The sequence below is a fragment of the Leptodactylus fuscus genome, unplaced genomic scaffold (genome assembly GCF_031893055.1).
Source record: "Leptodactylus fuscus isolate aLepFus1 unplaced genomic scaffold, aLepFus1.hap2 HAP2_SCAFFOLD_507, whole genome shotgun sequence".
Lineage (NCBI taxonomy): Eukaryota > Metazoa > Chordata > Amphibia > Anura > Leptodactylidae > Leptodactylus > Leptodactylus fuscus.
This window is the reverse complement of record NW_027440534.1, coordinates 1-72,089: the sequence shown is the minus strand read 5'-3', so window position 1 is coordinate 72,089 and position 72,089 is coordinate 1. Positions and strand designations below refer to the sequence as shown.

Here is a 72,089-nt window from a genome sequence, read left to right as displayed (position 1 = left end):
ACCTCACTCTCCGGCACACCTGTATACTGTATACCTCACTCTCCGGCACACCTATATACTGTATACCTCACTCTCCGGCACACCTGTATACTGTATACCTCACTCTCCGGCACACCTGTATACTGTATACCTCACTCTCCGGCACACCTATATACTGTATACCTCACTCCCGGCACACCTGTATACTGTATACCTCACTCTCCGGCACACCTGTATACTGTATACCTCACTCTCCGGCACACCTGTATACTGTATACCTCACTCTCCGGCACACCTATATACTGTATACTGTATACCTCACTCCCGGCACACCTATATACTGTATACTGTATACCTCACTCCCGGCACACCTATATACTGTATACCTCACTCTCCGGCACATCTATATACTGTATACCTCACTCCCGGAACACCTATATACTGTATACCTCACTCTCCGGCACACCTATATACTGTATACCTCACTCTCCGGCACACCTATATACTGTATACCTCACTCTCCGGCACACCTATATACTGTATACCTCACTCTCCGGCACACCTGTATACTGTATACCTCACTCTCCGGCACACCTATATACTGTATACCTCACTCCCGGCACACCTATATACTGTATACCTCACTCTCCGGCACACCTATATACTGTATACCTCACTCCCGACACACCTATATACTGTATACCTCACTCCCGGCACACCTATATACTGTATACTGTATACCTCACTCTCCGGCACACCTGTATACTGTATACCTCACTCTTCGGCACACCTGTATACTGTATACCTCACTCCCGGCACACCTATATACTGTATACTGTATACCTCACTCTCCGGCACACCTGTGTACTGTATACCTCACTCCCGGATCACCTATATACTGTATACCTCACTCCCGGCACACCTATATACTGTATACCTCACTCTCCGGCACACCTATATACTGTATACTGTATACCTCACTCTCCGGCACACCTGTATACTGTATACCTCACTCCCGGCACACCTATATACTGTATACCTCACTCCCGGCACACCTGTATACTGTATAACTCACTCTCCGGCACACCTATATACTGTATACTGTATACCTCACTCTCCGGCACACCTATGTACTGTATACTGTATACCTCACTCTCCGGCACACCTATATACTGTATACCTCACTCCCGGCACACCTGTATACTGTATAACTCACTGTCCGGCACACCTATATACTGTATACTGTATACCTCACTCTCCGGCACACCTATGTACTGTATACTGTATACCTCACTCTCCGGCACACCTATATACTGTATACCTCACTCCCGGCACACCTATATACTGTATACCTCACTCTCCGGCACACCTGTATACTGTATACCTCACTCCCGGCACACCTATATACTGTATACCTCACTCTCCGGCACACCTGTATACTGTATACCTCACTCTCCGGCACACCTGTATACTGTATACCTCACTCTCCGGCACACCTATATACTGTATACTGTATACCTCACTCCCGGCACACCTATATACTGTATACCTCACTCTCCGGCACACCTGTATACTGTATACCTCACTCCCGGCACACCTATATACTGTATACCTCACTCTCCGGCACACCTGTATACTGTATACCTCACTCTCCGGCACACCTATATACTATATACTGTATACCTCACTCTCCGGCACACCTATATACTGTATACCTCACTCTCCGGCACACCTGTATACTGTATACCTCACTCTCCGGCACACCTATATACTGTATACCTCACTCTCCGGCACACCTGTATACTGTATACCTCACTCTCCGGCACACCTGTATACTGTATACCTCACTCCCGGCACACCTATATACTGTATACTGTATACCTCACTCTCCGGCACACCTATATACTGTATACCTCACTCTCCGGCACACCTATATACTGTATACCTCACTCTCCGGCACACCTGTATACTGTATACCTCACTCCCGGCACACCTGTATACTGTATACCTCACTCTCCGGCACACCTGTATACTGTATACCTCACTCTTCGGCACACCTGTATACTGTATACCTCACTCTCCGGCACACCTATATACTGTATACCTCACTCTCCGGAACACCTGTATACTGTATACCTCACTCCCGGCACACCTATATACTGTATACCTCACTCCCGGCACACCTGTATACTGTGTACCTCACTCTCCGGCACACCTGTATACTGTATACCTCACTCCCGGCACACCTATATACTGTATACTGTATACCTCACTCTCCGGCACACCTGTATACTGTATACCTCACTCTCTGGCACACCTATATACTGTATACTGTATACCTCACTCTCCGGCACACCTGTATACTGTATACCTCACTCCCGGCACACCTATATACTGTATACTGTATACCTCACTCCCGACACACCTATATACTGTATACGTCACTCTCCGGCACACCTATATACTGTATACCTCACTCCCGGCACACCTGTATACTGTGTACCTCACTCTCCGGCACACCTGTATACTGTATACCTCACTCTCCGGCACACCTGTATACTGTATACCTCACTCTCCGGCACACCTATATACTGTATACCTCACTCCCGGCACACCTGTATACTGTGTACCTCACTCCCGGCACACCTATATACTGTATACTGTATACCTCACTCTCCGGCACACCTGTATACTGTATACCTCACTCTCTGGCACACCTATATACTGTATACCTCACTCTCCGGCACACCTGTATACTGTATACCTCACTCCCGGCACACCTATATACTGTATACTGTATACCTCACTCCCGACACACCTATATACTGTATACCTCACTCCCGGCACACCTGTATACTGTATACCTCACTCTCTGGCACACCTATATACTGTATACTGTATACCTCACTCTCCGGCACACCTGTATACTGTATACCTCACTCCCGGCACACCTATATACTGTATACTGTATACCTCACTCCCGACACACCTATATACTGTATACCTCACTCTCCGGCACACCTATATACTGTATACCTCACTCCCGGCACACCTGTATACTGTATACCTCACTCTTCGGCACATATATATACTGTATACTGTATACCTCACTCTCCGGCACACCTGTATACTGTATACCTCACTCTCCGGCACATATATACTATATACTATAGGGTTACTTTTCCTCCGTACAGGTTATTCTATCTCTATGTAACGTGCACATTGTGTTATTGGATCTGTAGTAACCTATAGGTGGCGTATATAGAGTCCGTATAGCACCAGGCTCGGCTGGGTATCGCTCACGCTCCGGTCGGTCCCGCTCTAGGACTGGAGATATTTATAGATTTCTTTTTGGCTTGTGCTGTCTCTGTATTGGCTGTCATTGTCAGGTGGCCGAAGCCGACACGAGGGATTGTATGTGCTAGTGCGATATTGGGTTGGCTATGTCTTGTACGAGTGGCGCTATATCGGGGGAGGTGGGAGGGGCTATATCCTGTGGCGTTCTATCAGGGGGGGAGGGGCTATATCCTGTGGCGTTCTATCAGGGGGGAGGGGCTATATCCTGTGGCGTTCTATCGGGGGGAGGGGCTATATCCTGTGGCGTTCTATCGGGGGGAGGGGCTATGTCTTGTGTTCTATCGGGGGAGGGGCTATATCCTGTGGCGGTCTATCGGGGGGAGGGGCTATATCCTGTGGCGTTCTATCAGGGGGGAGGGGCTATGTCTTGTGTTGTTCTATCGGGGGAGGGGCTATATCCTGTGGCGGTCTATCGGGGGGAGGGGCTATATCCTGTGGCGTTCTATCAGGGGGGAGGGGCTATATCCTGTGGCGGTCTATCGGGGGGAGGGGCTATGTCTTGTACGGGTGTGTACACAAGCATGAAGAACAGGGGATATCCGAACGCCTCATTTACATCCCATCTCATTCCCGCTGTAGATTGTCACATATTTGCATTTTCAAAAACCCAGAATGGGGGGTAAACGGAAAAAAGGGGCAGAAAATGCCGAACGGAAACAGACAAACACAATAAGAAGAAGTTACAAAGTGTGAGAATAGCGCATGTAGCAGCAGTAGCAGGGCGGGGGTAAATCCAGCAGAGTGAGAGTATAGGGGGGGGCGGGGGTAAATCCAGCAGAGTGAGAGTACGGGGGGGGGGGTAAATCCAGCAGAGTGAGAGTATAGGGGGCGGGGGTAAATCCAGCAGAGTGAGAGTATAGGGGGCGGGGGGTAAATCCAGCAGAGTGAGAGTATAGGGGGCGGGGGGTAAATCCAGCAGAGTGAGAGTATAGGGGGGGGGGGGGTAAATCCAGCAGAGTGAGAGTATAGGGGGGGGGGGGTAAATCCAGCAGAGTGAGAGTATAGGGGGCGGGGGGGGTAAATCCAGCAGAGTGAGAGTATAGGGGGGGGGGGGGGGTAAATCCAGCAGAGTGAGAGTATAGGGGGCGGGGGGTAAATCCAGCAGAGTGAGAGTATAGGGGGCGGGGGGTAAATCCAGCAGAGTGAGAGTATAGGGGGGGGGGGGGTAAATCCAGCAGAGTGAGAGTATAGGGGGGGGGGGGTAAATCCAGCAGAGTGAGAGTATAGGGGGCGGGGGGGGTAAATCCAGCAGAGTGAGAGTATAGGGGGGGGGGGGGGTAAATCCAGCAGAGTGAGAGTATAGGGGGGGGGGGGGTAAATCCAGCAGAGTGAGAGTATAGGGGGGGGGGGGGGGTAAATCCAGCAGAGTGAGAGTATAGGGGGGGGGGGGGTAAATCCAGCAGAGTGAGAGTATAGGGGGGGGGGGGGTAAATCCAGCAGAGTGAGAGTATAGGGGGGGGGGGGTAAATCCAGCAGAGTGAGAGTATAGGGGGGGGGGGGTAAATCCAGCAGAGTGAGAGTATAGGGGGGGCGGGGGGTAAATCCAGCAGAGTGAGAGTATAGGGGGGGGGGGGGTAAATCCAGCAGAGTGAGAGTATAGGGGGGGGGGGAATCCAGCAGAGTGAGAGTATAGGGGGGGGGGGGTAAATCCAGCAGAGTGAGAGTATAGGGGGGGGGGGAATCCAGCAGAGTGAGAGTATAGGGGGGGGGGGGGGGTAAATCCAGCAGAGTGCGAGTATAGGGGGCGGGGGTAAATCCAGCAGAGTGAGAGTATAGGGGGGGGGTCGTTATTGTTCCCAGTGTCTGGAGTGAATAGATTTGTACAGAGTCAGGTGATAAGCTTATAGTAATGTGAGGGCGATATATATAGAGATGTCACCAGCAGTGGCCTTCCTGCATCTCTGACACAATTCACACAGTGACTAGTAAGTGCAGGTCAGTTACTACAAATGGAGACATCGTGTTACAGAGAAAGCGCTGTATCATGGGGAGGAGCTATATCTTGTGGCGTCCTATCAGGGGGCAGGGGCTATGTCATGTATGAGTGCCGCTATATCGGGGGAGGAGCTATATCTTGTGGCGGTCTATCGGGGGGAGGGGCTATATCCTGTGGCGGTCTATCGGGGGGAGGGGCTATATCCTGTGGCGTTCTATCAGGGGGGAGGGGCTATATCCTGTGGCGTTCTATCGGGGGGAGGGGCTATATCCTGTGGCGTTCTATCGGGGGGAGGGGCTATATCCTGTGGCGTTCTATCGGGGGGAGAGGCTATATCCTGTGGCGTTCTATCGGGGGGAGGGGCTATATCCTGTGGCGTTCTATCAGGGGGGAGGGGCTATATCCTGTGGCGTTCTATCGGGGGGAGGGGCTATGTCTTGTGTTCTATCGGGGGAGGGGCTATATCCTGTGGCGTTCTATCGGGGGGAGGGGCTATATCCTGTGGCATTCTATCGGGGGGAGGGGCTATATCCTGTGGCGTTCTATCGGGGGGAGGGGCTATATCCTGTGGCGTTCTATCAGGGGGGAGGGGCTATATCCTGTGGCGTTCTATCGGGGGGAGGGGCTATGTCTTGTGGTGTTCTATCGGGGGAGGGGCTATATCCTGTGGCGTTCTATCAGGGGGGAGGGGCTATATCCTGTGGCGTTCTATCGGGGGGAGGGGCTATGTCTTGTGTTCTATCGGGGGAGGGGCTATATCCTGTGGCGGTCTTTCCGGGGGAGGGGCTATATCCTGTGGCGTTCTATCGGGGGAGGGGCTATATCCTGTGGCGTTCTATCGGGGGGAGGGGCTATATCCTGTGGCGGTCTATCGGGGGAGGGGCTATATCCTGTGGCGTTCTATCGTGGGGAGGGGCTATATCCTGTGGCGTTCTATCGGGGGGAGGGGCTATATCCTGTGGCGTTCTATCAGGGGGGAGGGGCTATATCCTGTGGCGTTCTATCGGGGGGAGGGGCTATGTCTTGTGTTGTTCTATCGGGGGAGGGGCTATATCCTGTGGCGTTCTGTCAGGGGGGAGGGGCTATATCCTGTGGCGGTCTATCGGGGGGAGGGGCTATATCCTGTGGCGTTCTATCAGGGGGGAGGGGCTATATCCTGTGGCGTTCTATCGGGGGGAGGGGCTATATCCTGTGGCGTTCTATCGGGGGGAGGGGCTATATCCTGTGGCGTTCTATCAGGGGGGAGGGGCTATATCCTGTGGCGTTCTATCGGGGGGAGGGGCTATGTCTTGTGTTCTATCGGGGGAGGGGCTATATCCTGTGGCGTTCTATCGGGGGGAGGGGCTATATCCTGTGGCGTTCTATCGGGGGGAGGGGCTATATCCTGTGGCGTTCTATCAGGGGGGAGGGGCTATATCCTGTGGCGTTCTATCGGGGGGAGGGGCTATATCCTGTGGCGGTCTATCGGGGGGAGGGGCTATATCCTGTGGCGTTCTATCGGGGGGAGGGGCTATATCCTGTGGCGGTCTATCGGGGGGAGGGGCTATATCCTGTGGCGTTCTATCGGGGGGAGGGGCTATGTCTTGTGGTGTTCTATCGGGGGAGGGGCTATATCCTGTGGCGTTCTATCAGGGGGGAGGGGCTATATCCTGTGGCGGTCTATCGGGGGAGGGGCTATATCCTGTGGCGTTCTATCGGGGGGAGGGGCTATATCCTGTGGCGTTCTATCGGGGGGAGGGGCTATATCCTGTGGCGTTCTATCAGGGGGGAGGGGCTATATCCTGTGGCGGTCTATCAGGGGGGAGGGGCTATATCCTGTGGCGTTCTATCAGGGGGGAGGGGCTATATCCTGTGGCGTTCTATCGGGGGGAGGGGCTATGTCTTGTGTTCTATCGAGGGAGGGGCTATATCCTGTGGCGTTCTATCGGGGGGAGGGGCTATATCCTGTGGCGTTCTATCGGGGGGAGGGGCTATGTCTTGTGGTGTTCTATCGGGGGAGGGGCTATATCCTGTGGCGTTCTATCAGAGGGGAGGGGCTATATCCTGTGGCGTTCTATCGGGGGGAGGGGCTATGTCTTGTGTTCTATCGGGGGAGGGGCTATATCCTGTGGCGGTCTATCGGGGGGAGGGGCTATATCCTGTGGCGTTCTATCAGGGGGGAGGGGCTATATCCTGTGGCGTTCTATCGGGGGGAGGGGCTATATCCTGTGGCGTTCTATCGGGGGGAGGGGCTATGTCTTGTGTTCTATCGGGGGAGGGGCTATATCCTGTGGCGGTCTATCGGGGGGAGGGGCTATATCCTGTGGCGTTCTATCAGGGGGGAGGGGCTATATCCTGTGGCGTTCTATCGGGGGGAGGGGCTATATCCTGTGGCGTTCTATCGGGGGGAGGGGCTATGTCTTGTGTTCTATCGGGGGAGGGGCTATATCCTGTGGCGGTCTATCGGGGGGAGGGGCTATATCCTGTGGCGTTCTATCAGGGGGGAGGGGCTATATCCTGTGGCGGTCTATCGGGGGGAGGGGCTATGTCTTGTACGGGTGTGTACACAAGCATGAAGAACAGGGGATATCCGAACGCCTCATTTACATCCCATCTCATTCCCGCTGTAGATTGTCACATATTTGCATTTTCAAAAACCCAGAATGGGGGGTAAACGGAAAAAAGGGGCAGAAAATGCCGAACGGAAACAGACAAACACAATAAGAAGAAGTACAAAGTGTGAGAATAGCGCATGTAGCAGCAGTAGCAGGGCGGGGGTAAATCCAGCAGAGTGAGAGTATAGGGGGGGGCGGGGGTAAATCCAGCAGAGTGAGAGTATAGGGGGGGGGGGGTAAATCCAGCAGAGTGAGAGTATAGGGGGGGGGGGGGTAAATCCAGCAGAGTGAGAGTACGGGGGGGGGGGGTAAATCCAGCAGAGTGAGAGTATAGGGGGGGGGGGGTAAATCCAGCAGAGTGAGAGTATAGGGGGGGGCGGGGGTAAATCCAGCAGAGTGAGAGTATAGGGGGCGGGGGGTAAATCCAGCAGAGTGAGAGTATAGGGGGGGGGGGGGGGGGGGTAAATCCAGCAGAGTGAGAGTACGGGGGGGGGGGTAAATCCAGCAGAGTGAGAGTATAGGGGGCGGGGGGTAAATCCAGCAGAGTGAGAGTATGGGGGGGGGGGTAAATCCAGCAGAGTGAGAGTATAGGGGGGGGGGGGGGGTAAATCCAGCAGAGTGAGAGTACGGGGGGGGGGGGGGTAAATCCAGCAGAGTGAGAGTATAGGGGGCGGGGGGTAAATCCAGCAGAGTGAGAGTATGGGGGGGGGGTAAATCCAGCAGAGTGAGAGTATAGGGGGCGGGGGGGGTAAATCCAGCAGAGTGAGAGTATAGGGGGGGGGGGGGGGGGTAAATCCAGCAGAGTGAGAGTATAGGGGGGGGGGGGGGCAAATCCAGCAGAGTGAGAGTATAGGGGGCGGGGGGGGGGGGTAAATCCAGCAGAGTGAGAGTATAGGGGGGGGGGGCAAATCCAGCAGAGTGAGAGTATAGGGGGCGGGGGGGGGGGGTAAATCCAGCAGAGTGAGAGTATAGGGGGGGGGGGGCAAATCCAGCAGAGTGAGAGTATAGGGGGGGGGGGTAAATCCAGCAGAGTGAGAGTATAGGGGGGGGGGGTAAATCCAGCAGAGTGAGAGTATAGGGGGGGGGGGGTAAATCCAGCAGAGTGAGAGTATAGGGGGGGGGGGGGTAAATCCTGCAGAGTGAGAGTATAGGGGGGGGGGGTAAATCCTGCAGAGTGAGAGTATAGGGGGGGGGGGTAAATCCAGCAGAGTGAGAGTATAGGGGGCGGGGGGTAAATCCAGCAGAGTGAGAGTATAGGGGGGGGGGGGGGGGTAAATCCAGCAGAGTGAGAGTATGGGGGGGGGGGGTAAATCCAGCAGAGTGAGAGTATGGGGGGGGGGGTAAATCCAGCAGAGTGAGAGTATAGGGGGGGGGGGGGGTAAATCCAGCAGAGTGAGAGTATAGGGGGGGGGGGGTAAATCCAGCAGAGTGAGAGTATAGGGGGGGGGGGGGGGTAAATCCAGCAGAGTGAGAGTATGGGGGGGGGGGGGGTAAATCCAGCAGAGTGAGAGTATAGGGGGGGGGGGGGTAAATCCAGCAGAGTGAGAGTATAGGGGGGGGGGGGGGTAAATCCAGCAGAGTGAGAGTATAGGGGGCGGGGGGTAAATCCAGCAGAGTGAGAGTATAGGGGGGGGGGGGGGGGTAAATCCAGCAGAGTGAGAGTATGGGGGGGGGGGTAAATCCAGCAGAGTGAGAGTATGGGGGGGGGGGTAAATCCAGCAGAGTGAGAGTATAGGGGGGGGGGGGGGGTAAATCCAGCAGAGTGAGAGTATGGGGGGGGGGGGGTAAATCCAGCAGAGTGAGAGTATAGGGGGCGGGGGGTAAATCCAGCAGAGTGAGAGTATGGGGGGGGGTAAATCCAGCAGAGTGAGAGTATAGGGGGGGGGGGGGGGTAAATCCAGCAGAGTGAGAGTATGGGGGGGGGTAAATCCAGCAGAGTGAGAGTATAGGGGGGGGGGGGGGGTAAATCCAGCAGAGTGAGAGTATGGGGGGGGGGGTAAATCCAGCAGAGTGAGAGTATAGGGGGGGGGGGGGGGTAAATCCAGCAGAGTGAGAGTATGGGGGGGGGGGGTAAATCCAGCAGAGTGAGAGTATAGGGGGGGGGGTCGTTATTGTTCCCAGTGTCTGGAGTGAATAGATTTGTACAGAGTCAGGTGATAAGCTTATAGTAATGTGAGGGCGATATAACCCCAGGAACCCATCAGGGGGTATATAGAGATGTCACCAGCAGTGGCCTTCCTGCATCTCTGACACAATTCACACAGTGACTAGTAAGTGCAGGTCAGTTACTACAAATGGAGACATCGTGTTACAGAGAAAGCGCTGTATCATGGGGAGGAGCTATATCTTGTGGCGTCCTATCAGGGGGCAGGGGCTATGTCATGTATGAGTGCCGCTATATCGGGGGGGGGAGCTATATCTTGTGGCGTTCTATCGGGGGGGCAGGGGCTATGTCTTGTACGCGTGGCGCTATATCAGGGGGGAGCGATACTCGTGGCGTTCTATCGAGAGGGGGAAGCTATGTCTTGTACGCGTGGCGCTATATCGGGGGGGAGGGAGCTATATCTTGTGGCGTTCTTTTGGGCGGGGCTTGGCTATGTCTTGTACGCGTGGCGCTATATCGGGGGGGAGGGAGCTATATCTTGTGGCGTTCTTTTGGGCGGGGCTTGGCTATGTCTTGTACGCGTGGCGCTATATCGGGGGAGGTGGGGGGCTATATCTTGTGGCGTTCTATCGGGGTGTCTAATTTGTCTTGCTCCCCGCAGTCAGTGGAAGGGCGAGGTTTCGGAAGGTCTCCCCGATTGGTCGCCCTCGCAGAGAGAGAGTCTCCGCCACGAGCTGAGCGATGTCCTGATTTACCTGCTGGAGCTGGCGGAGAAGTGTCACGTGGACCTCCCGCGCGCCGTCCTCACCAAGATGGAGCTGAATGCCAAGAAGTATCCGGTGGAGCGAGTACACGGCAGTGCCAAAAAGTACACGGAGTACAGTGAGGCAGAGCAGGCGGGCGGCGGGGGGGCCCCGCAGGATTAGGAGCCCCAGCCATGGACTTGTTGGTTTTAATGTTTTGGATATGTTGAATGTTTTTTTTTTGTCTAGTTTTGTGGTTTTTATTCCCTGCAGCGATGAGAAGTGAACCCTGAGCCGTCCGGGAAGTGGCTGCTCACCCGTCAGAGGGGGCCGCTCGCCCTGCGGTGACAGGAAGCCGCCCCGCCCCCTCTTGTGGTTTTTGGGTTATTTTATCTGTGTGGGATGTTTTTGTTTTAGGCTGCTTTGGTCGTGTTCAGATTGAATCTCCAGCCTTGTTGTTCTGTGCGTGTGCAGATCTGACCAATCAGATGGGACTTACAGGTCATGACCTTGGCCTAAGATCAGTTTGTGGGCGTGTCTAAGCTGCGCTCCTTCCTGGTGATACATACAATGTCTCCTCCGAACCCGCGATGCCTTGTTGGGGCTGCGCCCGCTCCTGTACATGTGTAAGATACTGCAGTCCGTGTAATGTAACGCGCAGCAATCCGTCTGTGACACCCGGAGAAGGATTGGCCAAATGTGAAAATAAAATTCTAATAGATGTGAATAAAGATCGGCGTAGCAGCCTGCGCACCGGAAACCCCAACAAAAGGAGGCGGGACCCAACCTGCCACGCAGGGGCGGACCATAACCTCTAGCGCCATTGTGTATCCCACGACCATCAGCTGTCCACCCCCTCCTCAATACAAAAACCATCTGAGCAATGTTTCATAGGTCATAATACAGAATATGACCTGTGGGGGAGGGGAGATACGGGGCGGGCACTTATATGGGGGCTGGGGGTCATAATACAGAATATGACCTGTGGGGGAGGGGAGATACGGGGCGGGCACTTATATGGGGGCTGGGGGTCATAATACAGAATATGACCTGTGGGGGAGGGGAGATACGGGGCGGGCACTTATATGGGGGCTGGGGGTCATAATACAGAATATGACCTGTGGGGGAGGGGAGATACGGGGCGGGCACTTATATGGGGGCTGGGGGGTCATAATACAGAATATGACCTGTGGGGGAGGGGATGTACGGGGCGGGCACTTATATGGGGGCTGGGGGTCATAATACAGAATATGACCTGTGGGGGAGGGGATGTACGTGGCGGGCACTTATATGGGGGCTGGGGGTCATAATACAGAATATGACCTGTGGGGGAGGGGATGTACGGGGTGGGCACTTATATGGGGGCTGGGGGTCATAATACAGAATATGACCTGTGGGGGAGGGGAGATACGGGGCGGGCACTTATATGGGGGCTGGGGGTCATAATACAGAATATGACCTGTGGGGGAGGGGAGATACGGGGCGGGCACTTATATGGGGGCTGGGGGTCATAATACAGAATATGACCTGTGGGGGAGGGGATGTACGGGGTGGGCACTTATATGGGGGCTGGGGGTCATAATACAGAATATGACCTGTGGGGGAGGGGATGTACGGGGTGGGCACTTATATGGGGGCTGGGGGTCATAATACAGAATATGACCTGTGGGGGAGGGGAGATACGGGGCGGGCACTTATATGGGGGCTGGGGGTCATAATACAGAATATGACCTGTGGGGGAGGGGAGATACGGGGCGGGCACTTATATGGGGGCTGGGGGTCATAATACAGAATATGACCTGTGGGGGAGGGGAGATACGGGGCGGGCACTTATATGGGGGCTGGGGGTCATAATACAGTATCTGACCTGTGGGGGAGGGGATGTACGGACCTATCGCCAACGCCAAAGTGTCAGACGTGACCCCCAATCCAGAGCCGCTCTACAAGGACTTACATGACGTGGGAAGAAGGGTTGTGAATTCTAGAATCTGTCACCAAACAGCAGTGTCTACCACATATGACATTACATACGTGATCCGGGGTACAGCAGTGTCATACATGTGCCCTAATATCAGATTAGTGAGCGTCAAGCACCCGGACTCCATTATAGTCTATGGGGTCCATGCGCTTTGATAGCCCAGCGATTGTATTCCGTCCAGGGGTCCAAATGTGGCGTCTCCCCAGACAGAATACATAGGCTAGTGTGACCCAGGGGTAATACAGGATAAGTAATGTAATGTATGTACACAGTGACTGCACCAGCAGAATAGTGAGCGCAGCTCTGGAGTATAATACAGGATAAGTAATGTAATGTATGTACACAGTGACTGTACCAGCAGAATAGTGAGCGCAGCTCTGGAGTATAATACAGGATAAGTAATGTAATGTATGTACACAGTGACTGTACCAGCAGAATAGTGAGTGCAGCTCTGGGGTATAATACAGGATAAGTAATGTAATGTATGTACACAGTGACTGCACCAGCAGAATAGTGAGCGCAGCTCTGGAGTATAATACAGGATAAGTAATGTAATGTATGTACACAGTGACTGCACCAGCAGAATAGTGAGCGCAGCTCTGGAGTATAATACAGGATAAGTAATGTAATGTATGTACACAGTGACTGTACCAGCAGAATAGTGAGCGCAGCTCTGGAGTATAATACAGGATAAGTAATGTAATGTATGTACACAGTGACTGCACCAGCAGAATAGTGAGCGCAGCTCTGGAGTATAATACAGGATAAGTAATGTAATGTATGTACACAGTGACTGCACCAGCAGAATAGTGAGCGCAGCTCTGGAGTATAATACAGGATAAGTAATGTAATGTATGTACACAGTGACTGCAACAGCAGAATAGTGAGCGCAGCTCTGGAGTATAATACAGGATAAGTAATGTATGTACACAGTGACTGCACCAGCAGAATAGTGAGCGCAGCTCTGGAGTATAATACAGGATAAGTAATGTAATGTATGTACACAGTGACTGCAACAGCAGAATAGTGAGCGCAGCTCTGGAGTATAATACAGGATAAGTAATGTAATGTATGTACACAGTGACTGTACCAGCAGAATAGTGAGCGCAGCTCTGGAGAATAATACAGGATAAGTAATGTAATGTATGTACACAGTGACCAGCAGAATAGTGAGCGCAGCTCTGGAGTATAATACAGGATAAGTAATGTAATGTATGTACACAGTGACTGCAACAGCAGAATAGTGAGCGCAGCTCTGGAGTATAATACAGGATAAGTAATGTATGTACACAGTGACTGCACCAGCAGAATAGTGAGCGCAGCTCTGGAGTATAATACAGGATAAGTAATGTAATGTATGTACACAGTGACAGTACCAGCAGAATAGTGAGCGCAGCTCTGGAGTATAATACAGGATAAGTAATGTAATGTATGTACACAGTGACAGTACCAGCAGAATAGTGAGCGCAGCTCTGGAGTATAATACAGGATAAGTAATGTATGTACACAGTGACTGCACCGGCAGAATAGTGAGCGCAGCTCTGGGGTATAATACAGGATAAGTAATGTAATGTATGTACACAGTGACTGTACCGGCAGAATAGTGAGCGCAGCTCTGGAGTATAATACAGGATAAGTAATGTATGTACACAGTGACTGCACCAGCAGAATAGTGAGCGCAGCTCTGGGGTATAATACAGGATAAGTAATGTAATGTATGTACACAGTGACTGCACCGGCAGAATAGTGAGCGCAGCTCTGGGGTATAATACAGGATAAGTAATGTAATGTATGTACACAGTGACTGTACCAGCAGAATAGTGAGCGTAGCTCTGGAGTATAATACAGGATAAGTAATGTAATGTATGTACACAGTGACTGCACCAGCAGAATAGTGAGCGCAGCTCTGGGGTATAATACAGGATAAGTAATGTAATGTATGTACACAGTGACTGCACCAGCAGAATAGTGAGCGCAGCTCTGGAGTATAATACAGGATAAGTAATGTAATGTATGTACACAGTGACTGCACCAGCAGAATAGTGAGCGCAGCTCTGGGGTATAATACAGGATAAGTAATGTAATGTATGTACACATTGACTGCACCAGCAGAATAGTGAGCGCAGCTCTGGGGTATAATACAGGGTAAGTAATGTAATGTATGTACACAGTGACTGTACCAGCAGAATAGTGAGCGCAGCTCTGGGGTATAATACAGGGTAAGTAATGTAATGTATGTACACAGTGACTGCACCAGCAGAATAGTGAGCGCAGCTCTGGAGTATAATACAGGATAAGTAATGTAATGTATGTACACAGTGACTGTACCAGCAGAATAGTGAGCGCAGCTCTGGAGTATAATACAGGATAAGTAATGTAATGTATGTACACAGTGACTGCACCAGCAGAATAGTGAGCGCAGCTCTGGGATATAATACAGGATAAGTAATGTAATGTATGTACACAGTGACTGCACCAGCAGAATAGTGAGCGCAGCTCTGCAGTATAATACAGGATAAGTAATGTAATGTATGTACACAGTGACTGTACCAGCAGAATAGTGAGCGCAGCTCTGGAGTATAATACAGGATAAGTAATGTAATGTATGTACACAGTGACTGTACCAGCAGAATAGTGAGCGCAGCTCTGGAGTATAATACAGGATAAGTAATGTAATGTATGTACACAGTGACTGCACCAGCAGAATAGTGAGCGCAGCTCTGGAGTATAATACAGGATAAGTAATGTAATGTATGTACACAGTGACTGCACCAGCAGAATAGTGAGCGCAGCTCTGGAGTATAATACAGGATAAGTAATGTAATGTATGTACACAGTGACTGTACCAGCAGAATAGTGAGCGCAGCTCTGGAGTATAATACAGGATAAGTAATGTAATGTATGTACACAGTGACTGCACCAGCAGAATAGTGAGCGCAGCTCTGGAGTATAATACAGGATAAGTAATGTAATGTATGTACACAGTGACTGTACCAGCAGAATAGTGAGCGCAGCTCTGGAGTATAATACAGGATAAGTAATGTATGTACACAGTGACTGTACCAGCAGAATAGTGAGCGCAGCTCTGGAGTATAATACAGGATAAGTAATGTATGTACACAGTGACTGCACCAGCAGAATAGTGAGCGCAGCTCTGGAGTATAATACAGGATAAGCAGCACAACTGGGGATTTAGCAGGTATAACGTCCACTAGGGTGGGGGGTCTTGGCAGACTGATGCCAAGACAGATTGCCCGAAGGCTATGGATTCTGATGTGCGCCCGTCCAGTCTATAGTATCTCACGAAGGTGCGGCAGTAAAATAACCCAGCGTATACGATCCAGGCTCCCATTGAAATCAATGGGAGCGTATACGGCGCTCAAAATCTCACATGGCGTATACATGTCAGGTCACGCGGCACGTTACTCTGTGTGAATGCAGCCTAACTGTACTGTATCCGGGAAAAAAAGAGATGAGCGGTTCGGAGGCCGCCAAGGCCTGCAATTCGCCAATCCTTTTGGCGGAGGTTATTGCCAGCAAAAAGGTCACTTTATAGGAAAGGTATTTCCAGTCTACTTCCGCCAAGGGTTCAAAGGGGGATCACATAACCCCTGTAGAACAGCAGCCAGGTCCCAAGAGGGAGCCGGGGGATGAACCTGGGGGTGGAGCCTCGAAGCCCCTCAGGAATTGCTTTATTAGAGGATCTTGAGATAATCTGGTCCCCAGAAGAGCGGAAAGGGCTGAAACCTGAACCTTCAGAGTGGCCGGAGTTAACCCTTTATCCAGGCCATCTTGTAAAAACTTCAAGACCGATTCAATGGCAGAATTGCTGACTTGTTTCCTCTTGCACCAATCTTGGAATATCCGTGAGATCCGTTGATAACTCTGGTTAGTAGACTCCGCTCTTGAGTGGGCTAAGGTTCTTAGAACGCCCTGGGACAATCCTCTACCCCCTCATACGGTGCGGTTAACCTCCAGGCAGTGAGGTTGAACCTGTCCAAGTCCTGGCAGAGCTGTCTGTTTAGAGTTACCAGGTTGTGGACTGATGGAAGCCTCCAGTGTGTCCCTCGATTCATAAGGATGAGGTCGGTGAACCATGCCCTTTTTGGCCAGAACGGCATGATCACTATCGCCGAGGTCTGGTCCTGCCTGAGTTTCACCAATACCTTGGGAGTCATGGGGATCAAAGGAAACACATATGCTAGTCTGAACTTCCAAGATATTGACAGGGCATCCACCGCCAAAGGATTGTCCTCACGATAGAAGTAACAATACTTCTCCACTTTGGTGGCCATCAGATCCACCTCGGGGAGACCCCACATCTCGGTGAGATGGTGAAAGATGTTCGGATCCAGGGACCACTCGCCTGACGTCACAAGGCCTCTGCTGAGTTGATCCGCAAGGATGTTCAGTTGACCTCAGATATGAACCACTGACAGCTGGGACAGGTTCTTCTTGGCCCAGGAAAATATCAGGTCCGTTACCTGCAGGAGAGAGGGGGATCTGGTTCCCCCCTGCTTGTTGATGTATCGTACCGCTGTAAGGTTGTCCATCCTCACTCTTACAGCTCTCCCCTGTAGATGGGGTGCAAATGCCAGAAGTGCACGGTGAACTGCGGTAAGCTCATGCCAATTGGACGATTGCGCTCTCTCTAGATGGTTCCAGGTCCCTCGTGCCAGGGTCTCCCCCAGATGTGCTCCCCATCCTGTGAGGGAGGCATCTGTAGTCAACAGGGTCCTGGAGGTCTGGACCGTGGACATCCCGTCTTGGAGATGAGACCAACAAATCAGTGATCGACGGGCTGTGATGGATAACTGGATAGGCTTCCGTAGTCCAGAAGGACTGTGGTTCCAAACTCTCAGGATCTTGCATTGTAACGGCACATGTGCCACAGGGCCCACGGAACTGCCTCGATGGCTGTGGACATGAGACCTAGGACCGTCATGGCTGTCCTGATGGTAACCTTCCGGGTAACAGATAGGTGATGAGCCGCTCGACCAATTTTCTCCTTCCGAGGAGGAGGCAGGGAGATCATCATGCTGAGAGAATCCAGGATAAACCCCAGGAACTGAATCCGGGTAGACGGAACCACTACTGACTTCTGCCAGTTTACTAGCCAGCCCAGCTCGTTTAGAAATGCCACAGTGGTCTCCAACTGCGCTATCCCCATACACACATTCGCGGGTATAGACAGTTTAGCAGAAGGGGTTAGTGTTAGATGGTGGGAAAGGGTATGGTAAACAACAGCCACATCTGGGGTAAAATGTGTAGTGATGAGGGGCAACACGATGGCTCAGTGGTTAGCACTGCAGCGCTGGAGCCCTGGGTTCGAATCCTGCTAGGAACAACATCTGCAAGGAGTTTTTATGTTCTCCCCGTGTTTGTGTGGATTTCCCCCCATTCTACAAAGACCGACTGATAGGAGAAATAACCTTTACCTCGCCCTTTACTGATTGTACGTACAAGATGTGTAAGGATAGAAAGACTCCAAGAAGAACCATCGTTTCAAGATGGGGTGATCTCAAAACTGGGCGACACAAGCTGTATGGAAAGTCCACCAGATGTGTTGGTCCTCCTGAGCAGTCACGAAATCCATGGCTAGCCTGGTCTGATGTTTTTGAAGCCCAGCCCAGGCCCTGTATACCCCTTGCGATGGACTCTCTGCATGTACCTATGAGTTAGGGCTGGGCTTAGTCTGCAGGATCAATGGGTTAAGTCTAGGTCTCGCGGGTTGTCGAGATGGTGCACATTTGGGCTTCAAGTTCTGTAGGTACAAATAGTGGTCATGACTTGAGATCTGATCAGTGCCTTCAGGGTAGCAGGGCGATTCTTAACACCCATCACTTCTGCTATGCAGGTGGCAGGATAACATCAATGATGAAATTTTTTGTTGTATCTCACACTCGGAGGCTTCCTTCCTCTCCCAGCCCCCTCTAAACCACAAGTATAAAGTCACCTCTAGGCTCCTCCCTCCACCCCGGTGTCACTTCATCTCTTTGAGCCCATTGCTTTTTTCTCACCATCTCCCAGAGGACTCATGGACTTCTTCTGGCTCTTCTGGCTGCTGTCTCTTCTTGGAGGTACACTCCTATCTGGTGGTCTCTTACTGTGGTGTTGGTGGTCTTATCTTCACACTGTGCTGTCTTTGCAGAGGTGGACATCTCTATCACTTACAATGTGGAGGTCTTGGAGCATAGGAGGTTCTCTACAGAGGTCGGCAGGCTCTTCGGGTATAAAGTGGTGCAGTTTAATTCCAGCATTGGACAGAGGTGAGCACTGAGCGCTGCATATTCTGGAACTGAGAGCACTGACATATTCCATAGCGATGTACACAGGGCAGTATTCACACCGTGCACGATAATGGGAGCACATGAAACCCCCTGGTGACTTTATGGTAGAACAGACAGCCGTCATACCCATGTCATCATGGTTGGGGCATAATCCATTCTAACCCTCTGCTAGTCAAGTCCAGTATCAGTCCTTATTGTGGTCAGGTTATCTTCTCATACATGTAGTGTCCCCTCCTGATAACCAGCCATGATGTCCTTATTGTGGTCGGGTTATCTTCTCATACATGTAGTGTCCCCTCCTGATAACCAGCCATGATGTCCTTATTGTGGTCAGGTTATCTTCTCATACATGTAGTGTCCTCCTGATAACCAGCCATGATGTCCTTATTGTGGTCAGGTTATCTTCTCATACATGTAGTGTCCTCCTGATAACCAGCCATGATGTCCTTATTGTGACCAGGTTATCTTCTCATACATGTAGTGTCCTCCTGATAACCAGCCATGATGTCCTTATTGTGGTCGGGTTATCTTCTCATACATGTAGTGTCCCCTCCTGATAACCAGCCATGATGTCCTTATTGTGACCAGGTTATCTTCTCATACATGTAGTGTCCTCCTGATAACCAGCCATGATGTCCTTATTGTGGTCGGGTTATCTTCTCATACATGTAGTGTCCTCCTGATAACCAGCCATGATGTCCTTATTGTGGTCGGGTTATCTTCTCATACATGTAGTGTCCCCTCCTGATAACCAGCCATGATGTCCTTATTGTGGTCAGGTTATCTTCTCATACATGTAGTGTCCTCCTGATAACCAGCCATGATGTCCTTATTGTGGTCAGGTTATCTTCTCATACATGTAGTGTCCTCCTGATAACCAGCCATGATGTCCTTATTGTGGTCGGGTTATCTTCTCATACATGTAGTGTCCTCCTGATAACCAGCCATGATGTCCTTATTGTGGTCAGGTTATCTTCTCATACATGTAGTGTCCTGATAACCAGCCATGATGTCCTTATTGTGGTCAGGTTATCTTCTCATACATGTAGTGTCCTCCTGATAACCAGCCATGATGTCCTTATTGTGGTCAGGTTATCTTCTCATACATGTAGTGTTCTCTCCTGATAACCAGCCATGATGTCCTTATTGTGGTCAGGTTATCTTCTCATACATGTAGTGTCCTCTCCTGATAACCAGCCATGATGTCCTTATTGTGGTCAGGTTATCTTCTCATACATGTAGTGTCCTCCTGATAACCAGCCATGATGTCCTTATTGTGGTCGGGTTATCTTCTCATACATGTAGCGTTCTCCTGATAACCAGCCATGATGTCTTTATTGTGGTCAGGGTGTCTTCTCATACATGTAGTGTCCTCCTGATAACCAGCCATGATGTCCTTATTGTGGTCAGGTTATCTTCACCTACATGTAGTGTCCCCTCCTGATAACCAGCCATGATGTCCTTATTGTGGTCAGGTTATCTTCTCATACATGTAGTGTCCTGATAACCAGCCATGGTGTCCTTATTGTGGTCGGGTTATCTTCTCATACATGTAGTGTCCTCCTGATAACCAGCCATGATGTCCTTATTGTGGTCAGGTTATCTTCTCCTACATGTAGTGTCCTCCTGATAACCAGCCATGATGTCCTTATTGTGGTCGGGTTATCTTCTCATACATGTAGTGTCCTCCTGATAACCAGCCATGATGTCCTTATTGTGGTCAGGTTATCTTCTCATACATGTAGTGTCTCCTCCTGATAACCAGCCATGATGTCCTTATTGTGGTCAGGTTATCTTCTCATTCATGTAGTGTCCTCCTGATAACCAGCCATGATGTCCTTATTGTGGTCAGGTTATCTTCTCATACATGTAGTGTCCTCCTGATAACCAGCCATGATGTCCTTATTGTGGTCAGGTTATCTTCTCATACATGTAGTGTCCTGATAACCAGCCATGGTGTCCTTATTGTGGTCGGGTTATCTTCTCATACATGTAGTGTCCCATCCTGATAACCAGCCATGATGTCCTTATTGTGGTCAGGTTATCTTCTCATACATGTAGTGTCCTCCTGATAACCAGCCATGATGTCCTTATTGTGGTCGGGTTATCTTCTCATACATGTAGTGTCCTCCTGATAACCAGCCATGATGTCCTTATTGTGGTCAGGTTATCTTCTCATACATATAGTGTCCTCCTGATAACCAGCCATGATGTCCTTATTGTGGTCGGGTTATCTTCTCATACATGTAGTGTCCTCTCCTGATAACCAGCCATGATGTCCTTATTGTGGTCAGGTTATCTTCTCATACATGTAGTGTCCCCTCCTGATAACCAGCCATGATGTCCTTATTGTGGTCGGGTTATCTTCTCATACATGTAGTGTCCTCCTGATAACCAGCCATGATGTCCTTATTGTGGTCAGGTTATCTTCTCATACATGTAGTGTCCTCCTGATAACCAGCCATGATGTCCTTATTGTGGTCAGGTTATCTTCTCATACATGTAGTGTCCTCCTGATAACCAGCCATGATATCCTTATTGTGGTCGGGTTATCTTCTCATACATGTAGTGTCCTCCTGATAACCAGCCATGATGTCCTTATTGTGGTCAGGTTATCTTCTCATACATGTAGTGTCCTCCTGATAACCAGCCATGATGTCCTTATTGTGGTCAGGTTATCTTCTCATACATGTAGTGACCTCCTGATAACCAGCCATGATGTCCTTATTGTGGTCAGGTTATCTTCTCATACATGTAGTGACCTCCTGATAACCAGCCATGATGTCCTTATTGTGGTCAGGTTATCTTCTCATACATGTAGTGTCCTCCTGATAACCAGCCATGATGTCCTTATTGTGGTCAGGTTATCTTCTCATACATGTAGTGTCCCCTCCTGATAACCAGCCATGATGTCCTTATTGTGGTCAGGTTATCTTCTCATACATGTAGTGTCCCCTCCTGATAACCAGCCATGATGTCCTTATTGTGGTCGGGTTATCTTCTCATACATGTAGTGTCCTCCTGATAACCAGCCATGATGTCCTTATTGTGGTCAGGTTATCTTCTCATACATGTAGTGTCCCATCCTGATAACCAGCCATGATGTCCTTATTGTGGTCAGGTTATCTTCTCATACATGTAGTGTCCTCCTGATAACCAGCCATGATGTCCTTATTGTGGTCGGGTTATCTTCTCATACATGGTTATTGTCGTCTTGTCTGGTATATGACATATCGTCTTGGGTATATGATGGGTATTGGTGATCCACATGAAGTTTCTCCTTCCTCCGTATGTTTGTGACGGACCCACAATACAATATAACATCCATTTGAGGTCCCTCGTTGTGGATACGACGCTTTTTTGTTGAAGATTTTGCTGCATTTTGGGTTTGTTTTTTTTTAGCCAAAACCAAGAATGTCTAGAAATAGAATGTGAAATATTTCGGGAGTCGTCACCTGTCACCCATCACCTATCACATGACCTGTCTGAAACTTCTATTCTAATGGATGGGTCAGCTGCAGTACCAAGGACTGCCACTATACAATGTGCAGCGCTCTACTTGGTATTGAGTCTAAAGGCCATAGAACTCACTCCAATGCTGTAGTCTCTTCAGACAGCTGATCTGTGGGGGTCCCAGATATTGTTCCAATCCCAGCAGCCCCTTGTAAGCTGATGTCTGGTATAATCCTGGAGGGGGTGACATCTCTCTCACATTGCTGAGATGGTAAAAGTCTGGATAAGTTTGTCCTCCGCAGACAGCGAGGCTTTGCTGAGCGTTGGTTAGTGCTGTGCACTGGGCTGGATTTTTCGGGATTGGCCGGCAGGTTGGTAGTTGGGACTTGCCATTCCCGTGTCCTCCAGTCCGCACCTTGTGGATGTTCCTGCCGGAGCTCAGCTGTGTCAGGTTGTCCTGGTTAGCGAGGTAGAAGAAGTCTGCTAGGAGAAGAGACTATGGCAGAGCTCGGCTGGAGCCACCAAGGAGGTTGTGACTACCCGAGAGGTCCCTGACTATGTGAACTATATATACAGCCCCTAAATTCATCAGACCCCATCAACGTGCGGTTTTATATACCGCTAGAAAGTTGGCAGTGCGCTGGTTTCAGGTATGTCCCTGCTGGTGGAGATCCGATATCTCCTCATAGGTCAGCGTTATCGTCCACCATGACAGTACCCTAACATAGCCTGTACTACCAGAGGCAGCCATGACACTCGGCTACGAGGAACGTGGTATATAAAAGCCCACTACATGAGGACCTGCAGGATCAGCTGACAATAAGTTCATAGCAGGACCCCTGAGGTAAGAGCAGCGAGGCGATGGGACTCTCTGCCCCGGGACATGCTGATGGCGGATTCATTGCACAAGTCCATAGAGGGCCTGGATGCCTTTCATGAAGAGAACACTATAACGGGTTATGGACTCCAGGTTATCAGGACACGCTGAGCCAGGGCTTATACTGACTGACAGATTGGCCGGAGCCTCGTGGGGGTTTTGCCTTCCCCGGGATCAGCACTGTAGGGACTGTAGGGTTATAGCTTGCACTTGATGGACTGATGTCTTCATCTAATCTCATCTGCTAGGTAACTATGTAATTTAAAAATGGCTTCCATGCTTACTGAGTTGTGTACACTGGCTTGGGGATTACTGGGTTAATATAACATGTGACAAGGTGCGGAGTGAGAACAGACAGGAGCAACCGCAACATCAGCACATGCTTCACACATACAACCTCTCTATACAGAGTCCTCATTACCGATCCAGGATCCAACATGCTGCAGGCCTGTGATGTCATCAGTAAGGAATGCAACAATGTAACCCTGCCAAGTAAGTACATGTGTGATACAGGTGTGTGCGTGTACATGTGTGATACGGGTGTGTGCGTGTACATGTGTGATACAGGTGTGTGCGTGTACATGTGTGATACGGGTGTGTGCGTGTACATGTGTGATACAGGTGTGTGCGTGTACCTGTGTGATACGGGTGTGTGCGTGTACATGTGTGATACAGGTGTGTGCGTGTACATGTGTGGTACGGGTGTGTGTGCGTGTACATGTGTGGTACGGGTGTGTGTGCGTGTACATGTGTGGTACGGGTGTGTGTGCGTGTACATGTGTGATAAAGGTGTGTGTGCGTGTACCTGTGTGATACAGGTGTGTGCGTGTACATGTGTGATACAGGTGTGTGCGTGTACCTGTGTGATACGGGTGTGTGCGTGTACATGTGTGTGCGCGTGTACATGTGTGATACAGGTGTGTGCGTGTACCTGTGTGATACGGGTGTGTGCGTGTACATGTGTGGTACGGGTGTGTGCGCGTGTACATGTGTGATAAAGGTGTGTGTGCGTGTACCTGTGTGATACGGGTGTGTGCGTGTACATGTGTGATACGGGTGTGTGCGTGTACATGTGTGATACAGGTGTGTGTGCGTGTACATGTGTGATACAGGTGTGTACATGTGCGGTACGGGTGTGTGCGTGTATATGTGCGGTACGGGTGTGTGCGTGTACATGTGCGGTACGGGTGTGTGTGCGTGTACATGTGTGATAAAGGTGTGTGCGTGTACATGTGCGATACGGGTGTGTGCGTGTACATGTGCGATACGGGTGTGTGCGTGTACATGTGTGATAAAGGTGTGTGTGCGTGTACCTGTGTGATACAGGTGTGTGCGTGTACATGTGTGATACGGGTGTGTGCGTGTACATGTGTGATACGGGTGTGTGCGTGTACCTGTGTGATACGGGTGTGTGCGTGTACATGTGTGGTACGGGTGTGTGCGCGTGTACATGTGTGATAAAGGTGTGTGTGCGTGTACCTGTGTGATACGGGTGTGTGCGTGTACCTGTGTGGTACGGGTGTGTGCGCGTGTACATGTGTGATACGGGTGTGTGCGTGTACATGTGTGATACGGGTGTGTGCGTGTACATGTGTGATACGGGTGTGTGCGTGTACATGTGTGATACGGGTGTGTGCGTGTACATGTGTGATACGGGTGTGTACATGTGCGGTACGGGTGTGTGCGTGTACATGTGCGGTACGGGTGTGTGCGTGTACATGTGCAATACGGGTGTGTGCGTGTACATGTGCGATACGGGTGTGTGCGTGTACATGTGCGATACGGGTGTGTACATGTGCGATACGGGGGTGTGCGTGTACATGTGCGATACGGGGGTGTGCGTGTACATGTGCGATACGGGGGTGTGCGTGTACATGTGCGATACGGGGGTGTGCGTGTACATGTGTGATACGGGTGTGTGCGTGTACATGTGCGATACGGGTGTGTGCGTGTACATGTGCGATACGGGTGTGTGCGTGTACATGTGCGATACGGGTGTGTGCGTGTACATGTGTGATACAGGTGTGTGTGCGTGTACATGTGTGATACAGGTGTGTACATGTGCGGTACGGGTGTGTGCGTGTACATGTGCGGTACGGGGGTGTGCGTGTACATGTGCGGTACGGGGGTGTGCGTGTACATGTGCGGTACGGGGGTGTGCGTGTACATGTGCGGTACGGGGGTGTGCGTGTACATGTGCGATACGGGGGTGTGCGTGTACATGTGCGATACGGGGGTGTGCGTGTACATGTGCGATACGGGGGTGTGCGTGTACATGTGCGATACGGGGGTGTGCGTGTACATGTGCGATACGGGGGTGTGCGTGTACATGTGCGATACGGGTGTGTGCGTGTACATGTGCGATACGGGGGTGTGCGTGTACATGTGCGATACGGGGGTGTGCGTGTACATGTGCGATACGGGGGTGTGCGTGTACATGTGCGATACGGGTGTGTGCGTGTACATGTGCGATACGGGGGTGTGCGTGTACATGTGTGATACAGGTGTGTGTGCGTGTACATGTGTGATACAGGTGTGTACGGGTGTGTGCGTGTACATGTGCGGTACGGGTGTGTGTGTGTACATGTGCGGTACGGGGGTGTGCGTGTATATGTGCGATACGGGGGTGTGCGTGTACATGTGCGATACGGGGGTGTGCGTGTACATGTGCGATACGGGGGTGTGCGTGTACATGTGCGATACGGGGGTGTGCGTGTACATGTGCGATACGGGGGTGTGCGTGTACATGTGCGATACGGGGGTGTGCGTGTACATGTGCGATACGGGTGTGTGCGTGTACATGTGCGATACGGGTGTGTGCGTGTACATGTGCGATACGGGGGTGTGCGTGTACATGTGCGATACGGGGGTGTGCGTGTACATGTGCGATACGGGTGTGTGCGTGTACATGTGCGATACGGGTGTGTGCGTGTACATGTGCGATACGGGTGTGTGCAGTGACGTAACTACCGCTATAGCAGCAGAGGCAGCTGCCACAGGGCCCGGTGACAGCCGCTATCTCTGCTATTATTATACTTGGGGGGTCTTTTCAGACTCCTGAGTATAATGATTGGCAGCCCGGGAGAGGTAAGAAATGTAAAAAACACTGTTACGTCCCTCTCCATGATCCGACTAGGCTTCGGCCTAGTCGTCTGACGTCTCATGACCCCGGGCTGCGTCATGTGACGTCTGACATCATTGAAGATGGACTACTTTGGAGACCGACAACGTAGGAGATGGGAGATAGGGGAGTAACAGAGTTTTTTTTTTATGTTTTTCTCCCCCTGGGTCTCCGATTATTATACTCTGGGGTCTGAAAAGATATATAGAGTATAACAATTGTTTATGGGTGTCCACTATGGGACATAATACTGTGTGCAGGGGCCACTATGGGACATAATACTGTGTGCAGGGGCCACTATGGGGGATAATACTGTGTGCAGGGGTCACTATGGGACATAATACTGTGTGCAGGGGCCACTATGGGGGATAATACTGTGTGCAGGGGCCACTATGGGGGATAATACTGTGTGCAGGGGTCACTATGGGGGATAATACTGTGTGCAGGGGCCACTATGGGGGATAATACTGTGTGCAGGGGCAACTATGGGGTATAATACTGTGTGCAGGGGCCACTATGGGGGATAATACTGTGTGCAGGGGCCACTATGGGGGATAATACTGTGTGCAGGGGCAACTATGGGACATAATACTGTGTGCAGGGGCCACTATGGGGGATAATACTGTGTGCAGGGGACACTATGGGACATAATACTGTGTGCAGGGGCCACTATGGGGGATAATACTGTGTGCAGGGGCCACTATGGGGGATAATACTGTGTGCAGGGGTCACTATGGGGGATAATACTGTGTGCAGGGGTCACTATGGGACATAATACTGTGTGCAGGGATCACTATGGGGGATAATACTGTGTGCAGGGGCCACTATGGGACATAATACTGTGTGCAGGGGCCACTATGGGGGATAATACTGTGTGCAAGGGCCACTATGGGGGATAATACTGTGTGCAGGGGCCACTATGGGACATAATACTGTGTGCAGGGGCCACTATGGGGGATAATACTGTGTGCAGGGGCCACTATGGGGGATAATACTGTGTGCAGGGGCCACTATGGGACATAATACTGTGTGCAGGGGCCACTATGGGGGATAATACTGTGTGCAGGGGCCACTATGGGGGATAATACTGTGTGCAGGGGACACTATGGGACATAATACTGTGTGCAGGGGCCACTATGGGGGATAATACTGTGTGCAGGGGCCACTATGGGGGATAATACTGTGTGCAGGGGTCACTATGGGACATAATACTGTGTGCAGGGGCCACTATGGGGTATAATACTGTGTGCAGGGGCCACTATGGGACATAATACTGTGTGAAGGGACCACTATGGGGCATAATACTGTGTGCAGGGGCCACTATGGGACATAATACTGTGTGCAGGGGCCACTATGGGACATAATACTGTGTGCAGGGGCCACTATGGGGGATAATACTGTGTGCAGGGGCCACTATGGGGGATAATACTGTGTGCAGGGGCCACTATGGGGGATAATACTGTGTGCAGGGGCCACTATGGGACATAATACTGTGTGCAGGGGTCACTATGGGACATAATACTGTGTGCAGGGGCCACTATGGGACATAATACTGTGTGCAGGGGCCACTATGGGGGATAATACTGTGTGCAGGGGCCACTATGGGACATAATACTGTGTGCAGGGGCCACTATGGGACATAATACTGTGTGCAGGGGCCACTATGGGACATAATACTGTGTGCAGGGGCCACTATGGGGGATAATACTGTGTGCAGGGGCCACTATGGGACATAATACTGTGTGCAGGGGCCACTATGGGACATAATACTGTGTGCAGGGGTCACTATGGGACATAATACTGTGTGCAGGGGCCACTATGGGGGATAATACTGTGTGCAGGGGCCACTATGGGACATAATACTGTGTGCAGGGACCACTATGGGACATAATACTGTGTGCAGGGGCCACTATGGGACATAATACTGTGTGCAGGGGCCACTATGGGACATAATACTGTGTGCAGGGGCCACTATGGGGGATAATACTGTGTGCAGGGGCCACTATGGGGGATAATACTGTGTGCAGGGGCCACTATGGGGGATAATACTGTGTGCAGGGGCCACTATGGGGTATAATACTGTGTTAGGTTTATGGGGTATAGTAGAGTGCGCAGGAATGCGTAGGAGGGGTCGGTTGAGGTCCTCGGCATTGGTGTGGGGCGGGGGGGGGGCCCATGTGAAAAGTTCGCCACAGGGCCCCGCCATTCCTAGTTACGCCACTGAATGTGAGTGTGTGCTGTTACTACCAAACATCCTCTATCCTTATGACTTCTCTCTTCCTCCCCTAGATGAGGACAGCACTTTACACCTTGGCCTGACCCTGGAGGTGGAACCGCTATCCAGCCGCTGTCTTGTAGGTCTTTATGCGCCCCCTCCCCTATATATACTGTATAGAGAGAAGTACAGTGTTGGCCACAAGTATCGTCCCCTGCAGTCCTGTCAGATAATCCTCGCTGTCTCCAGATAATGATTACACAGCACAAACTCTTATATAGTATATAAGTGACACAGGGTATATACAGTATAAGTATCGCCCCCTGCAGTCCTGTCAGATAATCCTCGCTGTCCCCCAGATAATGATTACACAGCACAGACTCTTATATAGTATATACAGTCCTATGAAAAAGTTTGGGCACCCCTATTAATCTTAATCATTTTTAGTTCTAAATATTTTGGTATTTGCAGCAGCCATTTCAGTTTGATATATCTAATAACTGATGGACACAGTAATATTTCAGGATTGAAATGAGGTTTATTGTACTAACAGAAAATGTGCAATATGCATTAAACCAAAATTTGACCGGTGCAAAAGTATGGGCACCTCAACAGAAAAGTGACATTAATATTTAGTAGATCCTCCTTTTGCAAAGATAACAGCCTCTAGTCGCTTCCTGTAGCTTTTAATCAGTTCCTGGATCCTGGATAAAGGTATTTTGGACAAACAATTCAAGTTCAGTTCAGTTAGATGGTCGCCGAGCATGGACAGCCCGCTTCAAATCATCCCACAGATGTTCAATGATATTCAGGTCTGGGGACTGGGATGGCCATTCCAGAACATTGTCATTGTTCCTCTGCATGAATGCCTGAGGATTTGGAGCGGTGTTTTGGATCATTGTCTTGCTGAAATATCCATCCCCGGCGTAACTTCAACTTCGTCACTGATTCTTGAACATTATTCTCAAGAATCTGCTGATACTGAGTGGAATCCATGCGACTCTCAACTTTAACAAGATTCCCGGTGCCGGCATTGGCCACACAGCCCCAAAGCATGATGGAACCTCCACCAAATTTTACAGTGGGTAGCATGTGTTTTTCTTGGAATGCTGTTTCTTTTTGGACGCCATGCATAACGCCTTTTTTTACAACCAAACAACTCAATTTTTGTTTCCAAAATGAAGCTGCCTTGTCCAAATGTGCTTTTTCATACCTCAGGCAACTCTATTTGTGGCGTACGTGCAGAAACGGCTTCTTTCTCATCACTCTCCCATACAGCTTCTCCTTGTGCAAAGTGCGCTGTATAGTTGACCGATGCACAGTGACACCATCTGCAGCAAGATGATGCTGCAGCTCTTTGGAGGTGTCTGTGGATTGTCCTTGACTGTTCTCACCATTCTTCTTCTCTGCCTTTCTGATATTTTTCTTGGCCTGCCACTTCTGGGCTTAACAAGAACTGTCCCTGTGCTCTTCCATTTCCTTACTATGTTCCTCACAGTGGAAACTGACAGGTTAAATCTCTGAGACAACGTTTTGTATCCTTCCCCTGAACAACTATGTTGAACAATCTTTGTTTTCAGATCATTTGAGAGTTGTTTTGAGTAGCCCATGATGCCACTCTTCAGAGGAGATTCAAATAGGAGAACAACTTGCAATTGGCCACCTTAAATACCTTTTCTTATGATTGGATACATCTGGCTATGAAGTTCAAAGCTCACTGAGGTTACAAAACCAATTTTGTGCTTCAGTAAGTCAGTAAAAAGTAGTTAGGGGAATTCAAATCAATAAAATGATAAGGGTGCCCATACTTTTGCACCGGTCAAATTTTGGTTTAATGCATATTGCACATTTTCTGTTAGTACAATAAACCTCATTTCAATCCTGAAATATTACTGTGTCCATCAGTTATTAGATATATCAAACTGAAATGGCTGTTGCAAACACCAAAATATTTAGAACAAAAAATGATTAAGATTAATAGGGGTGCCCAAACTTTTTCATAGGACTGTAAGTGACACAGGGTATATACAGTATAAGTATCGCCCCCTGTAGTCCTGTCAGATAATCCTCGGTGTCCCCCAGATAATGATTACACAGCACAGACTCTTATATAGTATATAAGTGACACAGGGTATATACAGTATAAGTATCGCCCCCTGCAGTCCTGTCAGATAATCCCCGGTGTCCCCCAGATAATGATTACACAGCACAGACTCTTATATAGTATATAAGTGACACAGGGTATATACAGTATAAGTATCGCCCCCTGCAGTCCTGTCAGATAATCCTCGCTGTCCCCCAGATAATGATTACACAGCACAAACTCTTTGGTAATATCTTCAGTTATTTTGTTTGCAATGAAAAAACACAAAAGAGAATGAAAAAAAAGTCACATCATTGATCATTTTACACAAAACTCCAAAACTGGTGCGGACAGAAGTATTGGCGCCCTCAGCCTAATACTTGGTAGCACAACCTTTAGACACAATAACTGCGCACAACCGCTTCCGCTAACCAGCAATGAGTTTCTTACAAGGCTCTGCTGGAATCTTAGACCCTTCTTCTTTGGCAAACTGCTCGCGGTCCCCCCTGAGATGTGAAGGGGGCCTTCTCCAAACTGCCACCAAGAGATCTCTCCCCCTCCCCCACAGGTGTTCTATGGGATTCAGGGCTGGACTCATTGCTGCCACTTTACAAGTCTCCAGGGCTTTCTCTCACCACCATTTTCTAGTGCTGACCTGAAGTGTGTTTTGGGTCCTTGTCCTGCTGGAAGAGCCCTGACCTCTGAGGGAGACCCCGCTTTCTCACACTGGGCCCTACATGATGCTGCACAATGTGTTGGTCGTCTTCAGACTTCATAATGCCATGCACACAGTCAAGCAGTCCAGTGCCAGAGGCAGCAAAGCAACCCCAAACCATCAGGGCCCTCCGCCATGTCTGACTGTAGGGGGCGTCTTCTTCTCTCTTTTCCCTGTAATCTCTATGTTGAGGCCTTCTCCTACTTTTGTCTCCTCTGACCAGAGAACATTCTTCCAGAACGGTTTTGGCTTTCTCAGGTAAGTTTTGGCAAACTCCAGCCTGGCTTCTGTCTGTGGGTAAGAAGTGGGGTCTTCCTGGGTCTCCTACCATACAGTCCCTTCTCATTCAGACGCTGACGCTGGATAGTACGGGGTGACACTGTTGTACCCTCGGACTGCAGGGCAGCTTGGACTTGTTTGGATGTTAGTCGAGGTTCTTTATCCGCCATCCGCACAATCTTGCGGTGAAATCTCTGGTCAATGTTTCTTTTGCGTCCACATCTAGGGAGGTTAGCCACAGGGCCATGGGCTTTACACTTCTTACTGACACTGCGCACGGTAGACACAGGAACATTCAGGGCTTTGGAGATGGACTTGTAGCCTTGAGATTGCTCAGGCTTCCTCACAATTTTGCTTCTCAAGTCCTCAGACAGTTCTTTGGTCTTCTTTCTTTTCTCCATGCTCAATGTGGTCACACAAGGACACAGGACAGAGGTGGAGTCAACTTTAATCCATTTCAACTGGCTGCAAGTGTGATTTAGTTATTGCCAACACCTGTTAGCTGCCTCAGGTAAGTAACAGGTGCTGTTAATTACACAAATTACAGAAGCATTACATGATTTTTCAAACAGCGCCAATACTTCTGTCCACCCCCTTTTTTATGTTTGCTGTGGAATTATATCTAATTTGGCTTTTTGACAATTCTTTTTGTGGTTTTCCATTGAAGACAAATTAAATGAAGAAAATACCAAAGAATTTGTGACTGTAATCATTATCTGGAAGAACACGAGGATTATCTGACAGAATTGCAGGGGTGCACATACTTTTGGCCAACACTGTATGTGCCCCCTCAGACTCCCCCATTCTACACTTACAATATTTTGGAGGTCTCTGGTACAAATTTTTGCTCTTTTATGTTGTAGATAATTTGTGAGGTTGACCCCTACTAAACACCCCCATAGTATTACCCCTCCTCCACCAAACTGTACAGCTGGCACCCCTCCATCTGACACTATATATTGTACATTACACCCCTCCATCTGACACTATATATTGTACATTACACCCCTCCATCTGACACTATATATTGTACATTACACCCTCCATCTGACGCTATATATTGTACATTACACCCCTCCATCTGACACTATATATTGTACATTACACCCCTCCATCTGACACTATATATTGTACATTACACCCTCCATCTGACACTATATATTGTACATTACACCACTCCATCTGACTCTATATATTGTACATTACACCCCTCCATCTGACACTATATATTGTACATTACACCCCTCCATCTGACACTATATATTGTACATTACACCCCTCCATCTGACACTATATATTGTATATTACACCCTCCATCTGACGCTATATATTGTACATTACACCCCTCCATCTGACACTATACATTGTACATTACACCCCTCCATCTGACACTATATATTGTACATTACACCCCTCCATCTGACACTATATATTGTACATTACACCCCTCCATCTGACACTATATATTGTACATTACACCCCTCCATCTGACACTATATATTGTACATTACATCCCTCCATCTGACACTATATATTGTACATTACACCCCTCCATCTGACACTATACATTGTACATTACACCCCTCCATCTGACACTATATATTGTACATTACACCCCTCCATCTGACACTATATATATATATACATTACACCCCTCCATCTGACACTATATATTGTACATTACACCCCTCCATTTTGACACTATATATTATACATTACACCCCTCCATCTGACACTATATATTGTACATTACACCCCTCCATCTGACGCTATATATTGTACATTACACCCTCCATCTGACACTATATATTGTACATTACACCCCTCCATCTGACACTATATATTGTACATTACACCCTCCATCTGACACTATATATATATATATATACATTACACCCTCCATCTGACACTATATATATATATATACATTACACCCCTCCATCTGACGCTATATATTATACATTACACCCTCCATCTGACACTATATATTGTACATTACACCCTCCATCTGACACTATATATTGTACATTACACCCCTCCATCTGACGCTATATATTGTACATTACACCCCTCCATCTGACACTATATATTGTACATTACACCCTCCATCTGACACTATATATATATATATATATACATTACACCCCTCCATCTGACACTATATATATATATATATACATTACACCCCTCCATCTGACACTATATATTGTACATTACACCCTCCATCTGACGCTATATATTGTACATTACACCCTCCATCTGACACTATATATTGTACATTACACCCCTCCATCTGACACTATATATTGTACATTACACCCTCCATCTGACACTATATATATATATATACATTACACCCCTCCATCTGACACTATATATATATATATACATTACACCCCTCCATCTGACACTATATATTGTACATTACACCCTCCATCTGACACTATATATTGTACATTACACCCTCCATCTGACACTATATATTGTACATTACACCCTCCATCTGACACTATATATTGTACATTACACCCCTCCATCTGACGCTATATATTGTACATTACACCCCTCCATCTGACGCTATATATATACATTACACCCCTCCATCTGACGCTATACATTGTACATTACACCCCTCCATCTGACGCTATATATTGTACATTACACCCCTCCATCTGACTCTATATATTGTACATTACACCCTCCATCTGACACTATATATTGTACATTACACCCCTCCATCTGACACTATATATTGTACATTACACCCTCCATCTGACACTATATATATATATATATATACATTACACCCCTCCATCTGACACTATATATATATATATACATTACACCCCTCCATCTGACGCTATATATTATACATTACACCCTCCATCTGACGCTATATATTGTACATTACACCCCTCCATCTGACTCTATATATTGTACATTACTCAGATACAGATGGTTGAACAGTAGTAAATGTCAAACAGGAATATTGGGGGTTAGAGGGACCTGGCCGACCACACTGGGGTCTGCCTTCTAATTCTTCCATCCCCTCCATCTTCATATTGTGTGTGACGGAGGAGCCGCTACTGAGATGACGTCAGATGGTATAAAGCAGAATCTTTCAATGTGTCCTGTCCGTGTCTCCAGACATCTTCTATTCTGACCCATCTCACCCTGAGTGCTTGCTCTGTTAGGTTTGTGGCTTTGAAGATCCTCATGACTGTTCAAAGACCCTGTACACAAAAGGGGCTTGCTACACCGTGGACTCCAACCTCATGGCGTCTGAGAAGATTACGCCTGGTTATCAAGGTGGGTACCACAATGGAAGATGGTGGCCCTAGTATCAGACATTATAGAAAACAGGACTTCTAGTCATGACTGGTGGCCACCTGTAGAAGATCATAGTGCATCTTACCGGTGTGAGGCCTGGCCCAACACCGTTAGGTAAAACGGGGTACTACTAGATATGTACCAGGTTCAGAGTCATGTTCACTCATATTATAAAGTGACTCACATTCCTCCTTCTCCTCGCGAACTCCTTCTCTAATCCCTACCTGCCGCCTGTTCCTCCTTCTCCTCGCCCTCTCCTATCTTCATCCCTAACTTCTGCTTGTTCCTCCTTCTCCTCGCCCACTCCTTCCTTCATCCCTAACTTCTGCTTGTTCCTCCTTCTCCTCGCCCACTCCTTCCTTCATCCCTAACTTCTGCTTGTTCCTCCTTCTCCTCGCCCACTCCTTCCTTCATCCCTAACTTCTGCTTGTTCCTCCTTCTCCTCGCCCACTCCTTCTCTAATCCCTACCTGCCGCTTGTTCCTCCTTCTCCTCGCCCACTCCTTCCCTAATCCCTACCTGCCGCCTGTTCCTCCTTCTCCTCGCCCACTCCTTCCTTCATCCCTACTTTCTGTTTGTTACTCCTTCTCCTCGCCCACTCCTTCTCTAATCCCTACCTGCCACCTGTTCCTCCTTCTCCTCGCCCTCTCCTATCTTCATCCCTAACTTCTGCTTGTTCCTCCTTCTCCTCGCCCACTCCTTCCCTAATCCCTACCTGCCACCTGTTCCTCCTTCTCCTCGCCCTCTCCTTCCTTCATCCCTAACTTCTGCTTGTTCCTCCTTCTCCTCGCCCACTCCTTCTCTAATCCCTACCTGCCGCTTGTTCCTCCTTCTCCTCGCCCACTCCTTCCCTAATCCCTACCTGCCGCCTGTTCCTCCTTCTCCTCGCCCACTCCTTCCTTCATCCCTACTTTCTGTTTGTTACTCCTTCTCCTCGCCCACTCCTTCTCTAATCCCTACCTGCCACCTGTTCCTCCTTCTCCTCGCCCACTCCTTCCCTAATCCCTACCTGCCGCCTGTTCCTCCTTCTCCTCGCCCACTCCTTCCTTCATCCCTACTTTCTGTTTGTTACTCCTTCTCCTCGCCCACTCCTTCTCTAATCCCTACCTGCCACCTGTTCCTCCTTCTCCTCGCCCTCTCCTATCTTCATCCCTAACTTCTGCTTGTTCCTCCTTCTCCTCGCCCACTCCTTCCCTAATCCCTACCTGCCACCTGTTCCTCCTTCTCCTCGCCCTCTCCTATCTTCATCCCTAACTTCTGCTTGTTCCTCCTTCTCCTCGCCCTCTCCTATCTTCATCCCTAACTTCTGCTTGTTCCTCCTTCTCCTCGCCCACTCCTTCCCTAATCCCTACCTGCCACCTGTTCCTCCTTCTCCTCGCCCTCTCCTATCTTCATCCCTAACTTCTGCTTGTTCCTCCTTCTCCTCGCCCACTCCTTCTTTAACCCTTTCACTGCCAAGGGTCTCTGGAAATTTTGCACCTCCAGTAGCCGGAGCAATTTTCACAGTTTTGAGATGGAAAAATCAAACCTAAATTGCAACATTAAAAAAGCATCCAACCCCCCCATACCTGTATATTTTCTTAAAGTAGACACCCGCAGCATTGTCAGAATGCCACTTTGTACTGTATACGAACAGGCACCTTCATGCAATTTTGATTTAAAATGAATGCTTTATGAAAAAATGCAAATTAATGTATATTAGTTGTTAAAAGCGGAAACCAAAAAAAAATTATCTGCACCAAACCTCCTAAAAATAAGAGGCCAACATGTGCAGAGTTCATACATATCACTATGGCATCACCCGCATGCACATATCACTATGGCCTACTACACCATATATATATATCTCACTATATCTGCTGTAATATTGAATGGTATATGATTATCTATTTCACCCATCTCTGTGTGATCCCTGAACTCTATTCTAGCATTTCCATGTGTTCTTATCTGTACTAGTGTCAGTCTTTGATCCTCACTGATTTTATGGCTGTTTCTGGTCAGTGATTCCTTGTCTCCGCCGCTCTCCTCATGTGTCACCGTTTGTAGACTAATTAGTTAACTTAATTTAGTGCTAGTTCTGAAGCTGTGCTCTCCTATATAAGTATATACAGCTTATGGGGGAGCATTTCATTTGCAGCATGCATCTTAACCAAATTGTATCTTAACCAAAGTGCACTTATACATGGCACGGAACCGGCGCACCATGGCAGAACACCAGGTAACTTACAACCTAAAACAACAAGTTTTACCACATGGTAACCTATAGCTGCACTGTCTCTTACTATCTTAGCCATTGTCTACCTGCAGATCTCTCCTCCATCTCCACCACCAGTACACTCCATCCATGGCAGTCCTCTCCTCCATCTCTACCACCAGTATACACTATACATATCAGACCTCTCCTCCATCTCCACCACCAGTACACTCCATCCATGGCAGTCCTCTCCTCCATCTCTACCACCAGTACACTCCATCCATGGCAGTCCTCTCCTCCATCTCTACCACCAGTACACTCCATCCATGGCAGACCTCTCCTCCATCTCTACCACCAGTACACTCCATCCATGGCAGTCCTCTCCTCCATCTCTACCACCAGTACACTCCATCCATGTCAGTCCTCTCCTCCATCTCCACCACCAGTACACTCCATCCATATCAGAAATCTCTCTTCCATCTCTACCACCAGTACGCTCCATCCATGGCAGACCTCTCCTCCACCTCTACCACCAGTATGCTCCATCCATATCAGAAATCTCTCTTCCATCTCTACCACCAGTACGCTCCATCCATGGCAGACCTCTCCTCCATCTCCACCACCAGTACGCTCCATCCATGGCAGACCTCTCCTCCATCTCTACCACCAGTACGCTCCATCCATGGCAGACCTCTCCTCCACCTCTACCACCAGTACGCTCCATCCATATCAGAAATCTCTCTTCCATCTCTACCACCAGTACGCTCCATCCATGGCAGACCTCTCCTCCACCTCTACCACCAGTACGCTCCATCCATATCAGAAATCTCTCTTCCATCTCTACCACCAGTACGCTCCATCCATGTCAGTCCTCTCCTCCATCTCCACCACCAGTACGCTCCATCCATGGCAGACCTCTCCTCCACCTCTACCACCAGTATGCTCCATCCATATCAGAAATCTCTCTTCCATCTCTACCACCAGTATGCTCCATCCATGTCAGTCCTCTCCTCCATCTCTACCACCAGTACGCTCCATCCATGGCAGACCTCTCCTCCACCTCTACCACCAGTATGCTCCATCCATATCAGAAATCTCTCTTCCATCTCTACCACCAGTATGCTCCATCCATGTCAGTCCTCTCCTCCATCTCCACCACCAGTACGCTCCATCCATGGCAGACCTCTCCTCCACCTCTACCACCAGTATGCTCCATCCATATCAGAAATCTCTCTTCCACCTCTACCACCAGTATGCTCCATCCATATCAGAAATCTCTCTTCCATCTCTACCACCAGTACGCTCCATCCATGGCAGACCTCTCCTCCACCTCTACCACCAGTACGCTCCATCCATGTCAGTCCTCTCCTCCATCTCCACCACCAGTACGCTCCATCCATGTCAGTCCTCTCCTCCACCTCTACCACCAGTACGCTCCATCCATATCAGAAATCTCTCTTCCATCTCTACCACCAGTACGCTCCATCCATGGCAGACCTCTCCTCCACCTCTACCACCAGTATGCTCCATCCATATCAGAAATCTCTCTTCCATCTCTACCACCAGTACACTCCATCCATGGCAGACCTCTCCTCCATCTCTACCACCAGTATACACTATACATATCAGACCTCTCCTCCATCTCTACCACCAGTATACACTATACATATCAGTCCTCTCCTCCATCTCTACCACCAGTACGCTCCATCCATGTCAGTCCTCTCCTCCATCTCTACCACCAGTATGCTCCATCCATGTCAGTCCCTCTTTTCTTCCTTCTCCCATGTACAGCTCTCACACTTTTCAGTCTCTTTAATCTCCCCTTTACTTCTTTTAGCAGTGATACCAAACATAAGCGCCCCCATAAATCACTGAACCCCCTTCTGTCTCTGTCCATGTTACTCCTCACTGCTGGGGACATCTCTCCTAACCCCGGCCCTCCTTCCTTCACTAACTCTTCTTCCTACACACAGAAGGTCTACAAACCTCATCAGTAGTCAAAGTGTTCCTTCTCATCTCTCCCGTCTCTTACCTGCTCTCTCTGGAACGCCTGCTCAGTGTGTAACAAACTAGAATATATTAATGACTTGTTCCTTATAAATCCTTCGGCCTGCTTGCCCTTACTGAGCCCTGAATCCAGCAGGCAGATACGGCCTCCCCTGCTGCTCTGTCTCATGGTGGCCTACAATTCTCACATACCTCTAGGCCTGACAACAGGCAGGGTGGTGGGGTAGGATTACTTCTGTCACCACAGTGTATATTACAGGTTATTCCCCCGGTACCCTCACTCACATTCTCCTAATTTGAAGTCCATGCTATCAGACTTTTCCGCCCACTCTCCTTACGTGTAGCTGTGATCTACCGTCCACCTGGCTCACCCTACCAATTTTTGGACCACTTTGCCTCTTGGCTTCCCCACTTTTTATCCAGTGACATTCCTACCCTCATCATGGGTGACTGTAACATCCCTATTGCCCCCCCTCACTCCCCGGCTGCCTCACAGTTTCTCTCATTAACCACTTCTCTTGGTCTCTCACAATGTTCTTCTGCCACACATGTAGGTGGAAACACGATTGATCTAGTCTTCCATCGACTCCTCACAGTTTCTAAATTTACTAACTCTTCTCTGCCGCTCCCTGATCATAACCTTCTGTCTCTCACCATCAGTGCCCTCTCCCCTTCACAAGATACCCCTACCCATCACACATATAGGAACTTGCGTGCTATTGACACCCAGCACCTCTCAGATACTCTACAGTCCTCTCTGTCCCCCATCTCTTCAATCTCCTGTCCTAATCTGGCCACCAGTCACTATAATGAAACCCTTAAAAATGCATTGGATGAGGTGGCTCCCCCCTCCACTCGTAAAGTCCCACGTAGGAGGCAGCAGCCCTGGCACACGCCACAGACACGATTTCTTCAGCGCTGCTCTAGGTGTGCCGAACGTCTCTGGAGAAAATCACGTTCACCTGCAGATTTCCTCCACTTCAAGTTTATGCTTAAACCATATAGTTCTGCCCTTCACCTCGCCAAACAAGACTATTTCACCGCCCTCACCTCTTCTCTCTCCAGCAACCCTAAAAGGCTTTTTGAAACTTTTCACTTCTTACTCACACCCAAGGTGCAGACGCCATTCACAGACCTTAGTGCTGATGACCTGGCCACGTATTTCCATGCTAAAATTGATAAGATCCATCAGGAAATTACTGCCCAAGCCCCAGGTGGCATTGATAACCTCATCAACCGCACTTCAGCCTGTCCATTCTCATCTTTTGAACCTGTTACAGAAGAGGAAGTCTCCCAACTACTTTCTTCATCTCGCCCTACAACCTGCAGCAGTGACCCCTTCCCCTCACACCTTCTCCAATCTCTGTCGCCTGCTGTCACTACTTACCTTACTAAAATATTTACCCTCTCTCTCTCTCTTCTGGAATCTTCTCATCCTCCTTCATGCTGTTATAACTCCGCTATTGATAAAACCCTCCCTGGACCCGTCCTGTGCTGCTAACTATCGACCCGTCTCTAACCTCCCCTTCATCTCTAAACTCTTGGAACGCCTGGTCTATTCTCGTTTAATCCCCTATCTCTCTGCTAACTCTCTGCTTGACCCCTTACAATCTGGTTTCCGCGCTCTGCACTCTACTGAAACGGCTCTCACAAAAGTCTCCAATGATCTCCTAATGGCTAAATCCAATGGCGACTTCTCTCTTCTTATTCATCTGGACCTCTCTGCAGCTTTTGACACTGTTGACCATCATCTCCTCCTCACTCTGCTCCGCTCAGTCGGCCTCATGGACACTGCGCTCTCCTGGTTCTCCTCTTATCTCTCAGACCGCACTTTCAGTCTATCATTTGCGGGCTCTGTTTCCTCCCCTCTTTCCCTTGCTGTTGGGGTTCCTCAGGGCTCGGTCCTCGGCCCCCTGCTCTTTTCTCTCTACACAGACCCCATTGGACAAACCATCGCCAGATTTGGCTTCAGGTACCATCTTTATGCTGATGACACCCAATTATACACATCTTCCTGTGACATCACCCCTGCACTCATACAGAACACCAGTGACTGTCTCTCTGCTGTCTCTAATATCATGTCCTCGCTCTATCTGACACTAAATCTCTCTAAGACTGAACTACTGCTGTTTCCACCATCTAATAGATCTGTCCCTGATATATCCATTGCAGTCTCAGGCCTTACTATAACTCCTAGGCAGCATGCCCGCTGCCTTGGGGTCATGTGTGACGCAGACCTTTCCTTCACCCCTCATATTGAATCACTCGCACGTTCATGTCACCTCCACCTCAAAAACATCTCCAGAATACACCCTTTCCTTACCAGAGATACACTAAAGACACTTATTGTCTCTCTGATTCATTCTCGCCTTGACTACTGTAACTCCTTACTAATCCGTCTTCCCCTCACTAAACTCTACAATCTATTCTGAATGCAGCGGCTCATCTATCAGGCTAGACTCTACAGCGAGGCCTCCGGTCTGTGCCGGTCACTACAGCGAGGCCTCTGGTCTGTGCCGGTCACTACGGCGAGGCCTCTCCGCTCACTCAATGACCTAACACTTGAATCCTCTATTATCAGAACCTCCCCCGCTCGTATACAAGACTTCTCCCGAGCTGCACCACTTCTCTGGAATGCTCTACCCCGGACAATCAGAGGAACTCCCAATTTCTACAGCTTCAAACGCAAACTAAAGGCGCATCTTATCAGACCGGCCGATCACAATGTCTAACGTAAACCCTTCCCCCTCCTCTGTCCCCGCCCCCACATTACCCCACATGATATGATGCCATCTCAGGATAACTTTGTAGGTCCGAGCTCCATCCACATGTTACAGGACACGACTGGTGACGGCTCATAAAGTCTTGTTTGTGTAATGACAGTCACCTCTATTACAGAAGTGTCTGACCCCTGTATAAGCAATGCCGCCCCTGCTACCTCCTGTGTCACCCCCTCTACCTCATAGATTGTAAGCTCTTGTGTCACCCCCTCTACCTCATAGATTGTAAGCTCTTGCGAGCAGGGCCCTCAGTCCCATTGTGTGAAATGACTTTCTTTGTAATGTATCTTTCTGTCTGTATTTGAACCCTACAAATTGTACAGCGCTGCGGAATATGTTGGTGCTATAGAAATAAAATGTATTATTATCACTATGGCCTACACCTGTATACATACCTCCCAACCGTCCCGATTTCCGCGGGACAGTCACGATTTGGGCGACATGTCCCGCGGTCCCGGTTGGAGGGAGGTATGTCCCGATTTCAACTCAGATCTGCGTCCAGAGGACGCAGATCTGAGTTGAACACATATGCGGCTGAAGGAAGGAGCTCACACAGGTCAGCTCCTCGCTTCGCTGCTGCCCGCCTCTCTCCCTGACACATGCGGCTGAAGCAGCTCGCGTGCTCGCTTCGCCGCTGCGTCTCTCTCTCGCTGACACATGCGGCTGAAGCGAGGAGCTGACCTGTGTCAGCTCCTCGCTTCGCTGCTGCCGCCGGCTCCTGGCTTGTACATCGCGTCTACAAGCCAGGAGCCGGCGGCAGCGGCGAAGCGAGGAGCTGACACAAGTCAGCAGAGAGCGGCGAGGGAGCGGAGGAGAAGGTAAGTTTAATGTGGAGGTGGAACGTGAATCTGGGGGCAGATGAAGGAGAGGACGGCATGACACTAGGGGCAGAGATGGAGAGGACATGAATCTGGGGGTAGAGATGGAGAGGACATGAATCTGGGGGCAGAGATGGAGGGACATGAATCTGGGGGCAGAGATGTGGGACATGAATCTGGGGGCAGAGATGTGGGGACATGAATCTGGGGGCAGAGATGGAGTGGACATGAATCTGGGGGCAGAGATGGAGTGGACATGAAACTGGGGGCAGAGATGTGGGGACATGAATCTGGGGGCAGAGATTGGGGGACATGAATCTGGGGGCAGAGATGGAGGGACAGGAATCTGGGGGCAGAGATGGAGGGGACATGAATCTGGGGGCAGAGATGTGGGGACATGAATCTGGGGGCAGAGATGGAGGGACATGAATCTGGGGGCAGAGATGGAGTGGACATGAATCTGGGGAGAGATGTGGGGACATGAATCTGGGGGCAGAGATGGAGAGGACATGAAACTGGGGGCAGAGATGGAGAGGACATGAATCTGGGGGCAGAGATGGAGGGACATGAATCTGGGGGCAGAGATGGAGGGACATGAAACTGGGGGCAGATGAAGGGTGTATATGAAACTGGGGGAGAGATAGAGGGGACATATAATTTACGGGTGACTGTAGGAGGATTATACTGTGTGCGGGCACATGAAAAATTAACGAGTGGGTGGAGTCAACACAAAAGTGGGCGGGCCGCACATTTTCTCCCTCTTTCGGTTCTTCAAAAGTTGGGAGGTATGTGTATATACATATCACTATGGGCTACACCTGTATATACATATCACTATGGGCTACACCTGTATATACATATCACTATGGGCTACACCTGTATATACATATCACTATGGCCTACTACACCTGTATATACATATCACTATGGCCTACACCTGTATATACATATCACTATGGCCTACACCTGTATATACATATCACTATGGCCTACTACACCTGTATATACATATCACTATGGCCTACTACACCTGTATATACATATCACTATGGCCTACTACACCTGTATATACATATCACTATGGCCTACACCTGTATATACATATCACTATGGGCTACACCTGTATATACATATCACTATGGCCTACACCTGTATATACACATCACTATGGCCTACTACACCTGTATACACATATCACTATGGCCTACACCTGTATATACATATCACTATGGCCTACTACACCTGTATATACATATCACTATGGCCTACTACACCTGTATATACATATCACTATGGCCTACACCTGTATATACATATCACTATGGCCTACACCTGTATATACATATCACTATGGCCTACACCTGTATATACATATCACTATGGCCTACACCTGTATATACATATCACTATGGCCTACACCTGTATATACATATCACTATGGCCTACACCTGTATATACATATCACTATGGCCTACACCTGTATATACATATCACTATGGCCTACACCTGTATATACATATCACTATGGCCTACACCTGTATATACATATCACTATGGCCTACACCTGTATATACATATCACTATGGCCTACACCTGTATATACATATCACTATGGCCTACACCTGTATATACATATCACTATGGGCTACACCTGTATATACATATCACTATGGCCTACACCTGTATATACATATCACTATGGCCTACACCTGTATATACATATCACTATGGCCTACACCTGTATATACATATCACTATGGCCTACACCTGTATATACATATCACTATGGCCTACACCTGTATATACATATCACTATGGCCTACTACACCTGTATATACATATCACTATGGCCTACACCTGTATATACATATCACTATGGCCTACTACACCTGTATATACATATCACTATGGCCTACTACACCTGTATATACATATCACTATGGCCTACTACACCTGTATATACATATCACTATGGCCTACACCTGTATATACATATCACTATGGCCTACTACACCTGTATATACATATCACTATGGCCTACTACACCTGTATATACATATCACTATGGCCTACACCTGTATATACACATCACTATGGCCTACTACACCTGTATATACATATCACTATGGCCTACACCTGTATATACACATCACTATGGCCTACTACACCTGTATATACATATCACTATGGCCTACACCTGTATATACATATCACTATGGCCTACACCTGTATATACATATCACTATGGCCTACACCTGTATATACATATCACTATGGCCTACACCTGTATATACATATCACTATGGCCTACACCTGTATATACATATCACTATGGCCTACACCTGTATATACATATCACTATGGCCTACTACACCTGTATATACATATCACTATGGCCTATACCTGTATATACATATCACTATGGCCTACACCTGTATATACATATCACTATGGCCTACTACACCTGTATATACATATCACTATGGCCTACACTGTATATACATATCACTATGGCCTACACCTGTATATACATATCACTATGGCCTACACTGTATATACATATCACTATGGCCTACACCTGTATATACATATCACTATGGCCTGCTACACCTGTATATACATATCACTATGGCCTGCTACACCTGTATATACATATCACTATGGCCTGCTACACCTGTATATACATATCACTATGGCCTACACCTGTATATACATATCACTATGGCCTACTACACCTGTATATACATATCACTATGGCCTACACCTGTATATACATATCACTATGGCCTACACCTGTATATACATATCACTATGGCCTACACCTGTATATACATATCACTATGGCCTACACCTGTATATACATATCACTATGGCCTACTACACCTGTATATACATATCACTATGGGCTACACCTGTATATACATATCACTATGGCCTACACCTGTATATACATATCACTATGGCCTACACCTGTATATACATATCACTATGGCCTACACCTGTATATACATATCACTATGGCCTACACCTGTATATACATATCACTATGGCCTACTACACCTGTATATACATATCACTATGGCCTACTACACCTGTATATACATATCACTATGGCCTACTACACCTGTATATACATATCACTATGGCCTACTACACCTGTATATACATATCACTATGGCCTACTACACCTGTATATACATATCACTATGGCCTACTACACCTGTATATACATATCACTATGGCCTACTACACCTGTATATACATATCACTATGGCCTACTACACCTGTATATACATATCACTATGGCCTACTACACCTGTATATACATATCACTATGGCCTACTACACCTGTATATACATATCACTATGGCCTACACCTGTATATACATATCACTATGGCCTACACCTGTATATACATATCACTATGGCCTACTACACCTGTATATACATATCACTATGGCCTACACCTGTATATACATATCACTATGGCCTACACCTGTATATACATATCACTATGGCCTACTACACCTGTATATACATATCACTATGGCCTACACCTGTATATACATATCACTATGGCCTACTACACCTGTATATACATATCACTATGGCTTACTACACCTGTGTATATATATATATCACTATGGCCTACACCCGCACGCACGTGTCTTCAGAAAATCACCAGAACCGGAAGTAACAAAAATCTGCTTTGAAGCTGGAAATGTTACAAAAGTCTCATCCTATAAAATGTAGGGATTACAGACCAGGAAAAGTAAGTGAACCCCTAAACCCTAGATATGTTTTGAAAGTAGACAATCTGAAGATTACAAATGTCTTAATGGGTCATCGATAGCCACATCCACCTTCATGCAACTTTGTGACAAACACATATTTTTGGAAAAAATGCCCTAAAACACATATTTGCACCTAAAACTCCTGTTCAATCTCAGATTCATATACATATACATTTATAATAGCGTAAGGTGTATACAATGTGTGTATATATACTATATGTACCGCAAACATCAACCACAACAAGAGCTCGGACTCCCAAAAACCCGAATACAGAAGACAGGCAGGATTGTGCTGTAATTCACTAATATGTAATAAAGCTATACTGCACCTACCAAACTGTGACTATGATGCCAAAATCTCACTTTATTCAGAGTACACAGCATACCGTATATAAAAACACAATTTAGTAGTCCATATATACAACCTCCCTCACACAACTTTGCCGCAAACAGAGATTACAAGCGAAAACTGCACAAAAATTCAAATTTGCCACTAAAGTGCAGCTCAAGCAATCCTGCCGGCAAACACAATGTACTGTCCATAAAACTGCAAGATGTGAGGAGTTCATACATACCACACATGTATATACACACGACACTATATACACAGTACATACCACATATATATATATATATATATATATATATTACATACCATACATGTCTATACAGTACGCGCCACACGTGTCTATACAGTACGTGCCACACGTGTATATATTTACAGGGGTGGGTGTTAAAGAATCGCCAAAATCGCAGCAATGCGCCATTCTATTTTGTGCTTGCAGATTAAATAGGACTTTCCATAGAAATGTTATTTTCCATCCCCCTATAATAATTGTAGCACTCTATCCGTCCTCTCTAGTGATAATCGTTATTACTATTATATTAGCGTGTAACGGACATCACTAGAGACGTATTTTACTGTACGAAGCTCAGGTATAGACAGGACAGGGATTGGGTGAAATGTAAACTTTATCCATGACTTTGTGTATATGTTGTGTAAGTGTTTGGTGCGCCTTTTTTTTTTTTTTTTTTGGCGCTGAGACCTGGACAATGGTAAATGCCTGGGTCACAGTGCCAACAAACATAAGAATACCCCACTAGTAAAACTCTGGGGAAATGACATTATACTTGTATGTGACAATCAGAGAGCGAAGGAATAGTATGCTCTCTGATTGGCAGGAGAAGGGCTAATAGGGACAGAAGACTCCTTGCCACCCCCTTCCTGAGGTCACATACAGGTTATGCACAGATAATGATGATCATTCATTATCACTGTGCACGCTGCTGGGCTGCTACCCCCCCCCCTCCTGCTACAGTTCACTCATACTTCCCGAGACGGGGGGGGGGGGGCACTTTAGAGCCCTATATCTCTGGGCTACATGAAGATATCTCAACGCTTTGAATCTCATCTTTAAAATATCTAGCATTTGATAATAGAACTTATAGTTTTGGAGCGAATCACTGTTGAATTGCTGTCGGGAATTGATATCTGCAGTTGGATCTCAATGCCAAATAGTGTATTCAACAGTGAACCGATCCGAAACTATAACTTCTATCAGCAAGTGCTAGGCATCAGATTCTCATCTGTAAAATGAATCTTAAATCATCCAGATATCTGCATGCAGTCATGAGATATCGGCATTAGTAGGGAGGACGTAGTAGCTACGTCCTCCGCTACTGAAGTGCCACCTTGGGAACACGTATAGCTACGTTCTTGGCAGTGAAAGGGTTAATCCCTACCTCCCGCCTGTTCCTCCTCCTCCTCCTCGCCCGCTCCTATCTTCATCCCTACTTACCACTTCTTCTTCCTCCTTCTCGCCCGCTCCTATCTTCATCCCTACTTACCACTTCTTCTTCCTTCTCCTAGCCCGCTCCTATCTTCATCCCTACTTACCACTTCTTCTCCTAGCCCGCTCCTATCTTCATCCCTACTTACCACTTGTTCTTCCTTCTCCTCGCCCGCTCCTATCTTCATCCCTACTTACCACTTCTTCTTCCTTCTCCTCGTCCGCTCCTATCTTCATCCCTACTTACCACTTCTTCTTCCTTCTCCTCGCCCGCTCCTATCTTCATCCCTACTTACCACTTCTTCTCCTAGCCCGCTCCTATCTTCATCCCTACTTATCACTTCTTCTTCCTTCTCCTAGCCCGCTCCTATCTTCATCCCTACTTACCACTTCTTCTTCCTTCTCCTCGCCCGCTCCTATCTTCATCCCTACTTACCACTTCTTCCTCCTTCTCTCCGCCCGCTCCTATCTTCATCCCTACTTACCACTTCTTCTTCCTCCTTCTCGCCCGCTCCTATCTTCATCCCTACTTACCACTTCTTCTTCCTTCTCCTAGCCCGCTCCTATCTTCATCCCTACTTACCACTTCTTCTCCTAGCCCGCTCCTATCTTCATCCCTACTTACCACTTGGTCTTCCTTCTCCTCGCCCGCTCCTATCTTCATCCCTACTTACCACTTCTTCTTCCTTCTCCTCGTCCGCTCCTATCTTCATCCCTACTTACCACTTCTTCTTCCTTCTCCTCGCCCGCTCCTATCTTCATCCCTACTTACCACTTCTTCTTCCTTCTCCTCGCCCGCTCCTATTTTCATCCCTACTTACCACTTCTTCTCCTAGCCCGCTCCTATCTTCATCCCTACTTACCACTTGTTCTTCCTTCTCCTCGCCCGCTCCTATCTTCATCCCTACTTATCACTTCTTCTTCCTTCTCCTAGCCCGCTCCTATCTTCATCCCTACTTACCACTTCTTCTTCCTTCTCCTCGCCCGCTCCTATCTTCATCCCTACTTACCACTTCTTCCTCCTTCTCTCCGCCCGCTCCTATCTTCATCCCTACTTACCACTTCTTCCTTCTTCTCCTCGCCCGCTCCTATCTTCATCGCTACTTACCACTTCTTCTTCCTTCTCCTAGCCCGCTCCTATCTTCATCCCTACTTACCACTTCTTCTTCCTTCTCCTAGCCCGCTCCTATCTTCATCCCTACTTACCACTTCTTCTCCTAGCCCGCTCCTATCTTCATCCCTACTTACCACTTGTTCTTCCTTCTCCTCGCCCGCTCCTATCTTCATCCCTACTTACCACTTCTTATTCCTTCTCCTCGCCCGCTCCTATCTTCATCCCTACTTACCACTTCTTCTTCCTTCTCCTCGCCCGCTCCTATCTTCATCCCTACTTACCACTTCTTATTCCTTCTCCTCGCCCGCTCCTATCTTCATCCCTACTTACCACTTCTTCCTTCTTCTCCTCGCCCGCTCCTATTTTCATCCCTACTTACCACTTCTTCCTTCTTCTCCTCGCCCGCTCCTATTTTCATCCCTACTTACCACTTCTTCTTCCTTCTCCTCGCCTGCTCCTATCTTCATCCCTACTTACCACTTCTTATTCCTTCTCCTCGCCCGCTCCTATCTTCATCCCTACTTACCACTTCTTCTTCCTTCTCCTCGCCTGCTCCTATCTTCATCCCTACTTACCACTTCTTCTTCCTTCTCCTCGCCCGCTCCTATCTTCATCCCTACTTACCACTTCTTCCTTCTCTCCAGCCCGCTCCCATCTTCATCGCTACTTACCACTTCTTCCTTCTCTCCAGCCCGCTCCCATCTTCATCGCTACTTACCACTTCTTCTTCCTTCTCCTCGCCCGCTCCTATCTTCATCCCTACTTACCACTTCTTCTTCCTTCTCCTAGCCCGCTCCTATCTTCATCCCTACTTACCACTTCTTCTTCCTTCTCCTCGCCCGCTCCTATCTTCATCCCTACTTACCACTTCTTCTTCCTTCTCCTCGCCCGCTCCTATCTTCATCCCTACTTACCACTTCTTCTTCCTTCTCCTAGCCCGCTCCTATCTTCATCCCTACTTACCACTTCTTCCTTCTCCTCGCCCGCTCCTATCTTCATCCCTACTTACCACTTCTTCCTTCTTCTCCTCGCCCGCTCCTATCTTCATCCCTACTTACCACTTCTTCCTTCTTCTCCTCGCCCGCTCCTATCTTCATCCCTACTTACCACTTCTTCTTCCTTCTCCTCGCCCGCTCCTATCTTCATCCCTACTTACCACTTCTTCCTTCTCTCCAGCCCGCTCCCATCTTCATCGCTACTTACCACTTCTTCCTTCTCTCCAGCCCGCTCCCATCTTCATCGCTACTTACCACTTCTTCTTCCTTCTCCTCGCCCGCTCCTATCTTCATCCCTACTTACCACTTCTTCTTCCTTCTCCTAGCCCGCTCCTATCTTCATCCCTACTTACCACTTCTTCTTCCTTCTCCTCGCCCGCTCCTATCTTCATCCCTACTTACCACTTCTTCTTCCTTCTCCTCGCCCGCTCCTATCTTCATCCCTACTTACCACTTCTTCTTCCTTCTCCTAGCCCGCTCCTATCTTCATCCCTACTTACCACTTCTTCCTTCTCCTCGCCCGCTCCTATCTTCATCCCTACTTACCACTTCTTCCTTCTTCTCCTCGCCCGCTCCTATCTTCATCCCTACTTACCACTTCTTCCTTCTTCTCCTCGCCCGCTCCTATCTTCATCCCTACTTACCACTTCTTCCTTCTCTCCAGCCCGCTCCCATCTTCATCGCTACTTACCACTTCTTCTTCCTTCTCCTCGCCCGCTCCTATCTTCATCCCTACTTACCACTTCTTCCTTCTCTCCAGCCCGCTCCCATCTTCATCGCTACTTACCACTTCTTCTTCCTTCTCCTCGCCCGCTCCTATCTTCATCCCTACTTACCACTTCTTCTTCCTTCTCCTCGCCCGCTCCTATCTTCATCCCTACTTACGACTTCTTCTTCCTTCTCCTCGCCCGCTCCTATCTTCATCGCTACTTACCACTTCTTCTTCCTTCTCCTCGCCCGCTCCTATCTTCATCCCTACTTACCACTTCTTCTTCCTTCTCTCCGCCCGCTCCTATCTTCATCCCTACTCACGACTTCTTCCTTCTCCTCGCCCGCTCCTGTCTTCATCCCTACTTACTACCTGTCACGTCCTCTACCTGCCTGTGCTGTCTTCTATTTCTGCCTGTTTCTCCTAACTGCTCACCTTTCCCCTTACCTTCTGTCTTGACCCCATCTGCTGCCTCTTCCTTCTTTCCTGCACCCTTGGAGGTTTTACATTCTGTTATTTCTCTGTATTTTGGAAGGATCCGTGACTTATAGAGTCATCCCCTTTCCTCCCTATACTTATGTGTTGATTGTTCTTGCCCCACCAGAGTGCCAGAAAGCTGAAGTGGACCTCTGTTTCCTCTTCGATGACTCGCACAGTGTGGGCGATCCTGAGTTTAACATTATTAGGAATTTTGTACTTGGCGCAATCCAAAACCTGAAGAACAGCAGCCTGAATGTAAGAGACGTGGCCGGATGTTGTGTGTGTTGTCCTTTGGCTTCTCCCCTTTCCTTTGTCACGCACCGTCACATACCTCAGCCTAGTACCACCTTTGTATCTGTAGTCCCCTCGCTACCGTCCATACCTGGTGTCTTTGCTTCCACCGTTTTCTGTCTGTCATCCTAGTGACTCTTCTGTCTGTTGCTCCTCTCTTTTTCTCTTCCATAGTTTGCTGTTGTGCAATTTGCGACCAAAGCAAAAACCATTTTCAATTTCACTGAATATAAAAATGGAGAAGCTGAAGAGCGAATGATTAAGACGAAGCATAAGGGAGGTGGAACGAATCTATTTCAAGCCATCAATTTCACTTTGTAAGTAGCAGGGCCACAGCATGGCGGCCTTCCTGGAGATGATACTGTTGGAGTAGTCAGTATGTCCTTCGGTGATCAGGGACGGAGTTCATGTATATAATCTATAGACTGATCATACATAAAGGAGGCAGCAGTGTCAGGCAGGACTTCACCGTATGTCACCACAAATACTGCACTGCATTATGGTTCATGTTCACACTAGCAGCAGTTTCATCAGCATTCTGCTCTATTCCCAGTCCCATCAATATATTGTGTGTCCCTCATGAAGGTGTGACCCGTCCGCTCGGTCACTCTACATACAGCTCGGGGTCTGCTGGTGGGTTCTGGGCAACTGTAGGAAATTATTTTATGTCTGAGGATTCTCACTAATGGTGCTGAGGTCTCTTCACCAACCTTCATATTCCTGCAGAAATGAGATCTTCACCCCCCAGGCTGGAGCCCGGGAGAAGGCCAAGAAGATACTTCTCCTCCTGACAGATGGGGAATATAATGATAAAAATCTTGGAGTGACAGAAGCTGCAGACAGACAGGAAGTCACTCGTTATATTATTGCGGTAATCAGCAATGTTGTCACCACCACCGGACTATGTTCTGTACACTGCTCACTAACCTGCACATTACCACAGGACTATCTACTGCACTACCACGGGACTATCTACTGTACTCTGCTCACTATCACAGGACTATCTACTGTACACTGCTCCCTATCACGGGACTATCTACTGTACTCTGCTCACTATCACAGGACTATCTACTGTACTACCACGGGACTATCTACTGTACTACCACGGGACTATCTACTGTACTCTGCTCACTATCACAGGACTATCTACTGTACTCTGCTCCCTATCACAGGACTATCTACTGCACTCTGCTCCCTATCACAGGACTATCTACTGTACTCTGCTCCCTATCACAGGACTATCTACTGTATTCTGCTCACTATCACAGGACTATCTACTGCACTCTGCTCCCTATCACAGGACTATCTACTGCACTCTGCTCCCTATCACAGGACTATCTACTGTACTCTGCTCACTATCACAGGACTATCTACTGTACACTGCTCCCTATCACAGGACTATCTACTGCACTACCACGGGACTATCTACTGTACTCTGCTCACTATCACAGGACTATCTACTGTACTCTGCTCCCTATCACAGGACTATCTACTGCACTCTGCTCCCTATCACAGGACTATCTACTGTACTCTGCTCCCTATCACAGGACTATCTACTGCACTACCACGGGACTATCTACTGTACTCTGCTCCCTATCACAGGACTATCTACTGCACTCTGCTCCCTATCACAGGACTATCTACTGTACTCTGCTCACTATCACAGGACTATCTACTGTACACTGCTCCCTATCACAGGACTATCTACTGCACTACCACGGGACTATCTACTGTACTCTGCTCACTATCACAGGACTATCTACTGTACTCTGCTCCCTATCACAGGACTATCTACTGCACTCTGCTCCCTATCACAGGACTATCTACTGTACTCTGCTCCCTATCACAGGACTATCTACTGCACTACCACGGGACTATCTACTGTACTCTGCTCCCTATCACAGGACTATCTACTGCACTCTGCTCCCTATCACAGGACTATCTACTGTACTCTGCTCACTATCACAGGACTATCTACTGTACTCTGCTCACTATCACAGGACTATCTACTGTACTCTGCTCCCTATCACAGGACTATCTACTGTACTCTGCTCACTATCACGGGACTATCTACTGTACACTACCTCTTAGCCTGAGCACTGTTGCATGAAGTTACTGCACAACCAATGTATTCTGCTCTTAACAGGTAGGAAAAAATTATAACTTCAACAATGTGAAGGGAATGGCTTCTAATCCCCCAGAAAATCACACCCATCATATCCAGGAATACTCCGGCCTGGCGGGGTTCTTTAAGGAGTTACAAACCAAGATTCTAGCTATTGAAGGTGAGTCTTAGTTTGATGGACTGAATGACCGAGTTCTCTTCTGCCTGATGACATAATGTCGCTACATTCCATATACTAGACTTCATTTACATCCTGTATTATACTCCAGAGCTGCGCTCACTATTCTGCTGGTGCAGTCACTGTGTACATACATTACTTATCCTGTATTATACTCCAGAGCTGCGCTCACTATTCTGCTGGTGCAGTCACTGTGTACATACATTACTTATCCTGTATTATACTCCAGAGCTGCGCTCACTATTCTGCTGGTGCAGTCACTGTGTACATACATTACATTACTTATCCTGTATTATACTCCAGAGCTGCGCTCACTATTCTGCTGGTACAGTCACTGTGTACATACATTACATTACTTATCCTGTATTATACTCCAGAGCTGCGCTCACTATTCTGCTGGTACAGTCACTGTGTACATACATTACATTACTTATCCTGTATTATACTCCAGAGCTGCGCTCACTATTCTGCTGGTACAGTCACTGTGTACATACATTACATTACTTATCCTGTATTATACTCCAGAGCTGCGCTCACTATTCTGCTGGTGCAGTCACTGTGTACATACATTACATTACTTATCCTGTATTATACTCCAGAGCTGCGCTCACTATTCTGCTGGTACAGTCACTGTATATACATTACATTACTTATCCTGTATTATACTCCAGAGCTGCGCTCACTATTCTGCTGGTACAGTCACTGTGTACATACATTACATTACTTATCCTGTATTATACTCCAGAGCTGCACTCACTATTCTGCTGGTGCAGTCACTGTGTACATACATTACATTACTTATCCTGTATTATACTCCAGAGCTGCGCTCACTATTCTGCTGGTACAGTCACTGTGTACATACATTACATTACTTATCCTGTATTACACTCCAGAGCTGCGCTCACTATTCTGCTGGTGCAGTCACTGTGTACATACATTACATTACTTATCCTGTATTATACTCCAGAGCTGCGCTCACTATTCTGCTGGTGCAGTCACTGTGTACATACATTACATTTCCTGTATTATACTCCAGAGCTGCGCTCACTATTCTGCTGGTACAGTCACTGTGTACATACATTACATTACTTATCCTGTATTATACTCCAGAGCTGCGCTCACTATTCTGCTGGTACAGTCACTGTGTACATACATTACTTATCCTGTATTATACCCCAGAGCTGCGCTCACTATTCTGCTGGTACAGTCACTGTGTACATACATTACATTACTTATCCTGTATTATACTCCAGAGCTGCGCTCACTATTCTGCTGGTACAGTCACTGTGTACATACATTACATTACTTATCCTGTATTATACTCCAGAGCTGCGCTCACTATTCTGCTGGTACAGTCACTGTGTACATACATTACATTACTTATCCTGTATTATACTCCAGAGCTGCGCTCACTATTCTGCTGGTGCAGTCACTGTGTACATACATTACATTACTTATCCTGTATTATACTCCAGAGCTGCGCTCACTATTCTGCTGGTACAGTCACTGTATATACATTACATTACTTATCCTGTATTATACTCCAGAGCTGCGCTCACTATTCTGCTGGTACAGTCACTGTGTACATACATTACATTACTTATCCTGTATTATACTCCAGAGCTGCACTCACTATTCTGCTGGTGCAGTCACTGTGTACATACATTACATTACTTATCCTGTATTATACTCCAGAGCTGCGCTCACTATTCTGCTGGTACAGTCACTGTGTACATACATTACATTACTTATCCTGTATTACACTCCAGAGCTGCGCTCACTATTCTGCTGGTGCAGTCACTGTGTACATACATTACATTACTTATCCTGTATTATACTCCAGAGCTGCGCTCACTATTCTGCTGGTGCAGTCACTGTGTACATACATTACATTTCCTGTATTATACTCCAGAGCTGCGCTCACTATTCTGCTGGTACAGTCACTGTGTACATACATTACATTACTTATCCTGTATTATACTCCAGAGCTGCGCTCACTATTCTGCTGGTACAGTCACTGTGTACATACATTACATTACTTATCCTGTATTATACTCCAGAGCTGCGCTCACTATTCTGCTGGTGCAGTCACTGTGTACATACATTACATTACTTATCCTGTATTATACCCCAGAGCTGCGCTCACTATTCTGCTGGTACAGTCACTGTGTACATACATTACATTACTTATCCTGTATTATACTCCAGAGCTGTGCTCACTATTCTGCTGGTGCAGTCACTGTGTACATACATTACATTACTTATCCTGTATTACACTCCAGAGCTGCGCTCACTATTCTGCTGGTACAGTCACTGTGTACATACATTACTTATCCTGTATTATACCCCAGAGCTGCGCTCACTATTCTGCTGGTACAGTCACTGTGTACATACATTACATTACTTATCCTGTATTATACTCCAGAGCTGCGCTCACTATTCTGCTGGTGCAGTCACTGTGTACATACATTACATTACTTATCCTGTATTATACTCCAGAGCTGCGCTCACTATTCTGCTGGTCACTGTGTACATACATTACATTACTTATCCTGTATTATACCCCAGAGCTGCGCTCACTATTCTGCTGCCCCCTGTGGTTGCTCTAAGCTGCCCCTTGATCGGTCTGCTGACACAGCCTCCTGACTCATTACACATATATTATCCAGTAAAGTGCAGAATCATGAATGCAGCTCTGAGTTACTTCATATATTAGCTAATATTCACACCTGCCAGATTTCTGAAAACTGCAGCTCGATAAATTCCTGGCGGAGTCCTCAGTGGTTGTGTCTGTGCAGAGTCAGAGTGAGATGAGGACCATCGGCAGCACCTTCTAGATTTTGTGTCTGTTTTGGTTTCAGGCGTGGCGCAGGGTTCCAGTTTTACTCTAGAAATGTCCTCTGCTGGGCTGAGTGCGGCTCTCGCACAGGTAGGTGACCGCGAACTGGATGGAGTATGGGGTCATCACTGAGAGGGGTACAGGGGTCACTGCTGGGGTCCATCATTGAGGAGGTAGAGGGGCTACATCAGGGGGTCATCACTGAGAGGGGTACAGGGGTCACTGCTAGGGTCCATCATTGAGGAGGTAGAGGGGCTACATCAGGGGGTCATCACTGAGAGGGGTACAGGGGTCACTGCTGGGGTCCATCATTGAGGAGGTAGAGGGGCTACATCAGGGGGTCATCACTGAGAGGGGTACAGGGGTCACTGCTGGGGTCCATCATTGAGGAGGTAGAGGGGCTACATCAGGGGGTCATCACTGAGAGGGGTACAGGGGTCACTGCTAGGGTCCATCATTGAGGAGGTAGAGGGGCTACATCAGGGGGTCATCACTGAGAGGGGTACAGGGGTCACTGCTGGGGTCCATCATTGAGGAGGTGGAGGGGCTACATCAGGGGGTCATCACTGAGAGGGGTACAGGGGTCACTGCTGGGGTCCATCATTGAGGAGGTGGAGGGGCTACATCAGGGGGTCATCACTGAGAGGGGTACAGGGGTCACTGCTGGGGTCCATCATTGAGGAGGTGGAGGGGCTACATCAGGGGGTCATCACTGAGAGGGGTACAGGGGTCACTGCTGGGGTCCATCATTGAGGAGGTAGAGGGGCTACATCAGGGGGTCATCACTGAGAGGGGTACAGGGGTCACTGCTAGGGTCCATCATTGAGGAGGTAGAGGGGCTACATCAGGGGGTCATCACTGAGAGGGGTACAGGGGTCACTGCTAGGGTCCATCATTGAGGAGGTAGAGGGGCTACATCAGGGGGTCATCACTGAGAGGGGTACAGGGGTCACTGCTGGGGTCCATCATTGAGGAGGTGGAGGGGCTACATCAGGGGGTCATCACTGAGAGGGGTACAGGGGTCACTGCTAGGGTCCATCATTGAGGAGGTAGAGGGGCTACATCAGGGGATCTACTACTGCCCACCACTGACGCGATATACTTCATACGCTGCGCTCTCCTGTAGGATCGGGTGATTCTGGGAGATCCTGGTATATACAGTTGGTCCGGTGGAATCCTCGATATCTCTGGGCAAGAGCGGCTCATTTATACGTCCACCCAAGAAGAGGATATGAACAGATATCTGGGTGCGTATACCTGTATCTCACGGGTTGTCCCCTAAGGAGACCCTGTAGGTCCTCAGTCACCCGTCAGCTTCTTACTCTCCACAGGTTACTCGGTGAAATTGCTCCAGACTGTTGGAGGACTCTTCCTCATGGTGGGCTCTCCACGGCACCGCTACGTTGGACTCGTCACTGTCCTGCAGGAAGATGCCGATAAACGTACATGGAAGAATATTGATTCTATACAAGGGAAACAAGTAGGTACCGTGATGTGGACGTGGACGTGGACCGTGTGCTTAGATTGTGTGCTAGAAGACTTTCCCACTATCTTGTAGGTCGGCTCATACTTCGGAGCAGAGATTTCAGTCTCAGACGTTGACCAAGATGGTGTGACTGACCTGGTGCTGATTTCTGCTCCTCATCACTACGAATCTAAATGGTCTGGCCAAGTCTCTGTGTGTCGGTTCACTAAGGTGAGATGCGTTGTGTGCGAGGACACAAGATGGCCAAGTGGCTCCATAATAGTAACAGTCTCTCTCTTTTTAGCTGAAGCTGAAGTGCAAGGCGACTCTCCATGGAGAACCAGGTCATCTTCAGTCTCAGTTTGGAGCTGCAGTATCAACACTTGGGGACCTGGATGGAGACAGATTCACCGAGGTGGCAGTGGGAGCCCCATATGAGATGGATGGCAGAGGAGCATTGTATATATACAAAGGGGGGCCTAGAGGACTGTCAGCCATCTACAGTCAGGTAATACAGGGTATGAGAGAACCAAGGTGGAGGCCAAAAACAGGAGCGCCACGGGCAGGAGAGGGAGTGAGAAATTAGGGTAACAGAGGATCATAGAGACGAGCGGCCAGAGAATGACCAGGGGCCACAGTGATGACCGGCCAGAGAATGACCAGGGGCCACAGTGATGACCGGCCAGAGAATGACCAGGGGCCATAGTGATGACCGGCCAGAGAATGACCAGGGGCCACAGCGATGACAGGCCAGAGAATGACCAGGGGCCATAGTGATGACCGGCCAGAGAATGACCAGGGGCCACAGTGATGACTGGCCAGAGAATGACCAGGGGCCACAGTGATGACCGGCCGGAGAATGACCAGGGGCCACAGTGATGACCGGCCAGAGAATGACCAGGGGCCACAGTGATGACCGGCCAGAGAATGACCAGGGGCAATAGTGATGACCGGCCAGAGAATGACCAGGGGCAATAGCGATGACCGGCCAGAGAATGACCAGGGGCCATAGTGATGACCGGCCAGAGAATGACCAGGGGCAATAGTGATGACCGGCCAGAGAATGACCAGGGGCCACAGTGATGACCGGCCAGAGAATGACCAGGGGCAATAGCGATGACCGGACAGAGAATGACCAGGGGCCATAGTGATGACCGGCCAGAGAATGACCAGGGGCCATAGTGATGACCGGCCAGAGAATGACCAGGGGCCATAGTGATGACCGGCCAGAGAATGACCAGGGGCCACAGTGATGACCGGCCAGAGAATGACCAGGGGCCATAGTGATGACCGGCCAGAGAATGACCAGGGGCCATAGTGATGACCGGCCAGAGAATGACCAGGGGCAATAGTGATGACCGGCCAGAGAATGACCAGGGGCCACAGTGATGACCGGCCAGAGAATGACCAGGGGCAATAGTGATGACCGGCCAGAGAATGACCAGGGGCCACAGTGATGACCGGCCGGAGAATGACCAGGGGCAATAGTGATGACCGGCCGGAGAATGACCAGGGGCAATAGTGATGACCGGCCGGAGAATGACCAGGGGCCACAGTGATGACCGGCCAGAGAATGACCAGGGGCCATAGTGATGACCGGCCAGAGAATGACCAGGGGCCACAGTGATGACCGGCCAGAGAATAACCAGGGGCCATAGTGATGACCGGCCAGAGAATGACCAGGGGCCATAGTGATGACCGGCCAGAGAATGACCAGGGGCCATAGTGATGACCGGCCAGAGAATGACCAGGGGCAATAGTGATGACCGGCCAGAGAATGACCAGGGGCCACAGTGATGACCGGCCAGAGAATGACCAGGGGCCACAGTGATGACCGGCCGGAGAATGACCAGGGGCAATAGTGATGACCGGCCAGAGAATGACCAGGGGCCACAGTGATGACCGGCCAGAGAATGACCAGGGGCAATAGTGATGACCGGCCAGAGAATGACCAGGGGCCATACAGATGACCGGCCAGAGTTTGACTGAGGGTCATAGAAACAACAAACCAGAAATCGGGAACCATGAAGATGGTGGGCCAGAAGACTATGACAGAGAGAGTCCATGTTGTGTTGTCTCTTGTGTTTCAGAGGCTGCTTAGTCCTCCAGGAATCCTGGGATTTGGTCTCTCCATACATGGAGTCCTGGATATGACAGCGGACGGCCTGATAGATGTGATTGTTGGATCGTGGGGTCATGTGACTTTGCACAGGTTGTATGATGTCATTGTGGGTCAGTCATTAGGACTTCACTTTCTGCCCATTATAGAGTCGCCAAAGGTCCAGCGTTCCCATTCAGATCCCACTGAGGTTAGACGTAGAGGGTCCCCTGTGCCCCCTATTCCATATCTGCTGAGGACCCCATAGTTGATGTAGCACTACTACATAGCAGAGCAACATGAGCATGACGGGAAGGCCAAAGACCCAAGAGGGGACCCTAAACACAGCACAACCACACAAATAGGGGCTGCAGGGAAGGAGAGGACACTCACTAATGTCACTGTCCACACAGATCACGACCTCTACTCCAAGTCACTGTGAGTGTGACCTCAAACCAGAAGTACATGGTGGTTTCCAGCTTGGAGGCAACTGGCTGTGACACTGAGCTGACTCTAGAGGCATGTGTGATCGCCGAGATATTGACCCCCAGATATAATGGTAAGATTCTTAAAAAATAGTGGTGGGCTGGATGCGGCCCCGGGGTGATGGGCTGGATGCGGCCCCGGGGTGATGGGCTGGATGCGGCCCCGGGGTGATGGGCTGGATGCGGCCCCGGGGTGATGGGCTGGATGCGGCCCCGGGGTGATGGGCTGGATGCGGCCCCGGGGTGATGGGCTGGATGCGGCCCCGGGGTGATGGGCTGGATGCGGCCCCGGGGTGATGGGCTGGATGCGGCCCCGCGGTGATGGGCTGGATGCGGCCTTGTGCTCTGATAGGTGGACATGCTATATGCTGTCTTGCAGGCTCCTTGTCCATGTCCGTCCGGTACAGTCTTGTTCTGGATTCTTCTAAACCTGAGAGTCGAATGATCTTCAGAAACAATCAGAGGGAGATCAATGAGACTGTGGAGATCCAGAGACCCGGACCCCGGTGTGACCACTATACAATATCTCTCCAGGTGAGGCCTCCAGTCAGCCCAACATCACCTTCATCCTCCTCATTCCTGGACCTGCTGGGCTCATGTCTCTGCTGTTGCCTTCCTTAGGACTGTCGTCTGAGAGATGTCTCTGAGGTGCAAGTGTCTCTGACCGCCTTTCCACACCAAGAAGAGTCCTTCTGGCTTCTGGCTCCATCCAGTAATCTCAATGCCAGCGACCTGGTAGGTGTCATGGCCACATTTGACCGTCCTGCGTGGTGGACTCCTGTTACTGTCTATCCATGACTCCATGCGAGTGGTGGTCTGGGGGGAGGGGCAGTGTACGATGTGGAGTGACGAGTGGCCTCCATCTTCTGTATTCTCATCTTATCTCTTCAGATTTCCTTTCAAATGTGTGAAGAAGGCAAGATGTGCGAGCCAGACATGAGCATTAAGCTAAGGTAAGTGGCCATCATCGAGTGACCTCTAGGCCTTCAGCAAAGGAAGGAGAGAAAGTTCCCCTAAAAAGTAGATGATCATCGGCACAAACCAGATATGATGATCTTTATTTATGGCGGGTACCAGGAAGGGAACGGCGAGGACAATGGCGAAGATCCAGACTTAGAAATATATCAAATTACTAACAACAATTCCAACTGGGGACGTCCTCTCCTTCCGATGGTGAATTTCTGCATTTCAATCTCCACACTGAGACGAGTAGAAGTCCTGCAGTCCCCGCAATATAGGCACCACACATCCAGAATTGGGGAGAGGACATCCTAACAACCCAACTCTTGTTGGACCTTCTTGGACCTCTTTGTTTCCTGAGCACCGTCATGGTTTTTTTGCTACATGCCGCTCGCCATCTTGTTTCTAGACCACCTTCAGTCCTGGATGATGTATAATAAGCTCTGTGACTCCATCATGGGGCGCCGCGCGTCCTCCCACCATACATAGGGCTATGTGGAGTCACCATCTGGTACCTGTGGAGTAGATTAGCAGATAGTGTGCTCATGAGGATCGGACCCAACGCCCTGCCCTGTCATGTACATGATGTCCCTCACTTCCTTGTCTTGCAGTCATTCACACCTTGTGGTTCAGGACAGCGCCTCTTTCTCCATGTTCCTTAGCCTGCACAACATATCTATGAGGGCTCATCACACCAGCCTGAGCGCCAGGATACCAGATGGGCTGCGCTTCCGCAAAGCCAATGTCACAAAGGTATGGCAGATGGGACACAAGGTGTGAACAGGAGGTGAGAACATTGACCATGTGTGATGTATGTGAGGACACGAGGTGTGGACACTGACCATGTGTGATGTATGCGAGGACACGAGGTGTGGACACTGGCCATGTGTGATGTATGCGAGGACACGAGGTGTGGACACTGACCATGTGTGATGTATGTGAGGACACGAGGTGTGGACACTGACCATGTGTGATGTATGCGAGGACACGAGGTGTGGACACTGGCCATGTGTGATGTATGCGAGGACACGAGGTGTGGACACTGGCCATGTGTGATGTATGCGAGGACACGAGGTGTGGACACTGGCCATGTATGATGTATGCGAGGACACGAGGTGTGGACACTGGCCATGTGTGATGTATGCGAGGACACGAGGTGTGGACACTGGCCATGTGTGATGTATGCGAGGACACGAGGTGTGGACACTGGCCATGTATGATGTATGCGAGGACACGAGGTGTGGACACTGGCCATGTGTGAAGTATGTGAGGACACGAGGTGTGGACACTGACCATGTGTGATGTATGTGAGGACACGAGGTGTGGACACTGACCATGTGTGATGTATGCGAGGACACGAGGTGTGGACACTGGCCATGTATGATGTATGCGAGGACACGAGGTGTGGACACTGGCCATGTGTGAAGTATGCGAGGACACGAGGTGTGGACACTGGCCATGTGTGATGTATGCGAGGACACGAGGTGTGGACACTGGCCATGTGTGATGTATGCGAGGACACGAGGTGTGGACACTGGCCATGTGTGATGTATGCGAGGACACGAGGTGTGGACACTGGCCATGTGTGATGTATGCGAGGACACGAGGTGTGGACACTGACCATGTGTGATGTATGCGAGGACACAAGGTGTGGACACTGGCCATGTGTGATATATGCGAGGACACGAGGTGTGGACACTGACCATGGTCATCTCCTGTCTTCAGGCTTCTCACTGGATCTCTCTGCTGTGTGGCGACTTTAGGGAGCAGATGTTGACGTGTAATATCAGCCACCCATTTCTGAAGCGAGGAGTCTGGGTGAGATTGGGGAGAGCGATGGGGGGATGAACTGGCTGGAGAGGGGAACTGGGGTGGAAGATGGGAACCTTTATCCCACGACCAAAATCTGATTGTCTTCTCTGCGCCTCAGGCCAATCTCCAGATCGTGTTCAGCATTGTCCCCAACGTGTCCTGGACCGACCACATTCTCATGGCCATCAATGTAACCAGGTAAGATGGCAGCACATGCACTCCTGGCTTGTGGGGATCAGTCCTCAGCTTCAGAGTCTGTAACTTTATCTTCTTCTAACAGCGAAAGTAATGGAAATATAACGGTGAGCAGCGCAGAAGACGAGGTGCCCGTCTTGTATCCGATCCACGTCATCAGCCGCAGGTAAGTACAAAACCAGAGCAGAAGATCTGCAGAGAGGTCAGAATGGTAAGGACTGGCCCAGATCAGGTTAGGGGAGGTGGTCTGTGGCCGAAGTCCAGGTCTAGAGGGCGGCCTGCAACCAAATTAGTCACTGAAAGAGAGGCCAAAAAAACTCCTTGCCTCAGCTTGTAGTGCAATAGGAGACAACACAACAGAGGGAAGTGCGGCCTGATTGATGGACTCATGGCATGGCATGCTGGAGCAATTATTTGCAGAACTCCAGGTGGAAGTTCTCTGTTGGGCTGGAATCCCACTTTGACTGGTCTGGGTAGGTGGCTGGGCCCCAAACCTCGCTGCCATAGAGAAGGATCGGGGAGATGACAGCGTCAAATATCTTCATCCAGACCCTCACCGGTGGTTTGAGGTGGTACAGTTGTCTTCTGATGGCGTAGAAGGTTCTGCAGGCTTTTGCTTTCAGGGTTTCTATTGCTGCTTTGAAGCTTCCTGATTGGCTGAGCTCCAGCCCCAGGTAGGTGTAGCTGTTGGTTTTCTCCAGTGTGGAGCCGTTCAGTGTGAATTGTGAGGTGGTGGAGGCTTTATTGTGGCCCTTCTTCTGGAATACCATGACTTTGGTCTTCTTCTGGTTGATGGGTAGGGCCCATGTGGTGCTGAATTTTTCCAGCACTGACAGGCTTTCTTGGAGGTCTTTCTCGGTGGGGGCCAGGAGTAGGAGGTCGTCGGCGTATAGCAGGAACTTCACCTCCCGGTCGTTCAGGGTGAGGCCTGGGGTTGGTGAGGCCTCCAGGGCTGTAGCCAGTTCATTGATATAGATGTTGAAGAGCGTTGGGCTCAGGCTACAGTCTTGTCTGACCCCTCGGGCCTGTTGGAAGTATGCGGTCCTTTTCCCATTCACCTTCACACTGCACTGGTTTCCGGTGTAGGAGCTCTTGATGACGTCGTACGTTCTTCCTCCTATTCCACTCTCTAGGAGTTTTAGGAGTAGGCCTGGGTGCCATACTGAATCAAACGCCTTCTTAAAGTCCACGAAGCAGGCGAATATCTTGCCTCTTCTGGTGTTGTGGACGTGCGTCTTGATGAGGCTGTGCAGGGTGTAGATATGGTCTGTGGTGCGGTGGTTTGGCATGAACCCTGCTTGGCTCTTGCTGAGGACCCCGTGGTGTGTGAGGAAGGTGAGGATTCTGTTATTGATGATGCTGTTGAACAGTTTCCCCAGCTATGTGCTGCTGACGCAGATCCCTCTGTAGTTGTTGGGGTCATATTGGTCCCCATTCTTGTAGATGGGGGTTATGAGGCCTTTGTTCCAGTCTTCGGGGAAGTGTCCAGCATTGAGCACGAGGGTGAATAGCTTTGCCAGTGCCGCGTGTATTGCTGGAGAGCTGTATTTCATCATCTCTGGTAGGATGCCGTCAGGGCCACTGGCCTTTTTGCCTTTCAGCAGGGCAATTCTTTCCTGTATATCTTTTATGGTGATTGGTGAGTCCAGAGGGTTCTGGAAGTCTTTGATGACTTTCTCCATGTCCCTCAGTTTGGTGATTATCTGTTGCTGTTCTGGAGTTAGTTCTTCTTCTGGGATGTTTTTGTAGAGACCTCTGAAGTAGTTGAGCCAGATATTGCTGTTTTGGATATGGAGGGAGTCCTATTCTTCTGGAAGATAGTCATGTTACTGGTGGATCCGCAGTGCTGTACAATTTGTAGGGTTCAAATACAGACAAAAAGAGACATTACAAAGAAATAATCAGAAACAATGTTTATTTACTTTATCCTTGTGGATTCCTTTAGTAAGATCAGGGGGAATAATCTCTTATTTTCTTGTCACCAGTCTGGAAGATTCCACCAAACACATCCCGTTCACCAGTCAGAAGCAGAATGCAACTGCTGCCCACAGATACCAGGTGGTTACTGTCCCCTCATCTCCACGTGTCACCATCATTAGTGTCCCCTCATCTCCTCCACGTGTCACCATGATTAATGTCCCCTCATCTCCTCCACGTGTCACCATCATTAGTGTCCCCTCATCTCCTCCACGTGTCACCATCATTAGTGTCCCCTCATCTCCTCCACGTGTCACCATCATTAGTGTCCCCTCATCTCCTCCACGTGTCACCATCATTAGTGTCCCCTCATCTCCTCCACGTGTCACCATCATTAGTGTCCCTTCATCTCCTCCACGTGTCACCATCATTAGTGTCCCCTCATCTCCATCTCGTGTCACCGTCATTAGTGTCCCCTCATCTCCTCCACGTGTCACCGTCATTAGTGTCCCCTCATCTCCATCTCGTGTCACCGTCATTAGTGTCTCCTCATCTCCATCTCGTGTCACCGTCATTAGTGTCCCCTCATCTCCTCCACGTGTCACCGTCATTAGTGTCCCCTCATCTCCTCCACGTGTCACCGTCATTAGTGTCCCCTCATCTCCTCCACGTGTCACCATCATTAGTGTCCCCTCATCTCCTCCACGTGTCACCGTCATTAGTGTCCCCTCATCTCCTCCATGTGTCACTGTCATTAGTGTCCCCTCATCTCCATCTCGTGTCACCATCATTAGTGTCCCCTCATCTCCTCCACGTGTCACCGTCATTAGTGTCCCCTCATCTCCATCTCGTGTCACCGTCATTAGTGTCCCCTCATCTCCTCCACGTGTCACCATCATTAGTGTCCCCTCATCTCCTCCACGTGTCACCGTCATTAGTGTCCCCTCATCTCCTCCACGTGTCACCGTCATTAGTGTCCCCTCATCTCCTCCACGTGTCACCGTCATTAGTGTCCCCTCATCTCCTCCACGTGTCACAGTCATTAGTGTCCCCTCATCTCCTCCACGTGTCACCGTCATTAGTGTCCCCTCATCTCCATCTCGTGTCACCGTCATTAGTGTCCCCTCATCTCCTCCACGTGTCACCGTCATTAGTGTCCCCTCATCTCCTCCACGTGTCACCGTCATTAGTGTCCCCTCATCTCCATCTCGTGTCACCGTCATTAGTGTCCCCTCATCTCCTCCACGTGTCACCGTCATTAGTGTCCCCTCATCTCCATCTCGTGTCACCGTCATTAGTGTCCCCTCATCTCCTCCACGTGTCACCATTATTAGTGTCCCCCTCATCTCCTCCACGTGTCACCGTCATTAGTGTCCCCTCATCTCCTCCACGTGTCACCATTATTAGTGTCCCCTCATCTCCTCCACGTGTCACCGTCATTAGTGTCCCCTCATCTCCTCCACGTGTCACCATTATTAGTGTCCCCTCATCTCCTCCACGTGTCACCGTCATTAGTGTCCCCTCATCTCCATCTCGTGTCACCGTCATTAGTGTCCCCTCATCTCCATCTCGTGTCACCGTCATTAGTGTCCCCTCATCTCCTCCACGTGTCACCGTCATTAGTGTCCCCTCATCTCCATCTCGTGTCACCGTCATTAGTGTCCCCTCATCTCCTCCACGTGTCACCATCATTAGTGTCCCCTCATCTCCTCCAAGTGTCACCATCATTAGTGTCCCCTCATCTCCTCCACGTGTCACCATCATTAGTGTCCCCTCATCTCCTCCACGTGTCACCATCATTAGTGTCCCCTCATCTCCTCCACGTGTCACCATCATTAGTGTCCCCTCATCTCCTCCACGTGTCACCATCATTAGTGTCCCCTCATCTCCTCCACGTGTCACCATCATTAGTGTCCCCTCATCTCCTCCACGTGTCACCATCATTAGTGTCCCCTCATCTCCTCCACGTGTCACCATCATTAGTGTCCCCTCATCTCCTCCACGTGTCACCATCATTAGTGTCCCCTCATCTCCTCCACGTGTCACCGTCATTAGTGTCCCCTCATCTCCTCCACGTGTCACCGTCATTAGTGTCCCCTCATCTCCTCCACGTGTCACCGTCATTAGTGTCCCCTCATCTCCTCCACGTGTCACCGTCATTAGTGTCCCCTCATCTCCTCCACGTGTCACCGTCATTAGTGTCCCCTCATCTCCATCTCGTGTCACCGTCATTAGTGTCCCCTCATCTCCTCCACGTGTCACCGTCATTAGTGTCCCCTCATCTCCTCCACGTGTCACCGTCATTAGTGTCCCCTCATCTCCTCCACGTGTCACCGTCATTAGTGTCCCCTCATCTCCATCTCGTGTCACCGTCATTAGTGTCCCCTCATCTCCTCCACGTGTCACCGTCATTAGTGTCCCCTCATCTCCTCCACGTGTCACCGTCATTAGTGTCCCCTCATCTCCATCTCGTGTCACCGTCATTAGTGTCCCCTCATCTCCATCTCGTGTCACCGTCATTAGTGTCCCCTCATCTCCTCCACGTGTCACCGTCATTAGTGTCCCCTCATCTCCATCTCGTGTCACCGTCATTAGTGTCCCCTCATCTCCTCCACGTGTCACCGTCATTAGTGTCCCCTCATCTCCTCCACGTGTCACCGTCATTAGTGTCCCCTCATCTCCTCCACGTGTCACCGTCATTAGTGTCCCCTCATCTCCTCCACGTGTCACCGTCATTAGTGTCCCCTCATCTCCTCCACGTGTCACCGTCATTAGTGTCCCCTCATCTCCATCTCGTGTCACCGTCATTAGTGTCCCCTCATCTCCATCTCGTGTCACCGTCATTAGTGTCCCCTCATCTCCTCCACGTGTCACCGTCATTAGTGTCCCCTCATCTCCTCCACGTGTCACCGTCATTAGTGTCCCCTCATCTCCTCCACGTGTCACCGTCATTAGTGTCCCCTCATCTCCATCTCGTGTCACCGTCATTAGTGTCCCCTCATCTCCTCCACGTGTCACCGTCATTAGTGTCCCCTCATCTCCTCCACGTGTCACCGTCATTAGTGTCCCCTCATCTCCATCTCGTGTCACAGTCATTAGTGTCCCCTCATCTCCATCTCGTGTCACCGTCATTAGTGTCCCCTCATCTCCTCCACGTGTCACCGTCATTAGTGTCCCCTCATCTCCATCTCGTGTCACCGTCATTAGTGTCCCCTCATCTCCTCCACGTGTCACCGTCATTAGTGTCCCCTCATCTCCTCCACGTGTCACCGTCATTAGTGTCCCCTCATCTCCATCTCGTGTCACCGTCATTAGTGTCCCCTCATCTCCATCTCGTGTCACCGTCATTAGTGTCCCCTCATCTCCTCCACGTGTCACCATTATTAGTGTCCCCCTCATCTCCTCCACGTGTCACCGTCATTAGTGTCCCCTCATCTCCTCCACGTGTCACCGTCATTAGTGTCCCCTCATCTCCATCTCGTGTCACCGTCATTAGTGTCCCCTCAAGCTCTTTATTGTCCTGTGTAATTTCAGATCCAGAATTTAGGGTTTGACCCAGTTTCCATAGACCTCACGGTTTCTGTATCTTCCTACGTGGCACAGTCAGACGGTGTGAGCTGGGACTTCATCATCTCCTCCTCTAAGGTAAAGGTGATGTAGGGTTTCCCAATGTCATGTTGGTTTCAGCAGCCATGTGTGGCACTAGTGTGACAGGGTGACCTTTCCTTTTCAGGACTCTGGTGTCATCTGCTCTGAACACGATGAGTCTGCTGCCAACCAGACACAAAGCCTGAAAACCAGAACCATTGTCAACCAGGTGAGGTCTCATTGGTGATGTCACAGGGTGGAGATGACCAAGGTGTATGGTGGTAATAACATGGGGTGGGGGAGTCCCTGGGTGATGAGATGTTATGTGTGTGTGTGGGGGGGGTAATAACATTGGGGTGAGGGCTTCTCTGGGTGATGCAACGTTACGTGGTGGGTAATAGCATGGGGTGAGGGCTTCATACCATCACGGGGTAATCTCTTCTTGGTGCTTCGCAGACCTGGCACTGTGCTATGGACGGATCTGCTGAGATGACTGTAATGATCACCGGACTGCTGAAGCCGATGGACACATGGAAGGTAACATGTAACAGAGCTGCGCACCCCGTCATGCATCATATAGGGAACATGTTAGCGACACATGTAGAGAGTTTGCTGGTGACTTGGTTTGTACCTTCCAGGAGGAGAGATCGGTGAGTGTGCGCAGTGCGGTGCTGATCCGGTACAATGAGCTCCGATATCACAGTGACATGGGGGGCACCTTCCATACTGCACAGGTAGGATATTTAGAGTCTCTTTATACCGCTTCGGGCGCTAATACTAATGCAACCGCCCCAACTTACTAGCTGCAGATTTCCTGCTGTGATCAGAATGTTTTAGATTTTCTTCTGCTCGGGGGGGTCTGGCTGTTATTTCTCTGCCCATAATAAGATGCAGCTTTTTTTCATCCCTTCCAGGTAGTGACACAAGTAGAGCTCCTGGTACCTCTGGAATACACTGTCTACATTGTGGGGGGCACAGTCGGAGGCCTAGTGATGATGGTACTCATCTCATTCCTGCTCTATAAGGTGAGGTCACCAGACGAGGGTGCGGCATATGATGTGTATTGTACAGAGGGCGTGGCGTAGGACGTGTGTTGTACGGAGGGCGCGGCGTCGGATGTGTGTTGCAGGAAGGGCGTGGCGTAGGACGCATGTAGCACGGAGGGTGCGGCGTAGGACGGGTGTAGCACGGAGGGCGTGGTGTAGGATATGTGTTGCAGGAAGGGCGCGGTGTAGGACGTGTGTTGCAGGAAGGACGCGGTGTAGGACGTGTGTTGCAGGAAGGACGCGGTGTAGGATATGTGTTGCAGGAAGGACGCTGCGTAGGATGTGTGTCGCACGGAGGGCGTGGCGTAGGACGTGTGTTGCAGGAAGGGCGCGGCGTAGGACGTGTGTTGCAGGAAGGACGCGGCGTAGGATGTGTGTCGCACGGAGGGCGTGGCGTAGGGCATGTGTTGATGACCTTCTGACATTTGAGCCATTTTTCTCCTTATAGTGCGGTTTCTTCAGGAGATACAAGGACCGGATGATGGACGAGCTTCCACCTAATGAGACCAAAGAACTTGCACTGCTGCACAACTGATGGGGGGAGGGGGGGAGGTAATGCCCTGTGGGACTTACACTCTTTAGATAACCTATATAAGGGATAAGCGGACCCTCCCCCATACTGGAAGTCATTGGGTCCTGGGCTTCAGCAGCTCTGTAATGGAGGAGGACGCAGTGACTCGGGGTGCCCCTAATACCTGTGGACATAGTGTTCATCCCCCCCGCTGCTCGTGACATCTATAAGGAATGTATTTGTGCTTTTTATTTCCATATTTTTCTTACTAAAACCAGAATGCAAAAGAATCCAAACCACTAGATACCGCACTGTATCCAGCTGTGCCGCCTGACTGTATTCAACTGTACCGCCTGACTGTATCCAGCTGTGCCGCCTGACTGTAGTATTCAACTGTACCGCCTGACTGTATTCAACTGTGCCGCCTGACTGTATTCAACTGTGCCGCCTGACTGTATTCAACTGTGCCGCCTGACTGTATTCAACTGTGCCGCCTGACTGTATTCAACTGTGCCGCCTGACTGTATTCAACTGTGCCGCCTGACTGTATTCAACTGTACCGCCTGACTGTAGTATTAAACGATGCCGCCTGACTGTAGTATTATACGATGCCGCCTGACTGTAGTATTATACGATGCCGCCTGACTGTATTCAACTGTGCCGCCTGACTGTATCCAGCTGTGCCGCCTGACTGTATCCAGCTGTGCCGCCTGACTGTAGTATTAAACTGTGCCGCCTGACTGTATCCAGCTGTACCGCCTGACTGTATCCAGCTGTACCGCCTGACTGTATCCAGCTGTACCGCCTGACTGTATTCAACTGTGGAAGGGGAGGGGCTAGTAATG

The 72,089-nt window shown here is 49.3% G+C and overlaps 1 protein-coding gene across 1 annotated transcript; it reads left to right on the top strand.

Moving 5' to 3' along the window:
- Window positions 1–18,715: 18,715 nt before the first annotated feature.
- On the top strand, window positions 18,716–71,635 carry LOC142188555 (integrin alpha-L-like). The gene is made up of 30 exons (XM_075261856.1): window positions 18,716–18,771; window positions 18,843–18,960; window positions 23,721–23,803; window positions 28,722–28,786; window positions 34,919–35,033; window positions 51,859–51,989; window positions 52,200–52,342; window positions 52,752–52,896; window positions 54,172–54,310; window positions 57,190–57,257; window positions 58,294–58,414; window positions 58,499–58,647; window positions 58,726–58,863; window positions 58,937–59,140; window positions 60,723–60,844; window positions 61,144–61,289; window positions 61,595–61,749; window positions 61,837–61,950; window positions 62,107–62,168; window positions 62,787–62,928; window positions 63,901–63,993; window positions 64,106–64,185; window positions 64,268–64,348; window positions 66,168–66,240; window positions 69,634–69,744; window positions 69,833–69,916; window positions 70,144–70,224; window positions 70,326–70,421; window positions 70,602–70,712; window positions 71,182–71,635. Exons 1-30 carry the CDS (start codon window positions 18,729–18,731, stop codon window positions 71,266–71,268), a joined length of 3,300 nt encoding a protein of 1,099 aa, XP_075117957.1. The 5' UTR covers window positions 18,716–18,728; the 3' UTR covers window positions 71,269–71,635.
- The last annotated feature ends 454 nt before the right edge of the window (window positions 71,636–72,089 follow it).

Excerpts from the sequence above, each read along its gene's own strand:
- LOC142188555 (XM_075261856.1), top strand. The coding sequence starts at position 18,729 with ATGGACTTCTTCTGGCTCTTCTGGCTGCTGTCTCTTCTTGGAG. Across the intron at positions 28,787-34,918 it reads CGCTATCCAGCCGCTGTCTT|GTTTGTGGCTTTGAAGATCC; the intron begins GTAGGTCTTTAT and ends TTGCTCTGTTAG. Across the intron at positions 58,415-58,498 it reads GGATATGAACAGATATCTGG|GTTACTCGGTGAAATTGCTC; the intron begins GTGCGTATACCT and ends TACTCTCCACAG.